Source organism: Electrophorus electricus, chromosome 2 (genome assembly GCF_041902795.1).
Source record: "Electrophorus electricus isolate QZ-2024a chromosome 2, ASM4190279v1, whole genome shotgun sequence".
Lineage (NCBI taxonomy): Eukaryota > Metazoa > Chordata > Actinopteri > Gymnotiformes > Gymnotidae > Electrophorus > Electrophorus electricus.
Window position 1 is genome coordinate 2,900,449 of NC_137498.1, and position 51,373 is coordinate 2,951,821.

General features: G+C 40.6%; 3 protein-coding genes across 3 annotated transcripts in view; all 3 read right to left on the reverse strand.

Annotated features, from left to right (window-relative positions):
* The window catches only part of LOC118241847 (uncharacterized), a 4,640-nt gene extending 1,503 nt beyond the window's left edge, over positions 1-3,137 (reverse strand). Inside the window, exons 1-4 of the mRNA XM_081694518.1 lie at positions 3,131-3,137; positions 2,866-3,059; positions 1,425-1,579; positions 1-42 (exon numbers count right to left, since the gene is read on the reverse strand). The exon at positions 1-42 is cut by the window's left edge and continues 422 nt beyond it. Of these exons, the coding sequence (XP_081550644.1) occupies positions 1-42; positions 1,425-1,579; positions 2,866-3,059; positions 3,131-3,137 (398 nt within the window). The remainder of the gene's footprint in view (positions 43-1,424; positions 1,580-2,865; positions 3,060-3,130) is intronic.
* A 2,270-nt stretch (positions 3,138-5,407) lies between these two features.
* On the reverse strand, positions 5,408-8,255 carry LOC145643400 (uncharacterized). The gene is made up of 5 exons (XM_081694524.1): positions 8,245-8,255; positions 6,645-6,858; positions 6,395-6,566; positions 5,901-6,106; positions 5,408-5,726 (listed from the first exon to the last, which is right to left on the reverse strand). Exons 1-5 carry the CDS (start codon positions 8,253-8,255, stop codon positions 5,529-5,531), a joined length of 801 nt encoding a protein of 266 aa, XP_081550650.1. The 3' UTR covers positions 5,408-5,528.
* A 28,442-nt stretch (positions 8,256-36,697) lies between these two features.
* On the reverse strand, positions 36,698-44,353 carry LOC118241870 (uncharacterized). Its single transcript, XM_035529236.2, has 7 exons — positions 44,266-44,353; positions 44,098-44,152; positions 43,763-43,956; positions 39,645-39,799; positions 37,799-38,262; positions 37,301-37,506; positions 36,698-37,126 (listed from the first exon to the last, which is right to left on the reverse strand). Exons 2-7 carry the CDS (start codon positions 44,111-44,113, stop codon positions 36,929-36,931), a joined length of 1,233 nt encoding a protein of 410 aa, XP_035385129.1. The 5' UTR covers positions 44,114-44,152; positions 44,266-44,353; the 3' UTR covers positions 36,698-36,928.
* Between the last annotated feature and the right edge of the window lie 7,020 nt (positions 44,354-51,373).

Genomic DNA, 51,373 nt, shown 5'->3' on the forward strand with positions numbered 1-51,373 from the left:
TCACTGGTAGTTGTGGCCACGTCTCCGTTGTGTTGAACATAGCTAAATATTAAAAGTGTGAAAATAGTCAACATTAATTTACTTTGTGTGTCTGCAGGTTGAGAAGATTCCAGCTATTTGTTATCAATCTATGTCATTGTGTCATTAAAGCTGCACTAGGTAACATTTGTTTGTTAAAATTGAAAGAAGTCACATTACTAAGCCAAGAGGAAAAACCTTCTGCTAAAATATAGTGTCTTTCTGCAAGTCAACCTATAAAGCATGAAATATTCATTCAGATTCAGAACTGTTGGGTCGGATTTGGCAAGAGTTTTTTGAACCACATCAGATGTTTTTATGAATTAACGAATCTCACTCACAGGATCAAAAACAAGGTCCGGCTCGATTGGCCGTTTTCCTGAGTAATGTTACAGGGGGCGTGGCTCACAGTTCTGATATACCTGTGCATGTGTACAGTGCTGAAAGTCAGTGAATGGAAGGATAGAGATACTGCCTCATATGGAGACATCAGAACGGCAACCCCAGTCATCCTCTGCAGAATTACCCGCATGTGACTCCTACACATTGTGTTAACTTTTCAGGGGTGGCAACAGCCTGCAGGGGTTCAGGAATATTGGTCTATTTTTGATTGCTGAACAGGTACATTATGTTGGTGGTTTGCTAGCTAGCTAGCAAACAAGCAATTTATTATTGATTTGGAATTTAATGTTATCTTGTGTATTGTACAAGGTAAATGTTAAGCTGTTTTAGCTATGTAGTCAATGTTAGCTGGCAAATTCGCTAATATTATTATATAATCACTTTGCTGACAGTGTCTTTTTTGTTTCAGAGTTTGTCCTCTTATGTCTGAACAAGGAAAGCCTTTAATCTCTCAGATTATTTCCATTGCTACCATCTCTCTCCTTTCATGTATGCAACTATAACTTTAAATGAAACTTGGCTAACATTTTACTTGTGCTACCAGGCTGTCGCATACCTGCTGGATGATTACAAGAGTAAGTTAGTTAATGCTCTTACATCCTGAGAGAGCATTCCTGAGACATCTGATCAAATTCTCTGTGAACACTCCTTCAACATGAATGCACTCGCAATCATCAGATAAATTCACTTGGGGAAATGGAAGGCAGCACAACCCACTTTACAAAATGTTTATGATTCATGCGGTTGCATACTTCCAGCAGAGTTGTCGCCAATTCTAAAAATCTACATAGTGCAGCTTTAAAGTACAACATATGAATCTTCACATCAGCACAGGCATCACAGACACCAGAATAAAACTGAAATTGAAGAACTCTAAAAGCTAATAATTATTTAACTTTCAAACTATTAATCTGACATGCATTTCTCTACTGACAGAACAGCACTGCTTCACACCATTTCTATACATCATGGTGATCTAGGCTGCAAAAAATACATGTTGTTACCTTTGCACCATATTGTCCACATCTGCAATAAGTTCACCAATCCAGGTTCTTGCTTTTTCCAGGTACCTTACCGCCAGTGTTGGTTTGTTTTTTTCAATAGCTTGTATCAGCATTGGAAACAGTGATGAAACCAGGCTATGACTGGTGCCCATACACTGTGGTGGAAGGAATAACATAAGATATGCAGAATGTAATTTAGCTTTTACCTCCCACCTTATATGTCCTTTGCTGCTGCTGTTCCTCCATGTGATGGACATATTGGCTACAATCCAGTTACTGAGCTCATTAAGGATTCAGAGACATTTATGGTGATGTGATTACAAACATCTCGCCTCCTGCCTTTCAAATTGGTTCTGTGGTACTTGAGCAGGTCTGATTACAGGTCTGTACTCTGACACTGTGTGACCTTGTAGCTGTAGTACTTTTAACTCTTTGTCTAGATTGATCATATAAGAATAAGTACACAGCAGATCACATCAATCTCCAATTATTAATCTCCATCAATAATCAGCCCCAAGAGGAAGGAGTTTATAGAGTTTTGACCAAGGCAGAGGGTCTGTCTCATCTTACCCAACTCTTTCTCCTGATATGTAAAAGCAGATTTCCAGCTAACAGAGAACATGCTCTGATTACATGCTCTTCAAATATAGAAACAGATGCTATTATGTTACAAAACCTCTAGTACTGAACATCTGTCAAAATTGTGATCTTCATTTACTTTGTTTTTCTTCCATTGATAACACTTTTAAAATAAACTGTTTGTCAGTTTAAGGATTTGGATTTTAATCTGGAATTACATTTTTTTTCCCAAATGAGAAGGCCATAATTTTACTTAATGTGTCATTATGCCAATCAGAAAGTCCTTTTGAAATGATCAAATTTGTTCTATGGAACAAAAGAGATTGTACAAAATAAATCATTTTGTATTTTTAATATATGGTTTCTCATTTTATATATTTAGTTAATCAGCTATTTAAATCTACTGGATATTTCATTACATTTTTCTTTAGTGTTTTAGAGGACACTGATTCAGTACCTGGACAGGTTGATTCCAAAGATCTGACTCAATTTTGTTATCCCGAAAATGTAGCGTTCTACTAATAAGAATGCTTTCAGTTGGTTATATTTCTCTTATAAGTCTAATGTTAATTATGGTGGCATGTAGTTTTGAATATCCCTTTATATTAATTTGCAAAATAATTTATCAACACATTTTCTAGAAAACTTTAAACTATCAGTTTGATATTTTTTTTTTTGCTATGTCTGATATTTTAAGGTGAAGTGTTGCTGTAAATTCACTAGAATATCCAATCTGTCATTATACCTTTGGATTCCAGTGTTTTACACAATACGGTCATTGATTGTTATTAATTCATTATAAATTATTTTCTTCCTGACAGACAGAAACGACCAGAGATCTCACCCTACACTGACACCATACCTTCAGCAGAAGAGCTTCATAGGATCCAAAGAGAAGTTGGGTTTCCCCAGCACGCTTCCTGAGGAGCCTCTCCAAGTTTGGAAACTTAGCCAGACACAGGTAGGAGATGTGGTACAGCAGGGATATCTGCTTAGAAGCTGGGAGAAGCTCCTCTGTGAATCCTGGACTCCATACGGAGTTGGTTGGCACAAGTTCTGTGATTCAGTTAAAATATATTTGAATGAAACATGTGGTCAAACAACCATGCTGGTATAATGTCTAAAACTTCTCATGTCCTAAAGAAAAAAAAAAAGTAGAATCAATCACTGAAAAAAATAATAACTTAAAGCTTGCCTTTGCTCTTAGCCATTGTATGTAAGACCAGGGAAGACTTGTAATCAGTGTTATCCTATAATTCAGTAAAAGATATTAGAATGACATCATCAAACCGAAAAACTTTACTACGTTTTGGTTCATGAACCTAAAATAAAAAATGTGCAAATACTAAGAAGTGAAACTTACCTGTAAATCTTCGTACTTCTTGGTGGTACGGTGTGTTGAGGTCTCACTGGAGAACCTTTATACCATGCGCACGCCACCTCTTACACGGAAAGAAATTCCTGTCAAAGTTCTGAGCAAAAACTGTACTACGTTTTGGTTCCTGAATCTAAAGTAAAAAATGTACAAATACTAAGAAGTGAACCTTGTAATCAGGAAATAGACTTGGCAGACGCTAAAAGTCTCTGTTAAAGTCCTTATCAGATAATGTTCTGAAGAAAACCAAGGCAAAGCAAAGGCAGCCTGCTTATTGAAGTTTGACTAGTCTCAGATGCACTTGTTACTGTCAAAGTAGCATCAAAAGAAACCATTTTGAAGAGTTTTGCTTGTGTAGTTAGTGTTGGGCTGTCGAGCTGATGCTGGGGTTTCTCATGAGCAGGTCGTCTGAAGCACAAAAACAATTTACGCTGTACATTTTCTCAGGATTCTTTAACAATTCCTCTGGTTTGGTCTTAAACTGGCTCTCTTTGTGCATAAATTCTGCTCTTCATTTAAAAATCAAAGTGTCTATTATGATTTCTACATTGCAACTATATTTCCTTGATTCATAGTGGGCAGTGAAGTCAGGCCAGTCTACCTTTTATAGGCCTAGTTAGCCTTAATGTCCAGGTGGCAGTTTAACTGTGAAGAGAATGTACCTGACTTCACTGACAGTTTAAGACCAAACCAGATGAAGAATGTTATAGCATCCTGATGTACAAACCTAGAAGCCATCTTGTGGGAGAAAATGGACAGCGTAAACTGTTCTTGTGCTTCAGATGACCTGCTCATGAGAAACCAATGCATCAGCTCGACAGCCCAACACTAACTGCACAAGCAAAAATGTTTTCCTTTGCTGTTACGTACCAATGAGACAATATTTCAAAATATGGATGGTGTAAGAGAGGTGTTGGCACAAGCGAGTTCCTGTTTTGTGGAGGGGGATTGCAAAGGCAGGATGTTGAGCAGTTCATGTGCATGTCAAATACTCCGCTGTGGCAAACCATTCTGCCCTGTGTGTGGGTGTTTTTAGCTCCCTTATACCCTGAGTTACAGTGGTCAAGATTGGGCAACGTTTTGAGCGGGTGAACGCAATTTTGGTAAACATGGAGTATGATGTAATGTGTTTGTTGATTTTGTGCTTACTTTGTCGTGATGTGGGATAATCTGTTGTGTATTTTGTGTGCAGGGGGCTGAGTCACATTTTTGTTCCCGCTATGAGTATTTCCTGATTCTGAGTTTTTCAGTAATGTAAGGTTTTATTGGGTGTGGTGTGTAAATATTTATCAGGAATTGTACTGATGAAGTGATTCATGTACGTGTGATGGTGACCACGTTAAAAGTCAGTGAAGCCATTTGTGCTTAAACTCAGAACCAGATTTTCCACTCATTGTGTGTTTTAGTGTTATGTTTTTTAAATTGTATTAAACTTGTCTGACCTGGTACTGGTGGAGTTGCTTTTTTTTAAAAAAAGGTGATACCTGTTGCACATACACAGATGGAATTTGCATAAAATACTGTTTAATGGTGGAACTCTCCCAAAAAGGCAACTTCTGTTCTTAAAGACTCAAGGTAATCTTTCACTGATATGGGTATTTTGTGTTATTTTCATGTTATGTGGCTTCATGTGACCTGTCGTACTACAGTCGTCATAGCAACACCAGGTCTGTTTACAACACAACTACATTAGTTGGAGCACTTGGAGCTGTTGTGTCTGTGTGCTCCTGGATCTCCTCCCACATGATCTACTACCACCTCATGATTTACACATTAAGCACTGGCCACAAAGATTTGGAAGTAGGTGGCTTTGAAAAACAGATTCTTTGAGATGCTTTAATGGCCAGTTTCACATGGCAGTAAAGTTCATTATGGGAGATTAAAAGAGGAGAAAGATTTTTTTTTTCAGCCTTGAATGATTTGAGGCTTAGATGAGAAAGCTACGCTATTCTAATCAGGTACACATACATTGTAAATTGTGTATGACTGACTACAAGGTCATATAGTTCTGATTAAAAAAGGAATGACTGATTGTACCTAAAAGCAGAAAATCAATATTATCTATAAAAATTACCAAAATATGACCACCACTTAACAGAGTATTTGATTTGACAGCCTCAAAGGGGAAATGCACAGTAGTATTTAATGCTTTAGTTTTGGATGGCTGCTGGAGTCTGGTTCAAGACTTTCATTTCCTGTAGCTGTCCCATCACACTGTTATACTCTTCCTGCCACACGGCGTCTGAGAGAGACGATGGATCAATCTCCAGGAACGCATAGGCATCCTTGGACTGTATTTTGAATATTTTAGCAGCTTTAACACAGGAACCACCAAAATTTGACCAAATCTGTAAAAGAGATACAAAACCATTTGGACAACTGTTCTGACTTACATAATGAACAATAGATTCCACAGTATTCTTATCAGGCATTACTCTAATGTTCAGTGTTTTTGAATTTTAAAAAAATGTCATTGTATATTGTAATTTGACTTTACTGTAACTGTTTCAAATATCAGTTACCTCTGAAGCCTTTTGGATTGAATTCACAAATTCTTCTTTAAGTTCAGGTTCATCAACAAGATCTTCGTTAACAAACGTGTTTTTCTGCATGACACCCAACATACTGTGCACCTTTTCCCAGAAGTTTTTCATCTGAATCAGAATGTTCTGGAATTTAGTCAGATATCGCTGGACCTCGTTCAGGTGGACAGGGCTGGGTATAGAGCCTGGTACACACAAACAGAAACAGACTGCTTATTTAAACCAAGAATGAGTACAGGACAGCAAAATTGTGCAGTGTTTTGCTATGGAAGTGTTTTCAGAGCTCTGTGTCCTTTTGTATTCTTAAAATAGATTCTTTACAGTCTCATTTACTAATGTACATGTGTGGAGATGAACTGGTCCAGTAACACTACACACAGAACCCATGAGCTTATTCAAAAAACTGTTAACAGACAGACAAGCATACATAACCAAAAACAGTCATCCAGCAGACATCACCAATCATCACTCACCATTGTCGATTTTTACTTTGGCCAGTTTCATCTGTAAGTCAATCTGTTGGACCTCAATGCTCCACTGTTGGTTCATCAGAGCCGTCTTTTGAGAGGTGAGCTGATTCAGCTGGTTTTCAAGAGCTTTCGTTTTTGCAGCAGCAGCGGGGGATGTTGCGGCATGGTAAATGGACTAGACGATTGGCCTAATGAACGGCACAATCGCAGCGAAGATTCCGAGGCCTGAGCTTTTGCTTGTCACATCCCTTACATAACTCTCAAGTTCCAGGTTTTTGGCATCTATCTTCGTTTTGGTTTCTTCAAGCTCGTTCCTAACTCTGGCAAGCTTTTCTTCAAGGGTCTTTATAGCTCCCTCCATTTCCTGAACTTCCTTGGAAAGCTTCTCAGACGTGGCCTCAGTGTTTGCCTTTTCATTGATGATGTCACTGGTAGTTGTGGCCACGTGTTTGTTGTGTTTAACATAGCTAAATATAAAAAATGTGAAAATAGTCAACATTCATTTACTTTGTGTGTCTGTAGGTTGAGAAGATTCCAGCAATTTGTTATCAGTCTATGTCACTGTGTCATTAAAGCTGCACTAGGTAACATTTGTTTGTTAAAATTGAAAGAATTCACATTACTAAGCCAAGAGGAAAAACCTTCTGCTAAAATATAGTGTCTTTCTGCGAGTCACACTATAAAGCATGAAATATTCATTCAGATTCAAAACTGTTGGATCAGATTTGGCAAGAGTTTTCTGAACTACATCAGATGTCTTTATGGATTAACGAATCACATGCACAGGATCAAAAACAAGGTCCAGCTCGATTGGCTGTTTCCCTGAGTAATGTTACAGGGGGCGTGGCTCACAGTTCTGATATACCTGTGCATGTGTACAGTGCTGAAAGTCAGTGAATTGAAGGATAGAGATACTGCCTCATATGGAGACATCAGAACGGCAACCCCAGTCATCCTCTGCAGCATTACCCGCATGTGACTCCTACACATTGTGTTGACTTTTCAGGGGTGGCAACAGCCTGCAGGGGTTCAGGAATGTTTGTTTATTTTTGATTGCTGTACAGGTACATTATGTTGGTGGTTTGCTAGCTAGCTAGCAAGCAAACAAGCAATTTATTATTGATTTGGAATTTAATGTTATCTTGTGTATTGTACAAGGTAAATGTTAAGCTGTTTTAGCTATGTAGCCAATGTTAGCTGGCAAATTCGCTAATATTATTATATAATCACTTTGCTGACAGTGTCTTTTTTGTTTCAGAGTTTGTCCTCTTATGTCTGAACAAGGAAAGCCTTTAATCTCTCAGATTATCTCCAGTGCTACCATCTCTCTCATTTCATGTATGCAACGATAACTTTAAATGAAACTTGGCTAACATTTCACCTGTGCTACCAGGCTGTCGCATACCTGCTGGATGATTACAAGAGTAAGTTAGATAATGCACTTACATCCTGACAGAGCATTCCAGAGAGATCTGATCAAATTCTCTGTGAACACTCCTTCAACATGAATGCTCTCGCAATCATCAGATAAATTCACTTGGGGAAATGGAAGGCAGCACAACCCACTTTACAAAATGTTCATGATTCATGCGGTTGCATACTTTCACCAGAGTGGTCGCCAATTCTAAAAATCTACATAGTGTAGCTTTAAAGTACAACATATCAATCTTCACATCAGCACAGGCGTCACAGACACCAGAATAAAACTGAAATTGAAGAACTCTAAAAGCTAATAATTATTTAACTTTCAAACTATTAATCTGACATGCATTTCTCTACTAACAGAACAGCACTGCTTCACACCATTTCTATACATCATGGTGATCTAGGCTGCAAAAAATACATGTTGTTACCTTTGCACCATCTTGTCCACATCTGCAATAAGTTCACCAATCCAGGTTCTTGCTTTTTCCAGGTACTTTACCGCCAGTGTTGGTTTGTTTTTTTCAATAGCTTGTATCAGCATTGGAAACAGTGATGAAACCAGGCTCTGACTGGTGCCCATACACTGTGGTGGAAGGAATAACATAAGATATGCAGAATGTAATTTAGCATTTACCTCCCACCTTATATGACCTTTGCTGCTGCTGTTCCTCCATGTGATGGACATATTGGCTACAACCCAGTTACTGAGCTCATTAAGGATTCAGAGATATTTATGGTGATGTGATTACAAACATCTCACTTCCTGACTTCCATATTGGTTCTGTGGTACTTGAGCAGGTCTGATTACTGAAGATCATCACGGTTTCTGTTCTAGAGCGTCAGTTACTGAGGCAGTAGAGTAGCAGCTTGTATTATGACTCTCTTGTAAAACATTTTAACTGTTTAACTGTTTACTGGTGTACTGTGAAGCACTGAGGTGCATAGTTTATTAAAGTGGTGAAATAATTTGATCATACTGATTGGTTAAACCTTTTTCCTTAATGTACTCTGACACTGTGTGACCTTGTAGCTGTAGTACTTTTAACTCTTTGTCTAGATTGATCATATAAGAATACACAGCAGATCACATCAATCTCCTAATAACATGAAGAATTTACACGGAACCATCAACCCCATCCGCCTCACCTAATGAGGTGGGGATTATCACTCCACCTGTTATGATAATCAGCCCCAAGAGGAAGGAGTTTATAGACTTTTGACCAAGGCAGAGGGTCTGTCTCATCTTACACAACTCTTTCTCCTGATATGTAAAAGCAAACTTCCAGCTAACAGAGAACATGCTCTGATTACATGCTCTTCAAATATAGAAACAGATGCTATTATGTTACAAAACCTCTACTACTGAACATCTGTCAGTTGTGATCTTCATTTATTTCATTTTTCTTCCATTGATCATATGTTATGCAAGTGCATTGATGATGTTACTGTCTCCAAGACCATCACCACATGCCCCAACCAGAAGCCATGAATGCCTGCTGAGGTGCGCATGCTACTGAGGACCCGTGACTCAGCCTTCAGAACAAGTGACAGAAAGGCTCTCAGAAAAGCGAGAGCCAAACTGTCATGTGCGATCAGGGAAGCAAAGCGTGCACACGCACAGAGGATCCATGGACACTTCAAAGACACGGGTGACACACGGCGCATGTGGGAGGGCATTCAGGCCATTACTAACTACAGGAAAACATCACCTTCCTGTGACAGTGATGCCACCCTCCCAGATGCACTGAATGACTTCTATGCAAGGTTTGAAGCGCAGAACAACGTTGCAGCAGAAAAGCCCATCCCTCCGCAAAATGACCAGGTGCTGTGCCTGACGGCGGCTGATGTGAGGTGTACTCTGCGTGGAGTTAACCCATGGAAAGCTGCTGGACCAGACAACATCCCAGGTCGTGTGCTCAGGGAATGTGCTGACCAGCTTGCAGATGTCCTGACAGAAATCTTCTATATCTCTCTGAGCTGCGCCGTGGTCCCAACATGCTTCAAGATCACCACCATCGTCCCCGTGCCTAAGAAGCCCATGGTGTTGTGTCTCAACGACTACCGTCCCATTGCACTCACATCCATCATCACGAAGTGCTTCGAGAGACTCGTCATGAGACACATCAAGACCCAGCTTCCCCCTTCTCTGGACCCCCTGCAGTTCGCGCACCGCTCCAACCGCTCTACAGATGATGCCATCTCTACCACACTTCATCTGGCACTCACACATCTGGATAAAAAGGGCACCTATGTAAGAATGCTGTTCATAGACTTCAGTTCAGCATTCAACACCATTGTTCCTCAGCATCTGATTGGAAAGTTGAGCTTACTGGGCTTGAACACCTCCCTCTGTAACTGGATCCTGGATTTCTTGACTGGTAGACCTCACTCAGTCAGTCCGGATTGGGAGCAGCACTTGCAACACCACCACACTGAGTACTGGTGCTCCCCAGGGCAGCGTACTCAGCCCTCTGCTGTTCACACTGCTGACTCATGACTGTGCAGCGATGCACAGTTCGAATCACATCATCAAGTTCGCCGCTGACACGACCGTGGTGGGTCTCATCAACAAAGACAACGAGTCAGCATACAGAGAGGAGGTGCGAGAACTGGTGAACTGGTGTAAGGCCAACAACCTGTATCTGAATGTTGACAAGACAAAAGAAATGGTTGTTGACTTCAGGAGAGCAAGGCAAGATCACTCCCCACTTGCCATCAACGGCTCCTCAGTGGAGATCATCAAGAACATCAAGTTCCTCATAAATGATATCAGGAAAGCAATAATGTGACGGCAAGAACAGCCCTTTCATCAGGAAACAGACTTGGCAGATGCTCACCAAACTTGAATGCAAAGCACTGGAGGGAGGCAACTGTGGGACTGAAATATGTAACAGGAAATGTGAAATAGGTGAAGGGCATAACTATTAATAAATAAATATGAAAGTGTAAGTGGAATGACTAATAATAAATAAATATTAAAGTGTAAAGGGAATGACTAATAATAAACAAATATTAAAGTGTAAAGGGAATGACTAATAATCAGGTGATTGTGATGGGAGAATTGAACGTGGATGACCTTTTGTGGATGGTTGGATAATTGGTGACTGATGCGTGACAACCCTGTATTGGTCAAAATTAATAACAGTATAATTCTAGGAGTATAAAACAAACTCTGCTTCACATATTTACGTTCCAAAAATAAATTCTCACTGGCCACTTAATTAGAAACACCTACTGGTTCATACAATGTAGGTGTTTGTAATAAAGTTGCCAGTCAGTGTATGCATATACATATATATTGTTGAACGTAAAACTTAAAAATGTGCAAACACTATGAAGTGAAAGTTACCTGTAAGGTTTTGTGCTTCTTGGTGGTGCAGTGTGTTGAGTCCTCACTGGAAGACTTTTATACTGTGTGTCCTTCACATCTTACATGACCAGAAATTAAAAGTCTCTGTTAAAGTCCTTATCAGATAAAGTTCTGAAGAAAAAACCAAGGCAAAGCAAAGGCAACCTGCTCTTTGAAGTTTGATTAGTCTCAGATGCACTTGTTACTGTCAAAGTGGCATCAAAAGAAAACATTTTGAAGAGTTTTGCTTGTGCAGTTAGTGTTGGGCTGTCGAGCTGATGCAGGTCGCCTGAAGCACAAGAACAGTTTACGCTGTGCATTTTCTCAGGATTCTTTAACAGTTAATCTGGTTTGGTCTTAAACTGGCTCTCTTGGTGCATAAATTCTGCTCTTCATTTAAAAATCAAAGTGTCTATTATGATTTCTACATTGCAACTATATTTCCTTGATTCATAGTGGGCAGTGAAGTCAGGCCAGTCTACCTTCTATAGGCCTAGTTAACCTTAATGTCCAGGTGGCAGGTTAACTGTGAATAGCAGGGATGTATGCAATGATCATTCGATATAGGTGATAAAGTGTTAGTGCTTTTACCAGTGCCTGGTTCAACCCTTCAGACCCGTTTTTCCGGTCCATATGTAGTTCAACAGAAACCCACAAATTATGTTGTGAGATCGAAGACGTAAATCTCGTGTTTGTCACATAAATATGTTAAAGCCATATGCTGATCGTAATGCTGAGTTGAAGGTTACTGCCACTGCTACTGTAGCTCATTCTTCGCCCTTTCCGAATTCAACCACTGTAATGTCAGATTACATTCCAGAACAAGGTGGTCTTAGTTTGGGTAGAAACAGCATTCCTACTGCCAGATTACCAAATTCAGAAGCATTGAAACAATTGTCTACTAAGTTATCATATTTATCTTTAATGGCTCAGTCTGATCTCTTCGCATTCATTGACTGGTACCCTTCTCTTTTTGTTGATGTACCTACCCGTACATCGGTTTTAGAGCATGATATTGATGTACAAGGTCATTCGCCAATTAAACAGCATCCCTATCGTGTGAGCTCTCAGAAACGATTGTTGCTGAATAAAGAGACTTAATATTTGTTGGCAAATAATCTTGCTAAGCCCAGTAGTAGTTCCTGGTGCTCACCATGTCTGTTAGTAACAAAGTTTGACGGTACTTTCATTTTTTGCATGGAATACCGGAAAGTGAATACCGTTACAGTACCGGATTAATTCCCTCTCCCCAGAATGGAAGATTTTGTAGATAGAGTGGGTTCTGCAAAGTTTGTCAGCAAATTAGATTTACTTAAAGGTTATTGGCAGGTCCCTCTTACTGATCGTGCATCAGAGATCTCCACTTTTGCTACACCGGATACCTTTCTGCAATACACGCCTTTTGGATTGCGTAATGCCCCTGCTACCTTCCAAAGGCTTATGACTATTATTTTGAAAGGTGTATTAAATTGCGAAACTTATCTCGATGACCTTGTTGTATATTCAGATACATGGCAACAGCATTTGAGGAAACTGGAGACTGTATTCTCTAGGTTGCGAGGTGCTTCGTTAGTCTTAAAGTGTGAATTTGGGAAAACCGTGATTAGCTACCTTGGAAAAATGGTGGGTCATGGACAGGTGCGTCCCTTGGATGCTAAGGTACAAGCCATCAAAAGTGTTCCGGTTCCTAGGACAAAACGGGACCTACGTCGGGGATGACTTTTGGGGATGGCTGGCTACTACCGTTGCTTCTGTAAAAACCTTTCAGATGTTGTCTTAACGTCGACTCCTACAGGAGGATTCAGCTGGTATTGACCACCCTGTTTGTTATTTTTCAAGAAGTTTGTAAAACATCACTTAGCTTATAGTACCATTGAGAAAGAAACCCCTGTACTGCTTTTTGCTCTGCAACACTTTGAAGTTTATCTTGATGGTAGTTCAGATCTAATCACTGTTTATACTGATCCTAATCCTTTGGTGTTTTTGAACCAGATGTGTAACTCTAACCACGACTCATGCGATGGTCAATATAATACAGGGATTTCCTCTCAAGATAGTTCATAAAAAAGGTTTAGAGAATGTGATTGCTGACAACTAGTTGAGAATTTAAGGTATGCTGGAGTCTGTTTTTTTTTTCCCCCTACAGGTCTCACACATAATGGGGGGGGGGGGGGGGGGGGGTTACACTCCTGGAGTGCTGCAGTGTGCTCCTGGTCAAGTTCGGGATTTGTGGCTGTCTGTGCACCTTGTTGCTGGTCCCGCCCATCGTTGAGTGATTGCTGTGATTGCTGTGGCTTATATAAGGACCCTGCTGCTGGAAAACGACGGTGGCTTGCCCAAGCTCATTCTTGAATTGGTGCACTGCTGTATGATTTGTGAGTTTGTAATCTTTGCTGTGCTTACCTTGTCTTGTGATACCCCGAGTTAGCTTGTGTTTGCGTATGTGTAGATCTGTATGTGAGCATTCCCTGTGTTTTGCTTATTATTGTGATCCCTGTGATAGATGAAAGGTTTTTGTGTATGTTTATATGTATAATTGCTGATTGTAGGGAGTGGTGCCAGTTTGTTTGGGTTCGGGGTTATTGTCTGTTTATTGTCAGGGAGTTAGTGTAGGATTGTATTTTATTTTTGTCCTGTAAAGTGTAGTTAGTTGTGGTGCTTCTTTTGGTAGTGTGGGTTTTGTTTGTTGTGTTGGCAATTAGCCACTCCTATATATATTAGTGTGTGTGTGTGTTCACCATTGAAATACACAAAATTTCACCTCGTCTGCCAGTTCAGTCCAGTGATTAATCATTCCACATGCCATCCTGCTACCAATATTTTCACAGTGCTGTTGCGACCTCACCACCTAGAGAGAGTCATAACACAAAGCTAAACTCCTGCTGAACCTGATCCAGACTAAGTAAGGAAGTAGTGGCGAAACAAGCAGGCCTTGTGATGGTGGATAAGATGCAGAAAACAGAAGTGCTAATAGATGTGACGGTGCCAAGTGATGGAAACATCTAAAGAAGGAAAATGAGGAGTGAGAAAATACCAGTGACTGAAAAAAGAAACAGATTGTGGAGGGTTAACACCAAGAATGTCCCAGTGTAACTTTATTTATCCTTTTTTAATCAATCTTAACTTTATTTTTGATAGTCCATTTAAATTTGAGGAACAACTTAGCACTGTTGTCAATTGCTCAACATCCAGCCTTTGCAATACTCCTTCGCAAAACAGGAACCTGCTTGTCCAAATGCGTCTGTTGCACCATCCATATGTTGAAATATTGTCTCCTTGGTATGTAAGTCATTACAGCCACAGGCCCATCTCCATGGAGATGTAAAGTGTAAAGTATGACAAGACAGGTAACCTAGTAAGGGATGGAATGTGGCCCTTTCATAGTGTTTAGATTCCTTTTTTGTTCTGTGTTTGTATTTATGTGAAATAGAATTAGAAACATTTCCGAAATTAAGGACACCACACTACAAATATAATAGCAGAGCGATACCTGGTGCAGGTGATAAACCCAAAGTAAACAGCTTGCTTATTTAAAAACAGAACAGATCACAAAGATCTTCCACAGTGGGCAGGGATGTTCTCTAAACTTCCAGAGATTGAATGTTTGATTCATGGGCTTCCTAACAGAGAAACTAACACATTTTCTTACATCCATGTTAATACTATAAAAAACCCCAATTCTTTGACCTTGATATTGCAGAACACTGCATAATACTTAAATGTGAAAATTATTTCATTGGAATCAGTTTATTACTCTATTAGCTATGTCATAAATTTTATTCTTTGACTGTTTACATTTATCTGACTCTTTTATCCAAAGCAACTTACAATTATATAAGAATACAACTTGAGCAATTTGCTCAGGGGCGCAACAGTGGTGGAGCTTGAACCAGCAACCTTCCGATTACAAATCAAGCACCACAACCGCTGAGCTACCATTACCCACTGTTGTTGTTACTCAATCTAAATGACTCTTACAGTTTTGCTTATATTTATAGTTTTTTGGTCAGTTCTCAATGCCACTGAATACGTCTTATATCACAAAGGTGTCTTGTCATGTTTTATCATCTAACAGTTAAGTATATGAACACAGAAACTTGTGGCAAGTTGAACTAAAGGACTCTTTGACTAACTTGATCAACACACTGTTTAAGTTTAAATTAAAAATAATAAAACCCTCTAAAATGAAACAAAAAGAAACATCTATATTTTCCAATGCCCTACAGTATGTTTGACCTTTGACCCAGGAGATCTTGTAGTAACCAATGCAAAGCCATGAAAACACACAGTGTGATCACTTTGTCAGGCTGCCCTACCCAACAGCTGCACCAAACAGGCTGACAACCATATTACAGTCAGCACTTCATACACAAAATTCCAACAACCTTGAGATTTCTTTTTGTACTTTGACTTCTCCCTACAATTTCCTTTCAGTGCTTAGGAGAAAAGCGTAAGCAACACACTGCTGCTGTTTCAGTGTTCAGTTTCCGATTCTATTTACTTAAAACACAAAGAGGACACGACCAGACTGCCGTTTGTTTCTCTGATGGGCTGATGAGTGGTACAGACTGACACGATTGTCCTCAAATTATATCCTTGCATGTCTCTCTCTAGTCCTCAGAGGGTGGAGTTAAGACACAAGCCAGATGCAGGAAAGGAAGAACCAGGAGACACAATGACAGAAATGAGTAAAAGCCCTCCATGTATTAAATGACCAAATGTAAAACAGTGTAGTATTTGGCCAAGCTGTTACTGCCATGTTAGTGCAGTTGTAGGCCAAAGGGCTGAATAAGGTTAAGCAAACACTAAATCTATTCAGGTCATCACAGGTTACTTACATGGAGTCCAAGGTTCACAACACACACACACACGCACACACACACGCACGCGCACACACACACACACACACACACACACACACACACACACACACACACACACACACACACACACACAGAGTGAGAGAGAGAGCATTTCAGCTGTGGGATGAGCCATGTCAGAACCAGGAGACACAATGACAGAAATGAGTAAAAGCCCTCCATGTATTAAATGACCAAATGTAAAACAGTGTAGCAATCACAGATGGAATATGCATCAAATACCATATGTGCAATGGTGGAATACATTATATCATTTCACTGGATATTCTGAGAGACCGAATGTCCATTCATACATACAATATGTTTTACTATTGTAGTTGCCTTCCTTAGATATAATTGTTGATATATAGGGTATTAAAATAATGTGTGGAATTCTTGATTTGGCGAGATTTGGGATAAACTGACTGTCCATCTAAATCTCTATATACTCAATAAATGTGGTTACATATAAACTAAAGGCTGATTCATTCAGGGAGTACTCTAATGAACTGACAGAACACATTTTATTGCAATTTGGCCAAGCTGTTACTGCCATGTTAGTGCAGTCTTGTAGGGCAAAGGGCTGAGTGAGGTTAACCAAACACTAAATCTATGCAGGTCATCACAGGTTACTCACATGGAGCCCAAAGTTCACAACACACACACACATAGTGAGAGAGAACATTTCAGCTGTGGGATGAGCCATGTCATCGCTGGCTGTGCTCCTGAAACACGTACCGGCCTGGTTCCTCTGTGGTGGAGTTTTTGTACCTGTGACTCTTCTTTTTCTGCTGGTGATTGCTCACCTGAGATGGAAACTCCAGGAAGGCACCAAACGCAACACATCAACACTTATTCAAACGTGATTGTGTGTGTATAGTAGTAGTAAGAGTAGTAGTAAGTCTGTACTTTTACCAAACTACTATGGGAGGAAAATGGCTTTAGTAATGACTAGCACAGCCTTGGCTAGGTGTCACCCAAGTGATTAAAACTGAATACAAGCTGTTTAATAGTCACCACGTGTCATATTGTAGGTTTGAATGTCCACAAATTAAAGATCTCGGTCTGCTTCAACAGTCATTAACTATGTTCTCCAGAGAGAGAGAGAGAGAGAGAGAGAGAGAGAGAGAGAGAGAGAGAGAGAGAGAGAGAGAGGTAATGTAAAGAAATTGTGTGTCCATGTCCATTTTTGTCTTAGCGGAGGTGGAGATGTCTGTACTTCAAGACCCACGTGAGGCAGCACACCAGCTGTTCTGCAGGCCCAGACACAGACCAGTGAAGAGGAAGCACCCCTGCCCCACTCACACACCCACGCAGAAGCCCAGACACAGACCAGTGGAGAGGAAGCACCCCTGCACCACTCACACACCCATGCAGAGGTCCAGACACAGACCAGTGAAGAGGAAGCACCCCTGCCCCACTCACACACCCACGCAGAGGTCCAGACACAGACCAGTGAAGAGGGAAGCACCCCTGCCCCACTCACACACCCACGCAGAGGTCCAGACACAGACTTTGACCAAGACCAGTGGAGAGGAAGCACCCCTGCTCCACTCACACACCCACGCAGAGTTCTGGATCTGAGACGTGAGAGCGCCTGCATTCCTGAGAATGGGAAGTTCTGGATCTGGATCGCCCCACAAATGAGTGACTGCATTGCACTTATTACATTATACCTACTTCAATGTAAAATACTTTTGGGTGTGAGATATTATGATGCCTATTTTGGTGTTTTAATGTTAGGTAGGCCATCCAGGGCTGATCTAAGCTTTCTAAGAGTTTATGAACAGATAGCAGTCAGAAGAGGATAGATTTAGTGTGTTTGGTTCCTCCCCCTTTGAATCTTGATGCCTCTCAAGGTTTCTTCCTCCTGCTCTAGGGAGTTTTTAATTGTCACCCTTGGTTTGTTGACTGAGGGTTTGGACTTGGACATTTGTAAAGCTGCTTTGTGACATCTGTTAAAAAGTGCTATATAAATAAATTTGATTTGATAGTTAAGTGCAGGAAATGAAAAACATGATTTGACTGATGTGTTGTAATTCTTACTCAAAGTAACTCACAAACAAGGTAAAGTGTTCCACAGGTCTATATAATATGCACGAGAGAGAGAGCATGTGAAGCTAGGTGAAGTTAGCGCTCAGCGCTAGCACCTCTGAGACTGCTGCAAGTGCGCTCTCTGGTGGAGCAGCAGCAGAACTGCAGGGATTCCCCAGACCAGAGAAACAGGCTTTACTCAAAAACAGACGTGAGGTCCTTTTCTAAACTCTACAGGGTTATACAGTGGAAAAAGAAGGAGGAGTGGAGAAGAGCTGGGGGGGGAGGGAGGGAGGGAGAGAGAGAGAGAGAGAGAGAGAGAGAGACAGACACACACACAGACAGACACACAGACACAGAACACAACACACAAAGAGAGTGTGTGAAAGATGTGTGTGAATGAGAGAGAGGTAGGTGTACTTCCATCAGATAGAGCAAAGACCAAACTAAAAGACAAAGGTAAAGGATATTCAGGCAAAGAGACTGTGTCTCTAACAGCCACTAGTGTAATGCTGATGTCCATGTGCAGTGAAAGCATACAGCTGTGAAGAAGTCCCAGTATGAGCCAGACACTAGATTAGATTAGCAGGTCCCTCAAACATGCACGCGTTGTTTGAATATTCTGAATCTTCTGTAGCGCTGCACAGCTGAGAACACAGAGCACCACGCACTGTCCAGACGGCTTTCACTGTCTCTGTGATGAGGTCTCCTGTCTCATGTAGGACTCCACTGATCTTTTCAACCAGAATGACTCCGGATGGTGACTTTGTAATTCTTGTTAACGTTAACCTGCAATAAAGGATTGACCAGCAGTTCTCTTCTATTAATTCTGAAGTCTGCATCATCATTTTCTATTTGAATGATTAATTTTAAAACTAGCTGACTGGGGATTTAGGAACGACATTTATCGGTGGCCCGTACTACGGGAACTTTGTCTGTGGACCCACACTGTTATCAGCACAAACTGACAGATCACCTAAAAACTGCATTGTTCTGTGTGTGATGGCTGAAATTGACAGAAGCGCACGTTTTGAAGGTAAGATGATGCCTTTTAAAAGTTCTGCATAGTTGGAAATTTCAGACTTTTGTTCAGAGAGTTTTGTAGTGGTTGGGTCTCGGGATCATAGAAAGTGCGGACTGAGTGTTGGTGAATGAGAATAGATTGTTAACATTATAAAAACAATTAAAAGGAGTAACAGTGCACAAAAATGAAAGTGAGACCTTATGCAAACTTAAATGATTGTGTGTGAAAAAAATCTGTATGACAAATAACTATGAAAAAGCCATCCTATAAAAATTTTAAAAAGTAATAGCAAACACCAGCTTGATAAAAAACATACAACTATGAGATGAACAACTGCTCAGAGAGAGATACAGACAAAAGAGCTCAGAGTAAAAAGGCAAAAGCACTGTGGACCCACACTGTTATCAGCACAAACTGACAGATCACCTAAAAACTGCATTGTTCTGTGTGTGATGGCTCAAATTGACAGAAGCGCAGAGAGATAAATGTTAAATGTAGTTGATTGGGTTTGTCTAAAGTGTTCACCTAAGTGTTTGTCGTTTTGTTTCTCTAAAGTGAAGTTAAAAGCGAATTAGGTCATCTAAACGGCTTAGAATTCTTGGTTTTGAAGAACATATGAAAAATACTTATGCATAGTAATTTATTGATTGAAACACTGGGAAATCAAACTCATATCAGACTTTGGCTATTGAGCGAGTGACATACCTTAAATAACGCGGAAAACCGCTTTTCTTCACTTGAGGAAAAAGAAAAGCTATTGCTACCAATGTTTAACTTGTTGTTATCTAGCCATTTATCATTAAGGGCAATATTAGGTTTGGAACTTTTGCCATGGGGGCAGGTGAATCGTTGCCAACTCCAGCAAACAGGTGATGAGCAAACAAATCCAACAAGGAGCAGAAAAAAGAGTTGACCTTTAATGACCTTATAAAATGCAAAAACATTTTGTGAGGCTGTGAGGCCGTAACAAGGAAAAAGAAGGAGAAATGGCTAATGTAATGGAAGTTGTGAAAAAGTGAGCAGCAGCAAAACAAACAGAAGCACAAATGGAAGGGGTTTTCAGTGTATTTTACAGAGCTTATCATTCATAAACAAACAATCATACTGGTGCAACTGTCTTCAGGAGTGATGCAAGCCAAAATAGCAAACAAAACCCAGACTAATTAAATAAAACTACACACTAACTAATCATAACAACACAACTCCCTAACACAAAAACAGAGACCAAACAAACGCCCAACAAAAATAGCAGTCACTCCCTACCACCAGTGTCCAACACCAAAATACCAAAAAACCATATTTACACAATCTATATATATGTATATAGGTATATATACACAACTGCGGAAGTAGGAAGGGCGAAGCCAAAGACGAAGTCCAAAAATGAGGAAACACTCACTCACTCATTCATTCATTCATTCAATCTCACTCACTCACTCTCTCTCTGTCTCTCTCTCTCTCTCTCTCTCTCTCTCCCTCTCTCTCTCTCTCTCTCTCTCCTGGGAGGGGCCTTTAAATAGCCAACACAGTTGGCTGGGAAAGCCGGCAAGGAAAGGGGCGGAGTCTCAATCAGGGTGGAAATCCTGGCAGTGGATCTGGAGCACACACACACATCCATCTTTCCGTAACAAATATGTGACAGGAATTATGTGGAATCCATTCTAAATCCACTCTTATTCGTTATATAAGTCTAAACAGTGGTTTGAATGTTTTTTATATCTTTTTTATAGATTTGGTCAGCTTTTGGTGGTTTCTGTTATAAAGTCGCTAAAATATTCACAATACAGTGAAAAGAGGCCTTCAGACTTCAGCAACCATCCAACACTAATACACTAAATGCTACTTTGCATTTCCCCTGTGAGGCTGTCAAATCAAATAAACTGTTAATTGGTGGTGGACATGATCAGTCAAGACATTAAAGTTTAACTCGGACACATGAAATTGACTAATCTTCAAAATAACAAAACAGTTACAGAAATTTCAGACCACAAATAATGCAAAGAAAACAAGCTCATAATCATTTATAAACAACACAGTACTAATATTTCAACTTAGGATGAGTCAACAAATCAATATTTGGTGGAATAACCCTGATTTTTAATCACAGCTTTCATGTGTCTTGGCATGCTTTCCACTAGTCTTTCACATTGCTGTTGGGTAACTTTATGCTACTCCTGGCACAGAAATTCCAGGAGCTCGGTTTTGTTTGATGGCTTGTGATCATCCTTCTTCCTCTTGATCACATTCCAGAGGTTTTCATTGGGGTTCAGGTCTGGAGATTGGGCTGGCCATGATAGGATCTTGATTTGGTGGTCTCTCATCCATTGAAATACACAAAATTTCACCTCGTCTGCCAGTTCAGTCCAGTGATTAATCATTCCACATGCCATCCTGCTACCAATATTTTCACAGTGCTGTTGCGACCTCACCACCTAGAGAGAGTCATAACACAAGGCTAAACTCCTGCTGAACCTTCTTTTTTTTTTTGACTCTTCTTTTTCTGCTGGTGATTGCTCACCTGAGATGGAAACTCCAGGAAGGCACCAAACGCAACACATCAACACTTATTCTAACGTGATTGTGTGTGTATAGTAGGAGTAAGTTTGTACTTTTACCAAACTACTATCAGAGGAAAATGGCTTTAGTAACGACTAGCACAGCCTTGGCTAGGTTCCACCCAAGTGATTCAAACTGAATACAAGCTGTTTAATAGTCACCACTTGTCATATTGTAGGTTTGAATGTCCACAAATTAAAGATCTCGGTCTGCTTCAACAGTCTTTAACTATGTTCTACTGAGAGAGAGAGAGAGAGAGAGAGAGAGAGAGAGAGAGAGAGAGGGGTAATGTAAAGAAATTGTGTGTCCATGTCCATTTTTGTCTTAGCGGAGGTGGAGATGTCTGTACTTCAAGACCCACGTGAGGCAGCACACCAGCTGTTCTGCAGGCCCAGACACAGACCAGTGGAGAAGAAGCACCCCTGCCCCACTCACACACCCACGCAGAAGCCCAGACACAGACCAGTGGAGAGGAAGCACCCCTGCTCCACTCACACACCCACGCAGAGTTCTGGATCTGAGACGTGAGAGCAGCCTGCATTCCTGAGAATGGGAAGTTCTGGATCTGGATCGCCCCACAAATGAGTGACTGCATTGCACTTATTACATTATACCTACTTCAATGTAAAATACTTTTGGGTGTGAGATACTATGATGCCTATTTTGGTGTTTTAATGTTAGGTAGGCCATCCAGGGCTGATCTAAGCTTTCTAAGAGTTTATGAACAGATAGCAGTCAGAAGAGGATAGATTTAGTGTGTTTGGTTCCTCCCCCTTTGAATCTTGATGCCTCTCAAGGTTTCTTCCTCCTGCTCTAGGGAGTTTTTAATTGTCACTGTCAACCCTGGTTTGCTGACTGAGGGTTTGGACTTGGACATTTGTAAAGCTGCTTTGTGACATCTGTTGTAAAAAGTGCTATATAAATAAATTTGATTTGATAGTTAAGTGCAGGAAATGAAAAACATGATTTGACTGATGTGTTGTAATTCTTACTCAAAGTAACTCACAAACAAGGTAAAGTGTTCCACAGGTCTATATAATATGCACGAGAGAGAGAGCATGTGAAGCTAGGTGAAGTTAGCGCTCAGCGCCGAGCACCTCTGAGACTGCTGCAAGTGCGCTCTCTGGTGGAGCAGCAGCAGAACTGCAGGGATTCCCCAGACCAGAGAAACAGGCTTTACTCAAAAACAGACGTGAGGTCCTTTTCTAAACTCTACAGGGTTATACAGTGGAAAAAGAAGGAGGAGTGGAGAAGAGCTGGGGGGGGGAGGGAGGGAGGGAGAGAGAGAGAGAGAGAGAGAGACAGACAGACACACACACAGACAGACACACACAGACTCAGAACACAACACACAAAGAGAGTGTGTGAAAGATGTGTGTGAATGAGAGAGAGGTAGGTGTACTTCCATCAGATAGAGCAAAGACCAAACTAAAAGACAAAGGTAAAGGATATTCAGACAAAGAGACTGTGTCTCTAACAGCCACTAGTGTAATGCTGATGTCCATGTGCAGTGAAAGCATACAGCTGTGAAGAAGTCCCAGTATGAGCCAGACACTAGGTTAGATTAGCAGGTCCCTCAAACATGCACGCGTTGTTTGAATATTCTGAATCTTCTGTAGCGCTGCACAGCTGAGAACACAGAGCACCACGCACTGTCCAGACGGCTTTCACTGTCTCTGTGATGAGGTCTCCTGTCTCATGTAGGACTCCACTGATCTTTTCAACCAGAATGACTCCGGATGGTGACTTTGTAATTCTTGTTAACGTTAACCTGCAATAAAGGATTGACCAGCAGTTCTCTTCTATTAATTCTGAAGTCTGCATCATCATTTTCTATTTGAATGATTAATTTTAAAACTAGCTGACTGGGGATTTAGGAACGACATTTATCGGTGGCCCGTACTACGGGAACTTTGTCTGTGGACCCACACTGTTATCAGCACAAACTGACAGATCACCTAAAAACTGCATTGTTCTGTGTGTGATGGCTGAAATTGACAGAAGCGCACGTTTTGAAGGTAAGATGATGCCTTTTAAAAGTTCTGCATAGTTGGAAATTTCAGACTTTTGTTCAGAGAGTTTTGTAGTGGTTGGGTCTCGGGATCATAGAAAGTGCGGACTGAGTGTTGGTGAATAAGAATAGATTGTTAACGTTATAAAAACAATTAAAAGGAGTAACAGTGCACAAAAATGAAAGTGAGACCTTATGCAAACTTAAATGATTGTGTGTGAAAAAAATCTGTATGACAAATAACTATGAAAAAGCCATCCTATAAAAATTTTAAAAAGTAATAGCAAACACCAGCTTGATAAAAAACATACAACTATGAGATGAACAACTGCTCAGAGAGAGATACAGACAAAAGAGCTCAGAGTAAAAAGGCAAAAGCACTGTGGACCCACACTGTTATCAGCACAAACTGACAGATCACCTAAAAACTGCATTGTTCTGTGTGTGATGGCTCAAATTGACAGAAGCGCAGAGAGATAAATGTTAAATGTAGTTGATTGGGTTTGTCTAAAGTGTTCACCTAAGTGTTTGTCGTTTTGTTTCTCTAAAGTGAAGTTAAAAGCGAATTAGGTCATCTAAACGGCTTAGAATTCTTGGTTTTGAAGAACATATGAAAAATACTTATGCATAGTAATTTATTGATTGAAACACTGGGAACTCAAACTCATATCAGACTTTGGCTATTGAGCGAGTGACATACCTTAAATAACGCGGAAAACCGCTTTTCTTCACTTGAGGAAAAAGAAAAGCTATTGCTACCAATGTTTAACTTGTTGTTATCTAGCCATTTATCATTAAGGGCAATATTAGGTTTGGAACTTTTGCCATGGGGGCAGGTGAACCGCTGCCAACTCCAGCAAACAGGTGATGAGCAAACAAATCCAACAAGGAGCAGAAAAAAGAGTTGACCTTTAATGACCTTATAAAATGCAAAAACATTTTGTGAGGCTGTGAGGCCGTAACAAGGAAAAAGAAGGAGAAATGGCTAATGTAATGGAAGTTGTGAAAAAGTGAGCAGCAGCAAAACAAACAGAAGCACAAATGGAAGGGGTTTTCAGTGTATTTTACAGAGCTTATCATTCATAAACAAACAATCATACTGGTGCAACTGTCTTCAGGAGTGATGCAAGCCAAAATAGCAAACAAAACCCAGACTAATTAAATAAAACTACACACTAACTAATCATAACAACACAACTCCCTAACACAAAAACAGAAACCAAACAAACGCCCAACAAAAATAGCAGTCACTCCCTACCACCAGTGTCCAACACCAAAATACCAAAAAACCATATTTACACAATCTATATATATGTATATAGGTATATATACACAACTGCGGAAGTAGGAAGGGCGAAGCCAAAGACGAAGTCCAAAAATGAGGAAACACTCACTCACTCATTCATTCATTCATTCAATCTCACTCACTCACTCTCTCTCTCTCTCCCTCTCTCTCTCTCTCTCTCTCTCCTGGGAGGGGCCTTTAAATAGCCAACACAGTTGGCTGGGAAAGCCGGCAAGGAAAGGGGCGGAGTCTCAATCAGGGTGGAAATCCTGGCAGTGGATCTGGAGCACACACACACATCCATCTTTCCGTAACAAATATGTGACAGGAATTATGTGGAATCCATTCTAAATCCACTCTTATTCGTTATATAAGTCTAAACAGTGGTTTGAATGTTTTTTATATCTTTTTTATAGATTTGGTCAGCTTTTGGTGGTTTCTGTTATAAAGTCGCTAAAATATTCACAATACAGTGAAAAGAGGCCTTCAGACTTCAGCAACCATCCAACACTAATACACTAAATGCTACTTTGCATTTCCCCTGTGAGGCTGTCAAATCAAATAAACTGTTAATTGGTGGTGGACATGATCAGTCAAGACATTAAAGTTTAACTCGGACACATGAAATTGACTAATCTTCAAAATAACAAAACAGTTACAGAAATTTCAGACCACAAATAATGCAAAGAAAACAAGCTCATAATCATTTATAAACAACACAGTACTAATATTTCAACTTAGGATGAGTCAACAAATCAATATTTGGTGGAATAACCCTGATTTTTAATCACAGCTTTCATGTGTCTTGGCATGCTTTCCACTAGTCTTTCACATTGCTGTTGGGTAACTTTATGCTACTCCTGGCACAGAAATTCCAGGAGCTCGGTTTTGTTTGATGGCTTGTGATCATCCTTCTTCCTCTTGATCACATTCCAGAGGTTTTCATTGGGGTTCAGGTCTGGAGATTGGGCTGGCCATGATAGGATCTTGATTTGGTGGTCTCTCATCCATTGAAATACACAAAATTTCACCTCGTCTGCCAGTTCAGTCCAGTGATTAATCATTCCACATGCCATCCTGCTACCTATATTTTCACAGTGCTGTTGCGACCTCACCACCTAGAGGGAGTCATAACACAAGGCTAAACTCCTGCTGAACCTTCTTTTTTTTTTTGACTCTTCTTTTTCTGCTGGTGATTGCTCACCTGAGATGGAAACTCCAGGAAGGCACCAAACGCAACACATCAACACTTATTCTAACGTGATTGTGTGTGTATAGTAGGAGTAAGTTTGTACTTTTACCAAACTACTATCAGAGGAAAATGGCTTTAGTAATGACTAGCACAGCCTTGGCTAGGTTCCACCCAAGTGATTCAAACTGAATACAAGCTGTTTAATAGTCACCACTTGTCATATTGTAGGTTTGAATGTCCACAAATTAAAGATCTCGGTCTGCTTCAACAGTCTTTAACTATGTTCTACTGAGAGAGAGAGAGAGAGAGAGAGAGAGAGAGAGAGAGAGAGAGAGGGGTAATGTAAAGAAATTGTGTGTCCATGTCCATTTTTGTCTTAGCGGAGGTGGAGATGTCTGTACTTCAAGACCCACGTGAGGCAGCACACCAGCTGTTCTGCAGGCCCAGACACAGACCAGTGGAGAAGAAGCACCCCTGCCCCACTCACACACCCACGCAGAAGCCCAGACACAGACCAGTGGAGAGGAAGCACCCCTGCTCCACTCACACACCCACGCAGAGTTCTGGATCTGAGACGTGAGAGCAGCCTGCATTCCTGAGAATGGGAAGTTCTGGATCTGGATCGCCCCACAAATGAGTGACTGCATTGCACTTATTACATTATACCTACTTCAATGTAAAATACTTTTGGGTGTGAGATACTATGATGCCTATTTTGGTGTTTTAATGTTAGGTAGGCCATCCAGGGCTGATCTAAGCTTTCTAAGAGTTTATGAACAGATAGCAGTCAGAAGAGGATAGATTTAGTGTGTTTGGTTCCTCCCCCTTTGAATCTTGATGCCTCTCAAGGTTTCTTCCTCCTGCTCTAGGGAGTTTTTAATTGTCACTGTCAACCCTGGTTTGCTGACTGAGGGTTTGGACTTGGACATTTGTAAAGCTGCTTTGTGACATCTGTTGTAAAAAGTGCTATATAAATAAATTTGATTTGATAGTTAAGTGCAGGAAATGAAAAACATGATTTGACTGATGTGTTGTAATTCTTACTCAAAGTAACTCACAAACAAGGTAAAGTGTTCCACAGGTCTATATAATATGCACGAGAGAGAGAGCATGTGAAGCTAGGTGAAGTTAGCGCTCAGCGCCGAGCACCTCTGAGACTGCTGCAAGTGCGCTCTCTGGTGGAGCAGCAGCAGAACTGCAGGGATTCCCCAGACCAGAGAAACAGGCTTTACTCAAAAACAGACGTGAGGTCCTTTTCTAAACTCTACAGGGTTATACAGTGGAAAAAGAAGGAGGAGTGGAGAAGAGCTGGGGGGGGAGAGAGAGAGAGAGAGAGAGAGAGAGAGAGAGAGAGAGAGACAGACAGACACACACACAGACAGACACACACAGACACAGAACACAACACACAAAGAGAGTGTGTGAAAGATGTGTGTGAATGAGAGAGAGGTAGGTGTACTTCCATCAGATAGAGCAAAGACCAAACTAAAAGACAAAGGTAAAGGATATTCAGACAAAGAGGCTGTGTCTCTAACAGCCACTAGTGTAATGCTGATGTCCATGTGCAGTGAAAGCATACAGCTGTGAAGAAGTCCCAGTATGAGCCAGACACTAGGTTAGATTAGCAGGTCCCTCAAACATGCACGCGTTGTTTGAATATTCTGAATCTTCTGTAGCGCTGCACAGCTGAGAACACAGAGCACCACGCACTGTCCAGACGGCTTTCACTGTCTCTGTGATGAGGTCTCCTGTCTCATGTAGGACTCCACTGATCTTTTCAACCAGAATGACTCCGGATGGTGACTCTGTAATTCTTGTTAACGTTAACCTGCAATAAAGGATTGACCAGCAGTTCTCTTCTATTAATTCTGAAGTCTGCATCATCATTTTCTATTTGAATGATTAATTTTAAAACTAGCTGACTGGGGATTTAGGAACGACATTTATCGGTGGCCCGTACTACGGGAACTTTGTCTGTGGACCCACACTGTTATCAGCACAAACTGACAGATCACCTAAAAACTGCATTGTTCTGTGTGTGATGGCTGAAATTGACAGAAGCGCACGTTTTGAAGGTAAGATGATGCCTTTTAAAAGTTCTGCATAGTTGGAAATTTCAGACTTTTGTTCAGCGAGTTTTGTAGTGGTTGGGTCTCGGGATCATAGAAAGTGCGGACTGAGTGTTGGTGAATGAGAATAGATTGTTAACGTTATAAAAACAATTAAAAGGAGTAACAGTGCACAAAAATGAAAGTGAGACCTTATGCAAACTTAAATGATTGTGTGTGAAAAAAATCTGTATGACAAATAACTATGAAAAAGCCATCCTATAAAAATTTTAAAAAGTAATAGCAAACACCAGCTTGATAAAAAACATACAACTATGAGATGAACAACTGCTCAGAGAGAGATACATACAAAAGAGCTCAGAGTAAAAAGGCAAAAGCACACAAAGAGATAAATGTTAAATGTAGTTGATTGGGTTTGTCTAAAGTGTTCACTTAAGTGTTTGTCGTTTTGTTTCTCTAAAGTGAAGTTAAAAGCGAATTAGGTCATCTAAACGGCTTAGAATTCTTGGTTTTGAAGAACATATGAAAAATACTTATGCATAGTAATTTATTGATTGAAACACTGGGAACTCAAACTCATATCAGACTTTGGCTATTGAGCGAGTGACATACCTTAAATAACGCGGAAAACCGCTTTTCTTCACTTGAGGAAAAAGAAAAGCTATTGCTACCAATGTTTAACTTGTTGTTATCTAGCCATTTATCATTAAGGGCAATATTAGGTTTGGAACTTTTGCCATGGGGGCAGGTGAACCGCTGCCAACTCCAGCAAACAGGTGATGAGCAAACAAATCCAACAAGGAGCAGAAAAAAGAGTTGACCTTTAATGACCTTATAAAATGCAAAAACATTTTGTGAGGCTGTGAGGCCGTAACAAGGAAAAAGAAGGAGAAATGGCTAATGTAATGGAAGTTGTGAAAAAGTGAGCAGCAGCAAAACAAACAGAAGCACAAATGGAAGGGGTTTTCAGTGTATTTTACAGAGCTTATCATTCATAAACAAACAATCATACTGGTGCAACTGTCTTCAGGAGTGATGCAAGCCAAAATAGCAAACAAAACCCAGACTAATTAAATAAAACTACACACTAACTAATCATAACAACACAACTCCCTAACTCCCTAACACAAAAACAGAAACAAAACAAACGGCCAACAAAAATAGCAGTCACTCCCTACCACTAGTGTCCAACACCAAAATACCAAACAAACGATATTTACACAATCTATATATATGTATATAGGTATATATACACAACTGCCGAAGCAGGAAGGGCGAAGCCAAAGACGAAGTCCAAAAATGAGGAAACACTCACTCACTCACTCACTCATTCATTCATTCATTCACACACTCTCTCTCTCTCTCTCTCTCTCTCTCCTGGGAGGGGCCTTTAAATAGCCAACACAGTTGGTTGGGAAAGCCGGCAAGGAAAGGGGCGGAGTCTCAATCAGGGTGGAAATCCTGGCAGTGGATCTGGAGCACACACACACATCCATCTTTCCGTAACACATATGTGACAGGAATTATGTGGAATCCATTCTAAATCCACTCTTATTCGTTATATAAGTCTAAACAGTGGTTTGAATGTTTTTTATATCTTTTTTATAGATTTGGTCAGCTTTTGGTGGTTTCTGTTATAAAGTCGCTAAAATATTCACAATACAGTGAAAAGAGGCCTATCTGTTCTGGGAGATCAATCCATCATCCCTCAGACGCCGTGTGGCAGAAAGAGTCTGACAGTTTTATGGAACAGCTAAGGAAAACAAAAGTTTTGGACCAGACTTCAGCAACCATCCAACACTAATACACTAAATGCTACTTTGCATTTCCCCTGTGAGGCTGTCAAATCAAATAAACTGTTAATTGGTGGTGGACATGATCAGTCAAGACATTAAAGTTTAACTTGGACACATGAAATTGACTAATGGTCAAAATAACAAAACAGTTACAGAAATTTCAGACCACAAATAATGCAAAGAAAACAAGCTCATAATCATTTATAAACAACACAGTACTAATATTTCAACTTAGGATGAGTCAACAAATCAATATTTGGTGGAATAACCCTGATTTTTAATCACAGCTTTCATGTGTCTTGGCATGCTTTCCACTAGTCTTTCACATTGCTGTTGGGTAACTTTATGCTACTCCTGGCACAGAAATTCCAGGAGCTCGGTTTTGTTTGATGGCTTGTGATCATCCTTCTTCCTCTTGATCACATTCCAGAGGTTTTCATTGGGGTTCAGGTCTGGAGATTGGGCTGGCCATGATAGGATCTTGATTTGGTGGTCTCTCATCCATTGAAATACACAAAATTTCACCTCGTCTGCCAGTTCAGTCCAGTGATTAATCATTCCACATGCCATCCTGCTACCTATATTTTCACAGTGCTGTTGCGACCTCACCACCTAGAGGGAGTCATAACACAAGGCTAAACTCCTGCTGAACCTTCTTTTTTTTTTTGACTCTTCTTTTTCTGCTGGTGATTGCTCACCTGAGATGGAAACTCCAGGAAGGCACCAAACGCAACACATCAACACTTATTCTAACGTGATTGTGTGTGTATAGTAGGAGTAAGTTTGTACTTTTACCAAACTACTATCAGAGGAAAATGGCTTTAGTAACGACTAGCACAGCCTTGGCTAGGTTCCACCCAAGTGATTCAAACTGAATACAAGCTGTTTAATAGTCACCACTTGTCATATTGTAGGTTTGAATGTCCACAAATTAAAGATCTCGGTCTGCTTCAACAGTCTTTAACTATGTTCTACTGAGAGAGAGAGAGAGAGAGAGAGAGAGAGAGAGAGAGAGAGAGAGGGGTAATGTAAAGAAATTGTGTGTCCATGTCCATTTTTGTCTTAGCGGAGGTGGAGATGTCTGTACTTCAAGACCCACGTGAGGCAGCACACCAGCTGTTCTGCAGGCCCAGACACAGACCAGTGGAGAAGAAGCACCCCTGCCCCACTCACACACCCACGCAGAAGCCCAGACACAGACCAGTGGAGAGGAAGCACCCCTGCTCCACTCACACACCCACGCAGAGTTCTGGATCTGAGACGTGAGAGCAGCCTGCATTCCTGAGAATGGGAAGTTCTGGATCTGGATCGCCCCACAAATGAGTGACTGCATTGCACTTATTACATTATACCTACTTCAATGTAAAATACTTTTGGGTGTGAGATACTATGATGCCTATTTTGGTGTTTTAATGTTAGGTAGGCCATCCAGGGCTGATCTAAGCTTTCTAAGAGTTTATGAACAGATAGCAGTCAGAAGAGGATAGATTTAGTGTGTTTGGTTCCTCCCCCTTTGAATCTTGATGCCTCTCAAGGTTTCTTCCTCCTGCTCTAGGGAGTTTTTAATTGTCACTGTCAACCCTGGTTTGCTGACTGAGGGTTTGGACTTGGACATTTGTAAAGCTGCTTTGTGACATCTGTTGTAAAAAGTGCTATATAAATAAATTTGATTTGATAGTTAAGTGCAGGAAATGAAAAACATGATTTGACTGATGTGTTGTAATTCTTACTCAAAGTAACTCACAAACAAGGTAAAGTGTTCCACAGGTCTATATAATATGCACGAGAGAGAGAGCATGTGAAGCTAGGTGAAGTTAGCGCTCAGCGCCGAGCACCTCTGAGACTGCTGCAAGTGCGCTCTCTGGTGGAGCAGCAGCAGAACTGCAGGGATTCCCCAGACCAGAGAAACAGGCTTTACTCAAAAACAGACGTGAGGTCCTTTTCTAAACTCTACAGGGTTATACAGTGGAAAAAGAAGGAGGAGTGGAGAAGAGCTGGGGGGGGAGAGAGAGAGAGAGAGAGAGAGAGAGAGAGAGAGAGAGAGACAGACAGACACACACACAGACAGACACACACAGACACAGAACACAACACACAAAGAGAGTGTGTGAAAGATGTGTGTGAATGAGAGAGAGGTAGGTGTACTTCCATCAGATAGAGCAAAGACCAAACTAAAAGACAAAGGTAAAGGATATTCAGACAAAGAGGCTGTGTCTCTAACAGCCACTAGTGTAATGCTGATGTCCATGTGCAGTGAAAGCATACAGCTGTGAAGAAGTCCCAGTATGAGCCAGACACTAGGTTAGATTAGCAGGTCCCTCAAACATGCACGCGTTGTTTGAATATTCTGAATCTTCTGTAGCGCTGCACAGCTGAGAACACAGAGCACCACGCACTGTCCAGACGGCTTTCACTGTCTCTGTGATGAGGTCTCCTGTCTCATGTAGGACTCCACTGATCTTTTCAACCAGAATGACTCCGGATGGTGACTCTGTAATTCTTGTTAACGTTAACCTGCAATAAAGGATTGACCAGCAGTTCTCTTCTATTAATTCTGAAGTCTGCATCATCATTTTCTATTTGAATGATTAATTTTAAAACTAGCTGACTGGGGATTTAGGAACGACATTTATCGGTGGCCCGTACTACGGGAACTTTGTCTGTGGACCCACACTGTTATCAGCACAAACTGACAGATCACCTAAAAACTGCATTGTTCTGTGTGTGATGGCTGAAATTGACAGAAGCGCACGTTTTGAAGGTAAGATGATGCCTTTTAAAAGTTCTGCATAGTTGGAAATTTCAGACTTTTGTTCAGCGAGTTTTGTAGTGGTTGGGTCTCGGGATCATAGAAAGTGCGGACTGAGTGTTGGTGAATGAGAATAGATTGTTAACGTTATAAAAACAATTAAAAGGAGTAACAGTGCACAAAAATGAAAGTGAGACCTTATGCAAACTTAAATGATTGTGTGTGAAAAAAATCTGTATGACAAATAACTATGAAAAAGCCATCCTATAAAAATTTTAAAAAGTAATAGCAAACACCAGCTTGATAAAAAACATACAACTATGAGATGAACAACTGCTCAGAGAGAGATACATACAAAAGAGCTCAGAGTAAAAAGGCAAAAGCACACAAAGAGATAAATGTTAAATGTAGTTGATTGGGTTTGTCTAAAGTGTTCACTTAAGTGTTTGTCGTTTTGTTTCTCTAAAGTGAAGTTAAAAGCGAATTAGGTCATCTAAACGGCTTAGAATTCTTGGTTTTGAAGAACATATGAAAAATACTTATGCATAGTAATTTATTGATTGAAACACTGGGAACTCAAACTCATATCAGACTTTGGCTATTGAGCGAGTGACATACCTTAAATAACGCGGAAAACCGCTTTTCTTCACTTGAGGAAAAAGAAAAGCTATTGCTACCAATGTTTAACTTGTTGTTATCTAGCCATTTATCATTAAGGGCAATATTAGGTTTGGAACTTTTGCCATGGGGGCAGGTGAACCGCTGCCAACTCCAGCAAACAGGTGATGAGCAAACAAATCCAACAAGGAGCAGAAAAAAGAGTTGACCTTTAATGACCTTATAAAATGCAAAAACATTTTGTGAGGCTGTGAGGCCGTAACAAGGAAAAAGAAGGAGAAATGGCTAATGTAATGGAAGTTGTGAAAAAGTGAGCAGCAGCAAAACAAACAGAAGCACAAATGGAAGGGGTTTTCAGTGTATTTTACAGAGCTTATCATTCATAAACAAACAATCATACTGGTGCAACTGTCTTCAGGAGTGATGCAAGCCAAAATAGCAAACAAAACCCAGACTAATTAAATAAAACTACACACTAACTAATCATAACAACACAACTCCCTAACTCCCTAACACAAAAACAGAAACAAAACAAACGGCCAACAAAAATAGCAGTCACTCCCTACCACTAGTGTCCAACACCAAAATACCAAACAAACGATATTTACACAATCTATATATATGTATATAGGTATATATACACAACTGCCGAAGCAGGAAGGGCGAAGCCAAAGACGAAGTCCAAAAATGAGGAAACACTCACTCACTCACTCACTCATTCATTCATTCATTCACACACTCTCTCTCTCTCTCTCTCTCTCTCTCCTGGGAGGGGCCTTTAAATAGCCAACACAGTTGGTTGGGAAAGCCGGCAAGGAAAGGGGCGGAGTCTCAATCAGGGTGGAAATCCTGGCAGTGGATCTGGAGCACACACACACATCCATCTTTCCGTAACACATATGTGACAGGAATTATGTGGAATCCATTCTAAATCCACTCTTATTCGTTATATAAGTCTAAACAGTGGTTTGAATGTTTTTTATATCTTTTTTATAGATTTGGTCAGCTTTTGGTGGTTTCTGTTATAAAGTCGCTAAAATATTCACAATACAGTGAAAAGAGGCCTATCTGTTCTGGGAGATCAATCCATCATCCCTCAGACGCCGTGTGGCAGAAAGAGTCTGACAGTTTTATGGAACAGCTAAGGAAAACAAAAGTTTTGGACCAGACTTCAGCAACCATCCAACACTAATACACTAAATGCTACTTTGCATTTCCCCTGTGAGGCTGTCAAATCAAATAAACTGTTAATTGGTGGTGGACATGATCAGTCAAGACATTAAAGTTTAACTTGGACACATGAAATTGACTAATGGTCAAAATAACAAAACAGTTACAGAAATTTCAGACCACAAATAATGCAAAGAAAACAAGCTCATAATCATTTATAAACAACACAGTACTAATATTTCAACTTAGGATGAGTCAACAAATCAATATTTGGTGGAATAACCCTGATTTTTAATCACAGCTTTCATGTGTCTTGGCATGCTTTCCACTAGTCTTTCACATTGCTGTTGGGTAACTTTATGCTACTCCTGGCACAGAAATTCCAGGAGCTCGGTTTTGTTTGATGGCTTGTGATCATCCTTCTTCCTCTTGATCACATTCCAGAGGTTTTCATTGGGGTTCAGGTCTGGAGATTGGGCTGGCCATGATAGGATCTTGATTTGGTGGTCTCTCATCCACACTTTGATTGGCCTGGCTGTGTGACATGGAGCATTGTCCTGTTGAAAAAAACAACCATTACAGTTGGGGAACATTGTCAAAGCAGAAGGAAGCAAGTTTTCTTCCTGCACAGTTTTGTAAGTTGCTTGATTCATGCGTCCTTCACAAAGACAAAGCTGCCCGATTCCAGCCTGGCTGAAACACCTCCAGATCATCACCAATCCTGCACCAAATTTCACAGTGGGTGTGAGATACTCTGGCTTGTAGGCCTCTCCAGGTCTCCGTCTAACCATTACACGACCAGGTGTTGGATAAAGCTTAAAATTGCACTCATTGGAGAAGATGACCGTATTCCAGTCCTCTACGGTCCAGTCGTAATGGTCTTTTACTAACTTCAGTCTGGTTCTTCTTTGCTTCTCATTGATGAAGGGCTTTTTTCTAGCTTTGCACAACTTCAGCCCTGCCTCCAGAAACCTGTTTCTCACCGTCCTCGCTGTGCAATTCACCCCAGCTGTTGCATGCCACTTTTTGTAGGTCACTTGACATCATTAAGTGACATTTGAATGAGGTGGCGATCATCACAGTCGGTAGATAGTCGAGGCTGCAAGTGCGGGTTAGGAAAGTGTTCTATTCGGCGCGAACAGACACAGGAAAACAGCAGCGGTGCAGCAGTTAGTGATTCGGGTGTTTTCTTTTTAACGTGACCCGATCCCGGGGCTGGTATGGAGTCGAGTTTGTTTAAGGTGCTGATGTATTTGTTTTATAGGCAACTTGGGAGCAGCTTGCATCCTGAATGAAAGGAGGGCGGTGGGAAAAGTAAAAACGTTTTGAGCGGGTGAACGCAATTTTGGTAAAAATGGAGTATGATGTAATGTGTTTTGTTTGTTGATTTTGTGCTTACTTTGTCGTGATGTGGGATAATCTGTTGTGTATTTTGTGTGCAGGGAGCTGAGTCACGTTTTTGTTCCCACTATGAGTATTTCCTGATTCTGAGTTTTTCAGTAATGTAAGGTTTTATTGGGTGTGGTGTGGAAATATTTATCAGGAATTGTACTGATGAAGTGATTCATGTACGTGTGATGGTGACCACGTTAAAAGTCATTGAAGCCATTTGTGCTTAAACTCAGAACCAGATTTTCCACTCATTGTGTGTTTTAGTGTTATGGTTTTTAAATTGTATTAAACTTGTGTGACCTGGTACTGGTGGTGTTGCTGTTTTTTTTTTAAAAAAAGGTGATACCTGTTGCACATACACAGATGGAATTTGCATAAAATACTGTTTAATGGTGGAACTCTCCCAAAAAGGCAACTTCTGTTCTTAAAGACTCAAGGTAATCTTTCACTGATATGGGTATTTTGTGTTATTTTCATGTTATGTGGCTTCATGTGACCTGTCATACTACAGTTGTCATAGCAACACCAGGTCTGTTTACAACACTACTACATTAGTTGGAGCACTTGGAGCTGTTGCGTCTATATGCTCCTGGATCTCCTCACACATGATCTACTGCCACCTCATGATTTACACAAGCGCTGGCCACAAAGATTTGGAAGTAGGTGGCTCTGAAAAACAGATTCATTGAGCTGCTGTAATGGCCAGTTTCACATGGCAGTAAAGTTCATTATGGGAAATTAAAAGAGGAGAAAGATTTTTTTTTCAGCCTTGAATGATTTGAGGCTTAAATGAGAAAGCTACGCTATTTTAATCAGGTACACATACATTGTAAATTGTGTATGACTGACTACAAGGTCATATAGTTCTGATTAAAAAAGGAATGACTGATTGTACCTAAATACAGAAAATCAATATTATCTATAAAAATTACCAATATATGACCACCAATTAACAGAGTATTTGATTTGACAGCCTCAGAGGAGAAATGCACAGTAGTATTTAGTGCTTTAGTTTTGGATGGCTGCTGGAGTCTGGTTCAAGACTTTCATTTCCTGTAGCTGTCCCATAACACTGTTATACTCTTCCTGCCACACGGCGTCTGAGAGAGACGATGGATCAATCTCCAGGAACGCATAGGCATCCTTGGACTGTATTTTGAATATTTCAGCAGCTTTACCACAGGAACCACCAAAATTTGACCAAATCTGTAAAAGAGATACAAAAACCATTTGGACAACTGTTCTGACTTACATAATGAACAATAGATTCCACAATATACTTATCAAGCATTACTCTAATGTGCAGTGTTTTTGAATTTTAAAAAATGTCATTGTATATTGTAATTTTACTTTACTGTAACTGTTTCATATATCAGTTACCTCTGAAGCCTTTTGGATTGAATTCACAAATTCTTCTTTAAGTTCAGGTTCATCAACAAGATCTTCATTAACAAATGTCTTTTTCTGCATGACACCCAACATACTGTGCACCTTTTGCCAGAAGTTTTTGATCTGAATCAGAATGTTCTGGATTTTAGTCAGATATCGCTGGACCTCGTTCAGGTGGACAGGGCTGGGTATAGAGCCTGGTACACACAAACAGAAACACAGACTGCTTATTTAAACCAACAATGAGTACAGGACAGGAAAATTGTGCAGTGTTTTGCTATGGAAGTGTTTTCAGAGCTCTGTGTACTTTTGTATTCTTAAAAATAGATTGTTTACAGTCTCATTTACTAATGTACATGTGTGGAGATGAACTGGTCCAGTAACACTACACACAGAACCCATGAGCTTATTCAAAAAACTGTTAACAGACAGACAAGCATACATAACCAAAAACAGTCATCCAGCAGACATCACCCAATCATCACTCACCCTTGTCGATTTTTACTTTGGCCAGTTTCATCTGTAAGTCAATCTGCTGGACCTCAATGCTCCACTGTTGGTTCATCAGAGCCGTCTTTTGAGAGGTGAGCTGATTCAGCTGGTTTTCAAGAGCTTTGATTTTTGCAGCAGCAGCGGGGGATGTTGCGGCATCGTAAATGGACTTGACGATTGGCCCAATGAACGGCACAATCGCAGCGAAGATTCCGAGGCCTGAGCTTTTGCTTGTCACGTCCCTTACATAACTCTCAAGTTCCAGGTTTTTGGCATCTATCTTCCTTTTGGTGTCTTCAAGCTCGTTCCTAACTCCGGCAAGCTTTTCTTCAAGGGTCTTTATAGCTCCCTCCATTTCCTGAACTTCCTTGGAAAGCTGCTCAGACTTGGCCTCAGTGTTTGCCTTTTCAGTGATGATGTCACTGGTAGTTGTGGCCACATCTTCGTTGTGTTGAACATAGCTAAATATTAAAAGTGTGAAAATAGTCAACATTCATTTACTTTGTGTGTCTGTAGGTTGAGAAGATTCCAGGTATTTGTTATCAGTCTATGTCACTGTGTCATTAAAGCTGCACTAGGTAACATTTGTTTGTTAAAATTGAAAGAAGTCACATTACTAAGCCAAGAGGAAAAACCTTCTGCTAAAATATAGTGTCTTTCTGCAAGTCACCCTATAAAGCATGAAATATTCATTCAGATTCTGAACTGTTGGGGCGGATTTAGCAAGTGTTTTCTGAACCACATCAGATGTTTTTATGAATTAACGAATCACACGCACAGGATCAAAAACAAGGTCCGGCTCGATTGGCCGTTTCCCTGAGTAATGTTACAGGGGGCGTGGCTCACAGTTCTGATATACCTGTGCATGTGTACAGTGCTGAAAGTCAGTGAATTGAAGGATAGAGATACTGCCTCATATGGAGACATCAGAACGGCAACCCCAGTCATCCTCTGCAGCATTACCCGCATGTGACTCCTACACATTGTGTTGACTTTTCAGGGGTGTCAACAGCCTGCAGGGGTTCAGGAATGTTGGTTTATTTTTGATTGCTGAACAGGTACATTATGTTGGTGGTTTGCTAGCTAGCAAGCAAACAAGCAATTTGTTATTGATTAGGAATTTATTGTTATCTTGTGTATTGTACAAGGTAAATGTTAAGCTGTTTTAGCTATGTAGCCAATGTTAGCTGGCAAATTCGCTAATATTATTATATAATCACTTTGCTGACAGTGTCTTTTTTGTTTCAGAGTTTGTCCTCTTATGTCTGAACAAGGAAAACCTTTAATCTCTCAGATTATCTCCAGTGCTACCATCTCTCTCCTTTCATGTATGCAACTATAGCTTTAAATTAAACTTGTCTAACATTATGCCTGTGCTACCAGGCTGTAGCGTATCTGTTGGATGATTACAAGAGTAAGTTACATAATTCACTTACATCCTGAGAGAGCATTCCAGAGAGATCTGATCAAATTCTCTGTGAACACTCCTTCAACATGAATGCACTCGCAATCATCAGATAAATTCACTTGGGCAAATGGAAGGCAGCACAACCCACTTTACAAAATGCTCATGATTCATGCGGTTGCATACTTCCACCAGAGTGGTCGCCAATTCTAAAAATCTACATAGTGCAGCTTTAAAGTACTACATATCAATCTTCACATCAGCACAGGCGTCACAGACACCAGAATAAAACTGAAATTGAAGAACTCTAAAAGCTAATAATTATTTAACTTTCAAACTATTAATCTGACATGCATTTCTCTACTAACAGAACAGCACTGCTTCACACCATTTCTATACATCATGGTGATCTAGGCTGCAAAAAATACATGTTGTTACCTTTGCACCATCTTGTCCGCATCTGCAATAAGTTCATCAATCCAGGTTCTTGCTTTTTCCAGGTACTTTACTGCCAGTGTTGGTTTGTTTTTTTCAATAGCATGTATCAGCATTGGAAACAGTGATGAAACCAGGGTCTGACTGATGCCCATACACTGTGGTGGAAGGAATAACATAAGATATGCAGAATGTAATTTAACATTTACCTCCCACCTTATATGACCTTTGCTGCTGCTGTTCCTCCATGTGATGGACATATTGGCTACAACACAGTTACTGAGCTCATTAAGGATTCAGAGATATTTATGGTGATGTGATTACAAACATCTCACTTCCTGAATTCCATATTGGTTCTGTGGTACTTGAGCAGGTCTGATTACTGAAGATCATCACGGTTTCTGTTCTAGAGCGTCAGTTACTGAGGCAGTAGAGTAGCAGCTTGTATTATGACTCTCTTGTAAAACATTTTAACTGTTTAACTGTTTACTGGTGTGCTGTGAAGCACTGAGGTGAATAGTTTATTGAAGTGGTGAAATAATTTGATTATACTGATTGGTTAAACCTTTTTCCTTAATGTACTCTAACACTGTGTGACCTTGTAGCTGTAGTACTTTTAACTCTTTGTCTAGATTGATCATATAAGAATACACAGCAGATCACATCAATCTCCTAATAACATGAAGAATTTACACGGAACCATCAACCCCATCTGCCTCACCTAATGAGGTGGGGATTATCACTCCACCTGTTATGATAATCAGCCCCAAGAGGAAGGAGTTTATAGACTTTTGACCAAGCCAGAGGGTCTGTCTCATCTTACACAACTCTTTCTCCTGATATGTAAAAGCAAACTTCCAGCTAACAGAGAACATGCTCTGATTACATGCTCTTCAAATATAGAAACAGATGCTATTATGTTACAAAACCTCTACTACTGAACATCTGTCAGTTGTGATCTTCATTTATTTCATTTTTCTTCCATTGATCATATGTTATGCAAGTGAATTGATGATGTTACTGTCTCCAAGACCATCACCACATGCCCCAACCAGAAGCCATGGATGCCTGCTGAGGTGCGCATGCTACTGAGCACCCGTGACTCAGCCTTTAGAACAGGTGACAGAAAGGCTCTCAGAAAAGCGAGAGCCAAACTGTCATGTGCGATCAGGGAAGCAAAGCGTGCACACGCACAGAGGATCCATGGACACTTCAAAGACACGGGTGACACACGGCGCATGTGGGAGGGCATTCAGGCCATTACTAACTACAGGAAAACATCACCTTCCTGTGACAGTGATGCCACCCTCCCAGATGCACTGAATGACTTCTATGCATGGTTTGAAGCGCAGAACAACGTTGCAGCAGAAAAGCCCATCCCTCCGCAAAACGACCAGGTGCTGTGCCTGACGGCGGCTGATGTGAGGTGTACTCTGCGTGGAGTTAACCCATGGAAAGCTGCTGGACCAGACAACATCCCAGGTCGTGTGCTCAAAGAATGTGCTGACCAGCTTGCAGATGTCCTGACAGACATCTTCTATATCTCTCTGAGCTGCGCCATGGTCCCAACATGCTTCAAGATCACCACCATCGTCCCCGTGCCTAAGAAGCCCGTGGTGTTGTGTCTCAACGACTACCGTCCCATTGCACTCACATCCATCATCACGAAGTGCTTCGAGAGACTTGTCATGAGACACATCAAGACCCAGCTTCCCCCTTCTCTGGACCCCCTGCAGTTCGCGCACCGCTCCAACCGCTCTACAGATGATGCCATCTCTACCACACTTCATCTGGCACTCACACACCTGGATAAAAAGGGCACCTATGTAAGAATGCTGTTCATAGACTTCAGTTCAGCATTCAACACCATTGTTCCTCAGCATCTGATTGGAAAGTTGAGCTTACTGGGCTTGAACACCTCCCTCTGTAACTGGATCCTGGATTTCTTGACTGGTAGACCTCACTCAGTCAGTCCGGATTGGGAGCAGCACTTGCAACACCACCACACTGAGTACTGGTGCTCCCCAGGGCAGCGTACTCAGCCCTCTGCTGTTCACACTGCTGACTCATGACTGTGCAGCGATGCACAGTTCGAATCACATCATCAAGTTCGCCGCTGACACGACCGTGGTGGGTCTCATCAACAAAGACAACGAGTCAGCATACAGAGAGGAGGTGCGAGAACTGGTGAACTGGTGTAAGGCCAACAACCTGTATCTGAATGTTGACAAGATAAAAGAAATGGTTGTTGACTTCAGGAGAGCAAGGCAAGATCACTCCCCGCTTACCATCAACGGCTCCTCAGTGGAGATCATCAAGAACATCAAGTTCCTTGGTGTTCACTTAGCGGAGAACCTCACCTGAACCCTGAACACCAGTTCCACCACCAAGAGAGCCCAGCAACATCTTTACTTCCTTCGGAAGCTGAGGGAAGCCCATCTCCCATCACCCATCCTCACTACCTTCTACAGAGATACTGTAGAAAGCATTCTGAGCAGCTGCATCATTACCTGGTTTGGGAACTGCACCGCCTTTGACCGCAAGACCCTCCAGAGAATAGTGAGAACAGCTGAGAAGATCATTGGGGTCTCTCTTCCCTCCATCACGAACATCTACATAACACGCTGCATCCGGAAAGCCACCAACATTGTGAAAGACCCCACACACCCCTCACATGAACTGTTCACCCTTTTGCCATCTGGAAGAAGGTACCGCAGCATCCAGTCCCGCACCTCCAGACTGTGCAACAGCTTCTTCCCAGAAGCCATTAGACTCCTGAACACTGGCTAACTACAATTCCAATTCAGATTCCAAAATCGGCACTTTTATACATGCTTATACACAGTCACACACACATACACACACACACACACACACACATACGCACTCATACACACACATACATACATACATATCTATACACACACTCACACATTGTTTTGCATCGGACTAGTGCTGAAGTCAAACCTCACACAAATAAACTATGCACTCCTGTTGCAGTCTTGCACATTATCCTACTTGCTGCTAGAGTACTGTACTAAACCAGCACTGTACTCTGAACTGTTCTGGCTGCTACTGGTGACTGCTATGTTCAGGGTAGCATGTCACTGATTCCTATGCACAACTCGCTTTACATATGCCCAGTACTGTGTACTGCACTAAATAATTGCACTGTCTACTCATTTTGTATTTGTCCTGTTCTGTATTTATTATTGTTTATTTAATGTTTATTTAATGACATTTTTGCACTATATTGGAGTGTTTGCACTTGTGTAGCATGTTGTCTGTTGCACTGTTGTTTCATGTTGCACTATGGTCCTGGAGGAACACTGTCTCATTTTTGTTGTGTATTTGTATATAGCTGAAATGACAATAAAACCTCTTTGAATTTGAACTTTGAACTTGAACTTTTAAAATAAACTGTTTGTGTTATTTTAAGGATTTGGATTTCAATCTGGAATTAAATTTTTTTTTCCAAACGGGAAGGCTATAATTTTATTTAATGTGTCATTATGACAGTGAGAAAGTCCTTTTGAAATAATCACATTTGTTCTATGGAGCAAAAGAAATTGTACAAAATAAATCGTTTTGTATTTTTAATATTTGGTTTGTTCATTTTATATATTTAGTTAATCAGCTATTTAAATCTATTGGATATTTCATTACATTTTCTTTAGTGTTTTAGAGGTCACTGATTCAGTTCCTGGACAGGTTGGTTCCAGAGTTCTGACTTTATTTTGTTATTCTGAAAATGTAGCGTTCTACTAATAAGAATGCTTTCAGTTGGTTATATTTCTCTTTTAAGGCTAATGTTAATTATGGTGGCATGTAGTTTTGAATATCGCTTTATATTAATTTGCAAAATAATTTATTAACACATTTTCTAATAAGAAAACTTAAAACTTTCAGTTTGATATGTTTTTGCTATGTCTGATATTTTAAGGTGAAGTGTTGCTGTAAGTTCATTAGAATATCCATTCTGTTCATCAAATCTGTTATTATAACTTTGGATTCCAGTGTTTTACACAATACAGTCATTGATTGTTATGAATTAATTCTAAATAATTTTTTTCCTGACGGACAGAAACGACCAGAGATCTCACCCTACATTGACACCATACCTTCAGCAGAAGAGCTTCAGAGGATCCAAAGAGAAGTTGGGTTTCCACAGCACGCTTCCTGAGGAGCCTCTCCAAGTTTGGAAACTTAGCCAGACACAGGTAGGAGATGTGGTACAGCAGGGATATCTGCTTAGAAGTTGGGAGAAGCTCCTCTGTGAATCCTGGACTCCATACGGAGTTGGTTGGCACAAGTTCTGTGATTCAGTTAAAACATATTTGAATGAAACATGTGGTCAAACAACCATGCTGGTATAATGTCTAAACCTTCTCATGTCCTAAAGAATTGGAAAAAGTACAATCAATCACTCTGAAGAAAATAATAACTTAAAGCTTGCCTTTGCTGTTAGCCATTGTATGTAAGACCAGGGAAGACTTGTAAACTGTGTTATCCTATAATTCAGTAAAAGAGATTAGAATGATATCATCAAACAGAACAACTGGACTATGTTTTGGTTCGTGAACCTAAAATAAAAAATGTGCAAATACTAAGAAGGGAACCTTACCTGTAACTCTTTGTACGTCTTGCTGGTTGAGTGTGTTGAGGTCTCACTGGAGAACCTTTATACCATGCACACCCCGCCTCTTACACAGAAAGAAATTGCTGTCAAAGGTCTGAGGAAACCCAAGACAAGGTGATGAAAGATAAAGAAAAAGGAAGTTTCCTTTGCCTTTAGGTTAATATAGGAAATACACCAGAAATTTAATCCCTCCTCCCCATAAAGTCCTGTGCATTATTTAAACAAAACCTTTTGCAGGCTTGCCACAATGACCTATTTCAGATATCATATTGTTACAAAAGTGAGGAGGACCAGTCTAACTAGAAAATAGAAGCGAGACCTTCTGCACCTCGTGTGTCAACAGGTTCGCTGGAAGACATGCTGAGGGATGCATTTCTTACATTTTTTCTATCAAGTCCTATAGATAATTCAAATATGAAGTTGTGCTGGACTGCCACAAACCGCCTATTTCAGATTTGTCACGTTATATATTTATTTGTTTATTTGCTTCGTTCTTAATAAATTTAATCCATTTAGTAAATATGATACAATCATCCACTTTGCACCATTGTAGATCTATGACATTACTGACTTTCCACATTCAGCTGAAAATGGTCAATTGTGAAGTTTATATCTGTGTATCCCACAAACTCCTGAAGGACAAAACCTTGTGTCTGAAGATGTTTACTATACAAAGACATCTACAGGACACTCATTAACACAGGACACAGGTCTTTTTATGTCATGGATATGCGTGGGAGGAATATGATGCAATTTAATTTATGTTTAAGGAGTGTTTGCCATTGTGTCTTTTTCACAATCACACAGTAAGATGGGAGTGATAAAATGGAACTGCAAATTTAATGCAATTTGTACAAAAACAGAATATCATAAATGATATCATGAAAGTAATAATGTGATGGCAAGAACAGCCCTTTTAGATGCTAAAAGTCTCTGTTAAAGTTCTTATCAGTTAAAGATCTGAAGAAAACCAGAAGTTCTGAAAGAAGTTCTGAAGAAAGGCCACCTGGTCTTTGAAGTTTGATTAATCTCAGATGCACTTGTTACTGTCACAGTGGCATCAAAAGAAACCATTTTGAACAGTTTTGCTTGTGCAGTTAGTGTTGGGCTGTCGAGCTGATGCAGGGGTTTCTCATGAGCAGGTCATCTGAAGCACAAGAACAGTTTACGTTGTGCATTTTCTCAGGATTCTTTAACAATTAATCTGGTTTGGTCTTAAACTGGCTCTCTTTGTGCATAAATTCTGCTCTTCATTTAAAAATCAAAGTGTCTATTATGATTTCTACATTGCAACTATATTTCCTTGATTCATAGTGGGCAGTGAAGTCAGGCTAGTCTACCTTCTATAGGCCTGATTAGCCTTAATATCCAGGTGGCAGGTTAACTGTGAATAGCAGGGATGTATGCATTTCTCTTCTGGGGAAGAAAAGCACACCTCTGATGAAACAACATGTCTTTCCAGTGAACCTGATACAATCTAGATGCAAGTGAGAGTTTGCTCATTCTACTATCTAGTTATACCAGACTTCCTGCCTTCTGTAGAATCCATACATCACTCTGTAACTCATGACACAACTCATCTGTCGAAACTAGATAGGACAAGGCTAAACTCCTGCTGAACCCGATCCAGACTAATAAGGAAGTAGTGGCGAAACAAGCAGGCCTTGTGATAGTGGATAAGATGCAGAAAACAGAAGTGCTAATAGATGTGACGGTGCCAAGTGATGGAAACATCTAAAGAAGGAAAATGAGGAGTGAGAAAATACCAGTGACTGAAAAAAGAAACAGATTGTGGAGGGTTAACACCAAGAATGTCCCAGTGTAACTTTATTTATCCTTTTTTAATCAATCTTAACTTTATTTTTGATAGTCCATTTAAATTTGAGGATCAACTTAGCACTGTTGTCAATTGCTCAAGATCCAGCCTTTGCAATACTCCTTCGCAAAACAGGAACCTGCTTGTCCAAACGCGTCTGTTGCACCATCCATATGTTGAAATATTGTCTCCTTGGTATGTAAGTCATTACAGCCACAGGCCCATCTCCATGGAGATGTAAAGTGTAAAGTATGACAAGACAGGTAACCTAGTAAGGGATGGAATGTGGCCCTTTCATAGTGTTTAGATTCCTTTTTTGTTCTGTGTTTGTATTTATGTGAAATAGAATTAGAAACATTTCCGAAATTAAGGACACCACACTACAAATATAATAGCAGAGCGATACCTGGTGCAGGTGATAAACCCAAAGTAAACAGCTTGCTTATTTAAAAACAGAACAGATCACAAAGATCTTCCACAGTGGGCAGGGATGTTCTCTAAACTTCCAGAGATTGAATGTTTGATTCATGGGCTTCCTAACAGAGAAACTAACACATTTTCTTACATCCATGTTAATACTATAAAAAACCCCAATTCTTTGACCTTGATATTGCAGAACACTGCATAATACTTAAATGTGAAAATTATTTCATTGGAATCAGTTTATTACTCTATTAGCTATGTCATAAATTTTATTCTTTGACTGTTTACATTTATCTGACTCTTTTATCCAAAGCAACTTACAATTATATAAGAATACAACTTGAGCAATTTGCTCAGGGGCGCAACAGTGGTGGAGCTTGAACCAGCAACCTTCCGATTACAAATCAAGCACCACAACCGCTGAGCTACCATTACCCACTGTTGTTGTTACTCAATCTAAATGACTCTTACAGTTTTGCTTATATTTATAGTTTTTTGGTCAGTTCTCAATGCCACTGAATACGTCTTATATCACAAAGGTGTCTTGTCATGTTTTATCATCTAACAGTTAAGTATATGAACACAGAAACTTGTGGCAAGTTGAACTAAAGGACTCTTTGACTAACTTGATCAACACACTGTTTAAGTTTAAATTAAAAATAATAAAACCCTCTAAAATGAAACAAAAAGAAACATCTATATTTTCCAATGCCCTACAGTATGTTTGACCTTTGACCCAGGAGATCTTGTAGTAACCAATGCAAAGCCATGAAAACACACAGTGTGATCACTTTGTCAGGCTGCCCTACCCAACAGCTGCACCAAACAGGCTGACAACCATATTACAGTCAGCACTTCATACACAAAATTCCAACAACCTTGAGATTTCTTTTTGTACTTTGACTTCTCCCTACAATTTCCTTTCAGTGCTTAGGAGAAAAGCGTAAGCAACACACTGCTGCTGTTTCAGTGTTCAGTTTCCGATTCTATTTACTTAAAACACAAAGAGGACACGACCAGACTGCCGTTTGTTTCTCTGATGGGCTGATGAGTGGTACAGACTGACACGATTGTCCTCAAATTATATCCTTGCATGTCTCTCTCTAGTCCTCAGAGGGTGGAGTTAAGACACAAGCCAGATGCAGGAAAGGAAGAACCAGGAGACACAATGACAGAAATGAGTAAAAGCCCTCCATGTATTAAATGACCAAATGTAAAACAGTGTAGTATTTGGCCAAGCTGTTACTGCCATGTTAGTGCAGTTGTAGGCCAAAGGGCTGAATAAGGTTAAGCAAACACTAAATCTATTCAGGTCATCACAGGTTACTTACATGGAGTCCAAGGTTCACAACACACACACACACGCACACACACACGCACGCGCACACACACACACACACACACACACACACACACACACACACACACACACACACACACAGAGTGAGAGAGAGAGCATTTCAGCTGTGGGATGAGCCATGTCAGAACCAGGAGACACAATGACAGAAATGAGTAAAAGCCCTCCATGTATTAAATGACCAAATGTAAAACAGTGTAGCAATCACAGATGGAATATGCATCAAATACCATATGTGCAATGGTGGAATACATTATATCATTTCACTGGATATTCTGAGAGACCGAATGTCCATTCATACATACAATATGTTTTACTATTGTAGTTGCCTTCCTTAGATATAATTGTTGATATATAGGGTATTAAAATAATGTGTGGAATTCTTGATTTGGCGAGATTTGGGATAAACTGACTGTCCATCTAAATCTCTATATACTCAATAAATGTGGTTACATATAAACTAAAGGCTGATTCATTCAGGGAGTACTCTAATGAACTGACAGAACACATTTTATTGCAATTTGGCCAAGCTGTTACTGCCATGTTAGTGCAGTCTTGTAGGGCAAAGGGCTGAGTGAGGTTAACCAAACACTAAATCTATGCAGGTCATCACAGGTTACTCACATGGAGCCCAAAGTTCACAACACACACACACATAGTGAGAGAGAACATTTCAGCTGTGGGATGAGCCATGTCATCGCTGGCTGTGCTCCTGAAACACGTACCGGCCTGGTTCCTCTGTGGTGGAGTTTTTGTACCTGTGACTCTTCTTTTTCTGCTGGTGATTGCTCACCTGAGATGGAAACTCCAGGAAGGCACCAAACGCAACACATCAACACTTATTCAAACGTGATTGTGTGTGTATAGTAGTAGTAAGAGTAGTAGTAAGTCTGTACTTTTACCAAACTACTATGGGAGGAAAATGGCTTTAGTAATGACTAGCACAGCCTTGGCTAGGTGTCACCCAAGTGATTAAAACTGAATACAAGCTGTTTAATAGTCACCACGTGTCATATTGTAGGTTTGAATGTCCACAAATTAAAGATCTCGGTCTGCTTCAACAGTCATTAACTATGTTCTCCAGAGAGAGAGAGAGAGAGAGAGAGAGAGAGAGAGAGAGGTAATGTAAAGAAATTGTGTGTCCATGTCCATTTTTGTCTTAGCGGAGGTGGAGATGTCTGTACTTCAAGACCCACGTGAGGCAGCACACCAGCTGTTCTGCAGGCCCAGACACAGACCAGTGAAGAGGAAGCACCCCTGCCCCACTCACACACCCACGCAGAAGCCCAGACACAGACCAGTGGAGAGGAAGCACCCCTGCACCACTCACACACCCATGCAGAGGTCCAGACACAGACCAGTGAAGAGGAAGCACCCCTGCCCCACTCACACACCCACGCAGAGGTCCAGACACAGACCAGTGAAGAGGGAAGCACCCCTGCCCCACTCACACACCCACGCAGAGGTCCAGACACAGACTTTGACCAAGACCAGTGGAGAGGAAGCACCCCTGCTCCACTCACACACCCACGCAGAGTTCTGGATCTGAGACGTGAGAGCGCCTGCATTCCTGAGAATGGGAAGTTCTGGATCTGGATCGCCCCACAAATGAGTGACTGCATTGCACTTATTACATTATACCTACTTCAATGTAAAATACTTTTGGGTGTGAGATATTATGATGCCTATTTTGGTGTTTTAATGTTAGGTAGGCCATCCAGGGCTGATCTAAGCTTTCTAAGAGTTTATGAACAGATAGCAGTCAGAAGAGGATAGATTTAGTGTGTTTGGTTCCTCCCCCTTTGAATCTTGATGCCTCTCAAGGTTTCTTCCTCCTGCTCTAGGGAGTTTTTAATTGTCACCCTTGGTTTGTTGACTGAGGGTTTGGACTTGGACATTTGTAAAGCTGCTTTGTGACATCTGTTAAAAAGTGCTATATAAATAAATTTGATTTGATAGTTAAGTGCAGGAAATGAAAAACATGATTTGACTGATGTGTTGTAATTCTTACTCAAAGTAACTCACAAACAAGGTAAAGTGTTCCACAGGTCTATATAATATGCACGAGAGAGAGAGCATGTGAAGCTAGGTGAAGTTAGCGCTCAGCGCTAGCACCTCTGAGACTGCTGCAAGTGCGCTCTCTGGTGGAGCAGCAGCAGAACTGCAGGGATTCCCCAGACCAGAGAAACAGGCTTTACTCAAAAACAGACGTGAGGTCCTTTTCTAAACTCTACAGGGTTATACAGTGGAAAAAGAAGGAGGAGTGGAGAAGAGCTGGGGGGGGAGGGAGGGAGGGAGAGAGAGAGAGAGAGAGAGAGAGAGAGACAGACACACACACAGACAGACACACAGACACAGAACACAACACACAAAGAGAGTGTGTGAAAGATGTGTGTGAATGAGAGAGAGGTAGGTGTACTTCCATCAGATAGAGCAAAGACCAAACTAAAAGACAAAGGTAAAGGATATTCAGGCAAAGAGACTGTGTCTCTAACAGCCACTAGTGTAATGCTGATGTCCATGTGCAGTGAAAGCATACAGCTGTGAAGAAGTCCCAGTATGAGCCAGACACTAGGTTAGATTAGCAGGTCCCTCAAACATGCACGCGTTGTTTGAATATTCTGAATCTTCTGTAGCGCTGCACAGCTGAGAACACAGAGCACCACGCACTGTCCAGACGGCTTTCACTGTCTCTGTGATGAGGTCTCCTGTCTCATGTAGGACTCCACTGATCTTTTCAACCAGAATGACTCCGGATGGTGACTCTGTAATTCTTGTTAACGTTAACCTGCAATAAAGGATTGACCAGCAGTTCTCTTCTATTAATTCTGAAGTCTGCATCATCATTTTCTATTTGAATGATTAATTTTAAAACTAGCTGACTGGGGATTTAGGAACGACATTTATCGGTGGCCCGTACTACGGGAACTTTGTCTGTGGACCCACACTGTTATCAGCACAAACTGACAGATCACCTAAAAACTGCATTGTTCTGTGTGTGATGGCTGAAATTGACAGAAGCGCACGTTTTGAAGGTAAGATGATGCCTTTTAAAAGTTCTGCATAGTTGGAAATTTCAGACTTTTGTTCAGCGAGTTTTGTAGTGGTTGGGTCTCGGGATCATAGAAAGTGCGGACTGAGTGTTGGTGAATGAGAATAGATTGTTAACGTTATAAAAACAATTAAAAGGAGTAACAGTGCACAAAAATGAAAGTGAGACCTTATGCAAACTTAAATGATTGTGTGTGAAAAAAATCTGTATGACAAATAACTATGAAAAAGCCATCCTATAAAAATTTTAAAAAGTAATAGCAAACACCAGCTTGATAAAAAACATACAACTATGAGATGAACAACTGCTCAGAGAGAGATACATACAAAAGAGCTCAGAGTAAAAAGGCAAAAGCACACAAAGAGATAAATGTTAAATGTAGTTGATTGGGTTTGTCTAAAGTGTTCACCTAAGTGTTTGTCGTTTTGTTTCTCTAAAGTGAAGT

Coding starts and splice junctions, on each gene's coding strand:
- LOC145643400 (XM_081694524.1), bottom strand. Junction 6,567..6,644: donor ACCTGGAACTTGAGAGTTAT/GTAAGGGATGTG, acceptor CCAATCGTCTAG/TCCATTTACCATGCCGCAAC. Junction 5,727..5,900: donor CAATCCAAAAGGCTTCAGAG/GTAACTGATATT, acceptor TCTCTTTTACAG/ATTTGGTCAAATTTTGGTGG.
- LOC118241870 (XM_035529236.2), bottom strand. Junction 39,800..43,762: donor CTGAAGCTCTTCTGCTGAAG/GTATGGTGTCAA, acceptor CTTCCACCACAG/TGTATGGGCATCAGTCAGAC. Junction 37,127..37,300: donor CAATCCAAAAGGCTTCAGAG/GTAACTGATATA, acceptor TCTCTTTTACAG/ATTTGGTCAAATTTTGGTGG.